Source organism: Chlorocebus sabaeus, chromosome 8, assembly GCF_047675955.1.
Source record: "Chlorocebus sabaeus isolate Y175 chromosome 8, mChlSab1.0.hap1, whole genome shotgun sequence".
Lineage (NCBI taxonomy): Eukaryota > Metazoa > Chordata > Mammalia > Primates > Cercopithecidae > Chlorocebus > Chlorocebus sabaeus.
In genome coordinates this window covers 60559258-60631346 of record NC_132911.1, presented here as the reverse complement: position 1 = coordinate 60631346, position 72089 = coordinate 60559258, and the positions used below count along the sequence as shown (strand labels likewise).

At 38.9% G+C, this 72089-nt stretch overlaps 1 protein-coding gene across 1 annotated transcript; it reads left to right on the top strand.

The window, feature by feature from the left end:
- Nucleotides 1-27970: 27970 nt before the first annotated feature.
- Nucleotides 27971-53225, top strand: LOC103236828 (short-chain dehydrogenase/reductase family 16C member 6). The gene is made up of 6 exons (XM_073018649.1): nucleotides 27971-28291; nucleotides 32803-32934; nucleotides 39683-39782; nucleotides 40582-40726; nucleotides 51451-51576; nucleotides 53099-53225. The coding sequence occupies exons 1-6, from the start codon at nucleotides 27971-27973 to the stop codon at nucleotides 53223-53225; spliced, it is 951 nt and encodes a 316-aa protein (XP_072874750.1).
- Nucleotides 53226-72089: the final 18864 nt, after the last annotated feature.

Below are 72089 nucleotides of genomic sequence, written 5' to 3'. Positions count from 1 at the left end.
AGGGAAGGAAGGAACAGAGGAGAGGAGTTGGGACACGAGGAAAGGGGGAAGGGGAAATCGGAGATGACTCCTCTCCAGGCCGCGGAGCGATGCCAACCAAGACTGTGCGCCCGCCCCGGGCATTACAGGACGCAGGACCCCCTCCTCCAGACGTCCTCAGCAGTAAGTACCGGCGGTCGTCCACAAATCTTGACTCGAGGTGGCTGCGGAGGCCTCACTCACTCTCCAAATTTCTCCTGACCTGTCTGGCCTTAAATTTGAAATTCCAGCATTAGAAGTTTGCTTTCCAACTTTTAAGGGCTTTGATGTTTGATGTTTTTAAGAATTTCCTATTTAAATTCTGAGGGGCCCAGGCCCCCTGGGTTGCTATACTAAGGGCCGCTAGCTGGACTCTTGACTGTGGCACTCAGTGCGTACTCAGCGCAAATGTCTGAGTTCTGAAAACACCAGACAGGCTAAGGTGGGGACTAACCTAGGACTAGGACTTAGGGTGAGATGAACCCAAAGCCGCCGTTGACTTGAGAGGGTCTCTGAGAAAACCACGTGGAACAAGAAGAAGGAAGACCCACAACCTGCAGAGGGCGCTGCTGCTCCATTCCGCGCTCTCCCGGAGCTGGGGCTCGTTCCCACCCACTGAGGCCTCCCACTGCTGCCACCAAGCCTGCGCCCCGCTCTGGACTCCCTCTGAGAGTTCATTTGTGAGCTCTGGGGCCAGGTGGCCTGCATCGAAATCCCAGCTAGCTGTGTGAACTGCAGCTCTTCCTGCCTTGGTTTCTCCTCTGTGCCTCATTCAGTTGTTGTGATAAGTAAAATGTGTTAGGGTGTAGAGTCCTTAAGCCAGGGCCAGCGCACAGCAGCACTTACAGGATTAGCAGCCATGATTGCTCTTCCACATGGATCTTGGACTCCCCCCCGCCCCCCGCACACACCCACTTCACCCCTGGGTCTTTCAGATATTAGATACCATCCATGAGCCTCCATCCTGGTCACCAGGCAGGGGGCTCCTTTCCTGACAGTTGTATCCCATGAGGCAGAAACTGTTTACAAAGCCACCTCACACTCATCTTCACTTTTTTGGTTTCCTACTACAAACCTGGAAAACTCATGTAATCGAAGAGTTATCCACGTGTCATTCTGCATTTATCCAAACCACAGAAGGTCCAACACCAAGAGCGAACCCTAATGTAGACTATGGCCACTCGGTAATAATGATGTGCCAGTGCAGGTTCATCAACCCTAACAACTGGACGTCTCTGGCGGGGGCCTATTGATCATGTGGGAGGCTGTGCATGTGCCGGGACAGGGAGCATACATGAAATCTCTGTACCTGCCACTCAATTCTGCTGTGAACCTAAAACTGGTCTGAGAGACAGAGAGAGTCCAAAAATAAAACGCATGTAGACCCTGAGCCTTGAGCTAAAACGATTTCTTAGGAGAAGATAGGGGAGGGGTGTAAAGCTTTGGCCATTTTTATTTATGCGTTTGTTTTCCTTCTTTTCCTGAAATGTACAGAAGCACCCCCGTGTAGATCAATTCATTCATTCAACCAATGAATATTTGATAGAAGAGGCTCCGAATGGAAGGAAGAGCCAGTGCAATGCCTCAAAATGGAGACATGGTAGATTAGTGGAGAAGCAGCAGGATTTGTGAAGCCTTGGACAAGGGCTTAGAGTTTTATTCTCATTATGATAGAAAATTATTCAAGGCTGAGAACGGGAGAGTGGCAGGATATACTGACATATTTAAACCTCACTGTCTCCCACAAAGAACAAATTTTATCTCTCCTCATTCTCCTGAGAGAAGAATGTACTACTTATCTGCCATCATTCTGCATCCATCAAAACATCTGGGTTTACCTGGAAAAAAAATTCTATAAAACTTTCAGTGTTTTCTAATAAAAATGCAATGAATACATTTTCTTTATGAATGCCTATGCCAAAAATCAGAACTCACAGGGCTCGCCAATAGCTTTGAGAATGAAAAATACAAACAAAACAAAACTTGCAATTATATTATTGGCCAGGCACATGTGTCTCTGCAGGGAGTGCAAAACTCACATCTGCAGGGGAGGGTAGCAATAGCCTAAACACACCCATCCATGTCTCATGCTTATCCTTCTTCTCTTACCTTTTTATCAGGTATAACATAAACACAAAGAGTTCCACACATCATGAGGGCACTTCTCACTGAATTGCTGCGAAGGAAACATTCCCATGAACCACCCTCCAGGGCGAGAAAGAGAGTATCACCAGCACCTCAAAAACCCCACTCGTGGCCCCTCCAGATAACCATTCTTCCCTTCTGCCCAAGGTGACCACCCTCAGGACTTTGAAAATCATGGATTAGTTCACCTGTTTTTAAATTTTATAGACATGGAAACACACTTCCCCCCGACCCCCATCTATTTGGCTCCATATTTGATTTGTGAGATTCATCCATGGTGTTGCATATCGACGTGGTTCATTATTTTTATTGCCACAGAGTATTCCAATTTTATGAAAATACGACAGTTCCATTTCATTACTTGTGGATGCCTGGATGGTTTCCAGGTTTTGGTTATTGCAAATAATGCTGTTGTAATTGTGTGCACTTTATTCTGCCACGTTTTTTTCACTTCATGTATCTTGGCAATATTTCCACATCAACATGTGAGTCTACCTGATGCACTTTAACTACTGCATGGAATTGTGCCATGTATATGCTTTGGGATTATTCTTAATAACTCCACTAGCAATTAGTGTTTTTCACATTACAAACAGTGCTTCAGTAAACATCCTCCACTGTGTCTCTTAGCATACATGACACATTTCTCCTGGGTACTTAACTGAGAGCAGACTTGCCAGATCATAGGGTATGCATATATCCAACTGTCGTTTATAGTGCCTGAAAGCTTTAAAGAGTTTGTACTAGGCTGGCTGCGGTGGCTCTCACCTGCAATCCCAGCACTTTGGGAGGCCAAGGTAGGTGGATCACCTGAGGTTGGGAGTTCGAGACCAGCCTGGCCAATATGGTGAAACCCAGTTTCTACTAAAAATACAAAGTATTAGCTGGGCGTAGTGGTGTGCACCTGTAATCCCAGCTACTCAGGAGGCTGAGGTAGGAGAATCACTTGAACCCAGGAGGTGGAGGTTGCAGTGAGCCAAGATTGTGCCGTTGCACTCCAGCCTGAGCAACAAGAGCGAAACTCGGTCTCGGAAAAAAAAAAAAAGATTTTGTACTATTTTGGACTTCTACTTGCCGTGTAGCCCACCAGTACTTCATATTGTCAGTCTTTTTAAAGTAGGCCATTCTGTTTTCATTTACATTTCCCTAATTACTAGTGAGATCAAGCATCATTTTATATGTTAATTGATCATTTGGATATCCTTACTGTTTTGCTTTTCAAATGTGTTTTTCAGGGTACATATCTGAATGATTTTCTGTTCTGCGGTGAATTGCCTTAGACCCATCAAATGCATGAGTTCTTTAAGCTATAAATTGCCTTCAAGAATCATTTTTCATCACCTTGTTACAATCCACACAAGCCTATACATCACCCTGACTATAGACTGACTCCATGACAATGCTAATTTGTCATTTACTGCCTAGTAAAATACTGGATATGCTTTCTGTTTTTCCTTCCAGCTTTTGTGTTTAGAAGTCCTGAATGGAGTGTTGGGGTTAGAACAGCCCTCTCCCATAGTCAGCCTTACCATTCTGCCAGTCTCCTTGCAGACTCCTTGGGATTAGGAGAACTGGGCAGGTCCTCCCAGGACCTTCCCCAGCAAGGTGAGGAGCACACCCCACTTCTAAGGGATTCACAGGTTTTGACAACTGAGTCATTTCAAGGAGCCACTCCATCCTAGGCCCGCAGTGAGGCACCCCCTTCCCTCAGCCACTAGGCTTTAGTCTCTCACCTCGCCCCTGGGGTTTCTTGTTGCTCTCTTCCCTAGAGAACTCTGGAGGACCTCAGGCAGACCCTTTCCTGGCCACCACCTTGCTTAGTCTCATTTTGATATTGATCTAGAAAGAAATCGGAAGGGAGAGGGAGTTGTAGACATGAAAGAGATAAATTTCTAAAATTCCTCTTTCAATTTATCAATCAAGTAGAATACTAGATCTTCAAAGTATCCAGAAAGGACTGAGTAGAGGATGGGCCATGAAGAAGGCACACAATTTGAAATTAGCAGTGAGGTGATAGGAGAGGCCACTCTTGTTAAAGAATTGTCTGGTGGGATGGAGACTTAGGTGAATTTGGACCTAGCAATAGAGAATTTGCTCAGAAAGTCATTATTTCCTTTTCATTACCCAAATTACTAACTGAATAAATAATTATGGAGCATATACTATAGGCTAGGGGTTCCCAGTCCCCGGGCCACAGACCAGTACTGGTCCATGGCCTGCTAGGAACCCAGCTGCACAACAGGAAGTGAATGACAGGCTAGTAAGCATTATAGCCTGAGCTCCGCCTCCTGTCAGGTCAGCAGCAGCATCTGATTCTCATAGGAGTGCAAACCAACCCTACTGTGAACTGTGTATGTGAGAGATCTAGGTTGCACACTCCTTATGAGAATGTAACTAATGCCTGATGATCTGAGGTGGAACAGTGTCATCCGGAAACCACCCCACCCCAGTCCATGGAAAAATTGTCTTCCACAAAACTGGCCCTTGATCCCAAAAAGGTTGGGGACCACTACTATAGGCCATGCACTAGTAGCTAGTAACTAGTAGCTCAGAAGCTACTGAAAATAAAAATCCACCCGATTATCTGCTTTCTCAAAATTTACATTCTATGGGTAGAGTGAGACAATGAACAACAAGTAAACAAGGTGATTTTGGGTAGTTCTAAGTGCCATAATTGTTCTTCATAACAATGCTTAAATGCAGATTTATACAGTGTTATTGGTGAAATTCCTCTTTCACCTTCTGTAACTCCCACAGAAGTAACCACTGTTAACAGTTTGGTGCTTAATCTAAATATATTGTTTTTATTAATGAATACACACACATGCATTCACGAACACACACACACACAGAGTTTTATTTTTGTTTTTAACACAAATGAAATAATTCTGTACACTTTATTCTGCCACCTTTTTTTTCCACTTCGTATATGTTGGCAACATTTCCACATCAACTTGTGAGTCTACCTGATGCTCTTTAACTACTGCATGGAATTGTGTCATATATATGCTTTGGGTTTGTTTTTAACAACTCCACTAGTAATTAATTTTTTCATGTTACAAACAGTGCTTCAGTAAACATCCTTATAAATACATATGCACTATATATCCCATTCTATGTAAAAGGCACCTGTGTGTGTTTGTAGTAATGGTAGTAGTAGTAATACATATTGCAAATATTCCATAGGATTAACTTTTAAAAGTAGAATTGCTGGATCACCTTTATGTTAAAAACCCTCCACAAACTAGGCATTGAAGAAACACACTTCAAAATAATAAGAGCCATTTATGACAAATCCACAGCCAGCATCATACTGAGTAAGCAAAAGCTGGAAATGTTCCCTGCCTGAAAACCAGAACAAGACAAGGACGTCTTCCCTTACCACTCCTGTTCAACATACTACTGGAAGTCCTAGCCAGAGCAATCAGGCAAGAGAAAGAAATAAAAGGCATTGAAATTTTTAAAAACGAAGTCAAACTATCCCTGTTTGCAGGCAATATGACTCTATACCTAGAAAAGCCCATAGTCTTTGCCCAAAAGCTCCTTGATCTGATAAACTACTTCAGCAAAGTTTCAGGATGCAAAATCAATGTACAAAAATCAGTGGCACCGGGCGTGGTGGTTCAGGGCTGTAATCCCAGCACTTTGGGAGGCTGAGGCAGGCAGATCACGAGGTCAGGAGTTTCAGATCAGCCTAACCAACATGGTGAAACCCTGTCTCTACTAAAAATAAAAAAATTAGCTGGGCGTGGTGGCACATGCCTGTAATCCCAGCTACTCAGGAGGCTGAAGCAGGAGAATCTCTTGAACCCAGGAGGCAGAGGTTGCAGTGAGCCAAGATCGTGCCACTGTACTCCAGCCTGGGTGACACAGTGAGACTCTGTCTCAAACAAACAAACAAACAAAAAATCAGTGGCATTCCTATACATCAACAACATCCAAACTGAGAGCCAAATCAAGAATGCCATCCCATTCACAATATCCACAAAAACAATAAAATACGAAATAATACAGCTAACTAGGCAGGTAAAAGGTGTCTACAATGAGAATTACAAAACACTGCTGAAAGAAATCAGAGAGGACATAAACAAATGAAAAAAAGCATTCCATGCTCATGGATAGGAAGAATCAATATTGTTAAAATGGCCATGGTACCCAAAGCAATTTACAGATTTAGTGCTATTTCTATCAAACTACCTACAACAGTCTTAATAAAATTAGAAAAAAATATTTTAAAATTCGTATGGAACCAAAAAGAGCCTTACTAGCCAAGGCAATACTAAGCAAAAAGAACAAAGCTGTAGGCATTGCATTAGTCAACTTCAAACTGTACTGAAAGGCACAGTAACCAAAACAGCATGATCCTGGTACAAAAACAGATGCATAGACCAATGGAACAGAATAGAAATCCCAGAAATAATTCTGCCCATCTACAGCCATCTGATCTTCCACAAAGTCAACAAAAACAAGCAGTGAGGAAAGGACTCCCTATTCAATAAGTGGTGCTGAGATGACTGACTAGTCACATGCAGAAAATTGAAACTGGACATCCTCATTAACCATATACAAAAATCAACTCCAGATGGATTAAAGTCTTAAAGATAAAACCTAAAATTATGAAAACTTTGGAAGATAATCTAAGAAACACCATTCTGGACATAGGATCTGGCAAAGATTTTATGAGGAAGACACTAAAAGCAATTGCAACAACAACAAATTGACAAATGGGACCTAATTAAAGAAGTTTTGCACAGCCATAAACAGACAGCCTACAGAATGGGAGAACATATTTGCAAACTATGCATATGACAAAAGTAACTATCAAGAGAGTAAACCAGCAGAATGGGAGAAAATATTTGCAAACTTTGCATCCAGCAAAGGCTTAGTGTCCAGAATCTGTAAGGAACTTAAACAAATCAGCAAGCAAAAAACAGCCTCATTAAAACGTGGACAAAGAGCATGAACAGACACTTCTCAAAAGAAGACATACGTGAGGCCAACAAGCATATGAAAACATGTTCAACATAACTAGTCATTAGAGAAATGCAAATCAAAACCACAATGAGTTACCATCTCACACCAGTCAGAATGACTATTACTAAAAAGTCAAAAAATAACAGATGCCAACAAGGTTGCAAAGAAAAGGGAATGCTGATACACTGCTGGTGGGAACATAAATTAGTTCAGCCATTGTGAAAAGTAGTTTTGCGATTTTTCAAAGAACTCAAAGCAGAATTACCTTTCAACCCTTAGATGCTATCTTTCCTCTCTTTTGCAATAGATAAAAGTAACTACAGGCTCTGGAACTGGACTGCCTAAGTTACAATGTTGGCATTCCAACAACTAACTGTGTAATCTTAGGCAAGTTACCTAATCTTTAGTGTGCTAAATGGCATGATAATATTACCTAAATTATGTTTGTTGTGAGAGAAATTTGGCTACATTGAAACTATGTTCCAAAAGTAGAAATCTGGAGGAGAATGTAAAAATTCTTAAAAGAATAGGAAAGACAGTGGAAAAGTCAATATTTCCAAACTTTGGTATTCTCAAGTGCACCTTGCCGAGACGGTCCCTCTTCTCCCATCCAAACAGGATAGGGATAGGATCTAGCCTTGGAAGGCAGTGAGGGCTGTCAGTCAAATAGAGCACTTGGGTTATGAGAAAACAAACATACTGACCAAACCAGAGACAAGTTCAACTAAGAGGATTAGTTGAGACGGGGTCAAGCAAGTTATGCCTATTCGTTTCTCTAACAAATAGTTATTAGACATTCTTCTAGGTTGTGTCCACCTGAAAAGGTATTCAAAGTGTAAGTTCTAGGTTACAAAACCAACATCAAGCTCGCTCAGCAGATATTGAGGGAGGGAGGGCTGTGGGACTACTGAAGTTGAAGACAGAAATAAAGCAAATTCTACTAAGAGCTCAAAACCCATTGACTTAAAACGAAGTCAAGCTTTGCCTGAACTGATGGCCACACTTTGGTTTTCTTAAAGTGACCATGTTGCATTACAGACTTGTGAGCAACTGTCTGACGAACAGCCTCTACTTGGCTCCACACCCCCCAGAAGCTACCTAAATAGATTACATGGATGGGCTGCATTGCTCTCTGGCTTCCTGTTGGGTTTGAGTGAGTGGAAACACTAGCAGATTAGAGAGTAAGTGATGAATTATTTATAACTCCAGCTTCTTCCCTGCAGAGTTGTCACTGGCTAGCTGGGCCCCCGGACTAAAGGTCTCAGATTCATCTCCATCTTGCCTCTCTGCCTTCAGTTCTGGTAATGCTCCCTCTCTCTGCTCCTTCAGACCCAGGGCAACCTTCTGTCACCAGCCACTGGACACTTCATTCTCCCATGCAGTTTCCTCATGCCCTGTCTACATCTCTCTAAATAGTCTCTTGATTAAACTCGACTTGAATTATCCTAATTTGGATATTTCCTACTGAGACCCTAACTGTGTGGCTGCTGAGACCTAGCATGTAGTAATGAGCAGATAAAAATCCCTGAGACTGCAGAAGAAAAAAAGTTCTCAGAAGCAGCTCCATGTGGAGGTTGGCACCTGAAGTCAGACCAGGCTGTTCAGTATGGTTGGCCATTTGCAGAACCACAAGTAGAAAAATGGGACTGGTGAAATCACTGCAGAGTCAGAGGGATTTCACATTCCTCAGATGACCAGAAGTGTGACCATTTCCACTCCGTGTCCTTTCCTCCCTTCTTAGAGTGTATCAAAATATATTATAACAACATTCAAATCTTATAGGAAAGAGGACTCAACTCCAGGAAAGAGATGATATTTTATGAATGAAAACACACACACAGTAATTTTCATGGATTATTTTAACAAAGTGTAACTCTCTAGTGCCCCTAAGTCCCTGGAGTTTGACAGAATCGATAAAGAAAGCTGTGTTCTGCAACTCCTACTTCTCTTAAATGGATTTTGTTCTGTTAGAGTCGGTTTTACTTATGTGTATGTTTTTAATTTTATATGTATTTAATTGTGTAAATTTTTCAGATGTGATGCTGTGGAAAGAGTACTAGGGTCTAGCTTTGGGTCACCTGTGAGACTTACACATGACCTCCCCAAGCTCCACATTCCTTACTGATCAGTTAAGAAGGGATGATAGCCATCGGTCTCATTTGGGACATTATTGAAATGGACGTCTTTATTTTAGTTTCACGAGCTCTGCAGGCCTAGACTGGCTGCATGTTGTACTCTGCATAAAATATGATGTTACATAAAAACAAAACCTAGTATCTAATAAGGGAGAAACACTTTTGTAAATTTTATGATAGTGGAACCGATTTGCATTTCTATATTCAACTAAAAATATTTCTTCAAAATCACTTTTATTAATTTTTTGCTATCACTTTTAATCTAGTCCAAATAGTCTGGGCAAACTATGTCTGTTACAATTAACCTTGTACTATTATGTTGTAAAAATTTCAATGATGGCTTGTACAATTAAGAAAACTTCACAACAGCCCCAAATGGTAAGTGTTCTATCAAGTCTTCTAGGCCATTTTATTAGCCAGTGTGGTTTCTTAGTGTTTGGCTGACTGTTGAACTTTACTTTGATGTCAAAATTCTGGCAATAGGCCAAATAACTTCAAAAGATCCATTACTGTCCTACAATTCTATTTCAGAACCATGGACATATTTCAGTAACTTCCAAAAGGTAAAAGGAAACCAGGTATCTATTCACAATAAACTTGAAGTATACAAAACTATCAAAGTGTTTATCTTTAAATCTACTGTGACTTTTTGCATCTATTTCTTGTCAAGAGTTAGATTTTATGTACTTTATGAATGGCAGAAATCCTGGTTTGCTCATTAAGCAATTAATTAATAGATACTGTATCCCTATAACGTGAAATTCTATAGGGTAACAAAGCACATCAATCTCTCTAGGTAGGATCTGTTTTGGATTCTCTGAGAACAATGCATTTTTCCTCCATCACGTATAACTAGAATTAAATATTTTTGCTCAATTAGTTGTTTTCTATCTGTCTCCCATGAGACTTACTAAGAAAAAAATAATCCTTGGTGCTTTGTCATAGCTATAATCCCTGGAGCCTAGTAGACAACTTTCAACAAAACAGGTATTTGAAAAATGTTTGTTAAACAATGAAAAAAAGCTTAACATCACTGATCGTTAGAGAAAAGTAAATCAAAACCACAATGAGTGAGATAACCACATATCACACCAGTCAGAATGGCTATCATTAAAAAGTCAAAAAACAACAGATACTGGTGAGGTTGTGGAGAAAAAGGAATGCTTTTACATTATTGGCAGGAGTGTAAATTAGTTCAACCATATGGACGACAGTGTAGCAATTGCTCAAAGATCTAGAACCAGAAATACCATTCGACCCAGCAATCCCATTACTGGCTATACACCATAAGGAATATAAATCATTCTATTATAAAGATAAATGCACGTATATGTTCACTGCAGCACTATCCACAATGGCAAAGACATGGAATCAACCTAAATGCCCATCTATAATCGACTGGATAAAGAAAGTGTGGTACATATATACCACGGAATACTACACAACCATAAAAAGGAAAGATATCATGTCCTTTGCAGGGACATGGATGGAGCTGAAAGCCGTTATCTACAGCAAACTAATGCAGGAACAGAAAACCAAGTACTGCATGTTCTCACTTATAAGTGAGAGCTGAATAATGAGAACACATGACGGACATAGGGAGAAGGAACAACACACACTAGGGCCTGCCAGAGGGTCGGGAGTGGGAGAAAGAATGGCTAATGCATGCTGGGCTTAATACCTAGGTGATGGGATGATTTGCTCAGCCAACCACCATGGCACAGGTTTGATTAAATAAATGAATGCCTTAGAAATCAGCTGAATGAATAGCACACAAATGGCATATGTACTTAAAATTGATTATCAGTGGAGGGCAAAAATAAAAAGATCAGACAATAACTCAAGAAAAGTGCTGTCACTGTGCACTGCAATGGAGAAAATGGACTCAGAGCTGCGATGGGATGGAGGACCCACTCATCTAAGAATGTGGTGTTTAGGCAGGATGGGGCCAGGAGGGTTCTGGGAGGTGGGAATCAGGCCTGGGCCTCACATTACTAAATCTTACATACATTGTCATAGAGACCACTCAAAGTTCTGGAAGAAGATTATGCTCATTATAGAATATATAGCAAGCATCATGAATTAATGCTTTTTTAAAAAATAAATCCTGTAGTTGTGTCATTATCAAAATTATACTACAGTGTATTTTCTGGGTTAAAAATGTAACTTAATCAATTTTTAAAGCCATAGTTGGGGTGACTCTTATTTGGCACTTCTTTTTTCAGTATTTAGAGAAGACAACACATGGAAGGGCCACTGCCTCTCTCTGTCTCTAAACTATCAGTTGGGACTGTCAATTGTCAATTGTGGAAGAAGAGAAGAGAGCTCATTCCAAGTTGGGAAAAGTGCTAGCAAGTGTCAGATCTGGGAATATAAACGGTTTGCTCCTTGGACTGTGGGTAAGCTAGGTGGCACAAAACTTATGTGACAGAAAAAAAAATCCAGAAAAACTAGTTAGAATCAAATTACAAAGACGTTAAATGACAGGCAAAGGCATTTAGACTATGTCCACCATTGGATCCCTCAGTTACAGTGGTCACACAGTCAATTCTTTCTACAGTGCCTGTGACACCTGCCCCTCCTTTCCATTTTCAAAGCTGCCTGTTTGGCCTGCTCAGGCAGGTCCCCAGTTCTGTTGAGGGTGCAACCTCCAGGTCACCAGTCCCTATCAGGAAGGCTTCACTGTGCTGATGGAGGCAAGGACGAGACTAGCAGGATGTGTGATAACCGCCAGGCAGTCCTCTTCTCCCTTTAATTTAGGATTCTTGATCTCCTATGTTTGATATTACACAGTAACACAATCTCAGCCACTTAAAACAACTTTATTTATTTCACACAGTCTACAGGGCAGAAGCCTGAGCACAGCACGGCTGGGTCTTCTGCTCCAGGTGCTGACAAGGACATCTGGAGCTTACGTTTCTCATTAGAGTTCATGTGGAGTGGCAGGGATCCGTTCCTGTGGTTGCAGGTCTGAAATCCTATTTCTTTGCTGGCTGTCAGAAGCCACTCACAGTCATTCCTTGTCACATGATTCCCTCCATCTTCAAATCAGCATGAAGAATCTCCTTCACGCTGAATCCCTTTACCCTTCTAGTCTCTTCTGTCAGAAAGAACCTGGTCATCCCAGTCTCCTCTAATGGGTTTACCTGGTTAGATGTGATCCAAGGAGGATAATCTCCCTTTTCTTAAGTCAACTAACTCGGGACCTTAATAACATCTGCAAAATCCCCTCACAGCAATGCCTCGATTCTTGTTGGATTGAATAACCTGGAAAAGATGTGTGCACACCACAGGCAGGAACCTTGGGGCCCTCTTAGACTTCCGCCTACCACACCTTCATGGGTAAACTAATGAACCCATGACAGGTGGCTCAGGTAAAATAAAAATAAGTCAAACTCTTAGCTAATGCATTATGATGTTACACTTCCAAAAGTTGGGTCATGACTTGTTTTTTTTTTTGTTTTCTGTGGTTATTTTTTTTTTTTTTTGTATTTGTAAACAAGACTCTGCAACGTAATCCAGGATCTTGTTTATCTCCTAACCTTCCACCTGAATCCCTGTTGCTACACAGTATGCCAAGCTCATGCAGAGGTTTAAGACATGCTTTGATCTCTCCCACCTTCTACAGGCTTGGAATGCCTCCACACCTCAGTCTGAGGATGTGAGCCCTCTCACCTGCATTCCTATGCTCTGATGCTGGCCAGACACCTTTCTCTTTCTGCACCTGGCACAGATCCTCAGTCCTCTGTAGATTATGGCCCAGTGGGTCTCAAACGTGGTGTGCATCAGTATCACCTGGAGGCCTTGTTCAAATTCAAATTGCTGGGCTGTACCCCAGAGTTTCTGATTCCATAGGTCTGGGGTGAGGCCCAATAGTTTGTATTTCCAGCAAGTTCCGAGGGGATGCTGCTGCTGCTGAGACCTCACTGCTGAGACTACAATTTGAGAGCCACTATCTTTTCCCTCCCTTCACCTGAGTAGAAACTACGCAGCCCACTGAACTTACTGCCAGAGAAGTCGGTTGACTTTTAACTTGGAGCACCTCAACACCACTGACCATCAAGGACCCGCAACTAGTCTTTGTAGAGAGCTTCTTGGTGTCCACATCTGATGGGATATGCTGAGCAGAACCCAAATACATTAGAAGCTAAGTTTTCAGGTCACTAGGCTTCTCTTCATGGTGACTGTTATTTCACATATTCAGAAAATATTTATTAAGTACATAATATGTGCCAGAAATGCAATTGCAAACAAGGCAGATACTTCATTTCCTGGCACCTAGAACTTGCAATAGACCACTGAGTAGTCTCTGCCCTGTCTTGTGCCGAATGCAGCTGGATAAACAAGGATTTGAATAGCTCATGTAACCGGGAAAGTCAACATCAAGCAGAGCTTTGTTTGGGTATGAGATGGCAATAGGTTTCACCCCAGTTTCCAAGTGTGATTAATCCCTAGGAGGGGTTGACAAGGATTCCAGGCCATGTCAGAGTTCAGTAGAGTTAAAAGATAAACTTAGGTACATGAAAATCTTGTGTGTGTGTGTATGTGTGTGTGTGTGTGTATAAATTCATATGGACGTGTGTGTGTGTATATATATGTATATACATCTGTGTGTGTGTGTGTGTGTGTGTGTGTGTATATATATATATATACGTAGAGAAAGAGAAAGCATGGAAAATGGGATGGGGTAGTTATGGCTGGAATAGAAGAAGATCCACCATGCGTACCTGGCTGTATAACTTTGTCCTTTGAATAATTAATATGAATTACCTATTCCAAACAATAACTAAAACTAAATCTTAAAAGAACGTTTCTAATTTTAAACAACGTGAAACAAATGTACCTGTGTGTATATCAAGTTAATAACACAGGAATCTGTATCTCAATTTCCTTTAGAACATAGTACTTTAACCGTATGCTTATAGTGGAAGACATTCTAGAAATAAAAAGAAACTCAGGGGAATTTTGAACTTCCTCAGCAGTTTTGTTGTTTGTAGTAATATTTATGTGTTTTGTAATTATTCTCCTTATATTGAAAGAAAATGAAGAAGAGCTATGGGAAGGAAGATTTTCAATGTAAGAGGAAAAAGATGTATATAGAATAGAAAACAAGTTAAAATGATTCAATGTTAAAGTTGATTTGAAAATGTCAGTGTCAAGATATTTTAAAATATATACGATCTGGCTCTGCCACTTAAAAAAAAAAAAAAAAAAAAAGAAAGCTTAGAATTTATTACTGCCCCAGTAGTAATGAGCAACCCAAGATCCTAGAGTTTGGTGTCTGATATTCCACTGGAAGGAATAATTATTTTTTATTTTTTATTATTTTGAGATGGAGTTTCACTCTTCTTGCCCAGGCTGGAGTGCAATGGCGCGATCTTGGCTCACCTCCACCAGGAGGTGGAGACCTCCTGGGTTCAAGCGATTCTCCTGCCTCAGCCTCCTGTGTAGCTGGTATTACAGGTGCCTGCCACTACTCCTGGTTAATTTCTTTTTTGTTGTTTTTGTATTTTTAGTAAAGATGGGATTTTGTCGTGTTGACCAGGCTGGTCTTGAACTCCTGGCCTCAGGTGATCTGCCCGCCTTGGCCTCCCAAAATGCTGGGATTACAGGCGTGAGCCACCGCACCCAACCCAGGAATGAAAATTCTTACAGAAATGGCTAATTCGAGTTCTGATGTAGAAGTTTAAGGTGGGCCTGAGGTACCTTATTGTGCCAGAAAGCAAGGTCATTTCCAAAGCTCACAAGGCTTTCCTCCTCCTCCTCCTCCTCCTCCTCCTCCTCCTCCTCCTCCTTCTCTCTCCTCCTTCTCCTTTTTCTTTTTCTTCTTGTTCTTCCTCTGCCTCCCCTCAGAGGCGCCAGGAGTGAGGTGAGATGAGAAGTTGATGGTAAGGTCAGGGTTAAGGAGGAGGAAAGATTATCAGTTCTGTGTATTCCTTTCAAAAATGCATGAATGACCTATATCTGGACATGAGGACACATTGGATGGACATGAGGACATATTGGATGCTGAGGGTGTTCCTACAGAGTAAAAGGATTGCACTTTGTAAAATTGCCAAGGTCTTGGAATTTTGGAAAACCAAAATTTTCCCGGTTTTCCGTGGAAACCCAGAAAAGACTGAGGAATAGTTTCAGATTAAGGGAGATTAAAAAGAATGTCAACTACAAGCAACGATAATCCAATTTGTTACTACTGGGGCAGTAATGAATTCTAGGCTTTTAGGTGGCAGAGCCAGGTAGTATATATTTTTCAAATATCTTGACATTGATATTTTCAAATAATATCAATATGAATATTATTGATATTTTCTTTCTTTCTTTCTTTCTTTCCTTCCTTCTTTCTTTCTTTCTTTCTTTTTTTTTTTTTTTTTTGAGACAGAGTTTCACTCTTGTTGTCCAGGCTGGAGTGCAATGGTGTGGTCTCAGCTCACCACAATCTCCACCTCCCAGGTTCAAGAGATTCTCCTGCCTTAGCCTCCCAAGTAGCTGGGATTACAGGCATCCACCACCATGCCTGGCTAATTTTTGTATTTTTAGTGGAGACAGTGTTTCACCACGTTGGCCAGGCTGGTCACAAACTCCCGACCTCAGGTGATCTGCCCATCTCAGCCTCGCAAAGTGCTGGGATTACAGACATAAGCCACTGTGCCCAGTCGATATTTTCAAACAATAGTAATCTCTTTTTCCCTTTTGGTCCAGAACCTAATCCAGGATTATTGGATTAGGTTCTGGACCAAAAGGGAAAAAGAGACAACATTGGAGTGTTTGGAGAAATTCGAATGGAGACTGTGAGTTACATATTCAACTTCTGATTTAAATGGTCGTATTGTAGTTTTGCAGGAGTGTCCTTGTTTTGTGGAAACACACAGTGGAGGATTAAGGGGCAATAATGCAATGAGACATCATGCAGAAAAAAAAAAATAATGGATGAAAAATATATATGTGTGTTATTATATATGTACATATATAGAGGAAGAATTTAGGGTAAAGAGATAGGGGAGTTCTCTGTAACATTTTCACAAATTTTCTGTAAGTTTTAAATTATTTCAAAATTTAAAAAACACACTGGGCACAGTGGTATGCAGTGTCCCAACTACTTGGGAGGCTGAGGTGGGAGGATTGTTTGAATCCAGGAGTTCATGTCCAGCCTGGACACTACAGTGAGACACCATCTCTTAAAAAATAATGGAAACATACAATGAGATATTATTACATAATGAAATTCACAATAGCAGAGACTTGGAATCAACCCAAATGTCCATCAGTGACAGACTGGATTAAGAAAATGTGGCACATATATAACATGGAATACTATGCAGCCATAAAAAAGGATGAGTTTGTGTCCTTTGTAGGGACATGGATGCAGCTGGAAACCATCATTCTGAGCAAACTATCACAAGAACATAAAACCAAACACCACATGTTCTCACTCATAGATGGGAATTGAACAATGAGATCACTTGGACACAGGAAGGGGAACATCACACACCAGGGCCTGTTGTGGGGTGGGGGGAGGGGGGAAGAATAGCCTTAGGAGATATACCTAATGTAAATGACGAGTTAATGGGTGCAACACACCAACATGGCACATGTATACATATGTAACAAACCTGCATGTTGTGCATATGTACCCTAGAACATAAAGTATAAAAAAAAAGAAATCACAGTAAAAAAAAAATTAAAAAATAAAAAAAAAGAAATTCCTCATTTTGCCCATTTGCCTTAGTTCATTTTGTGCTGCTGTAACAGAATACCACAGAGTGGGCAATTTACAAGAAACAGAAATGTATTGGCTCACAGTTCTGGAGGCTGGGAAATCCAGGGTTGAGCCATCATCGTCTGGCAAAGGCCCTCTTACTGCTTCCTGACATGGCAGAAGGGCAAAGAGAGAGTGAAAGAGAGAGGCAAGCAGGGGGCATATTCATCTTTTTATAAGGATTCCACTCCCGTGATAATGGCATCAATGCACTCATGAGGGCAGAGCCTCTCACAGCCTAATTGTCTCTTAAAGATCTCACCTCTCAATACTATTACAATGGCAATTACATTTTAACATGATTTTGGGAGGCAACAAACACTGAAAGCATAGCAAAAGTAGTGCAAGACCATAAAAATGACCCAAAAAATTTCAGTGCAAGTTGTAAGCATATAAAACAATCACAACAGTAAATGGGAAATATTACAATTATGCCATAACCATTAAAAATTTTTGCCAAAGCATTAAAAACTCTATTATCATTGGTTATACATGTATGAGGAAACTTAAAACTAGTAAAACTGCATTTACTTTGTACAGTGCAATTTAAAACTCTTGAAACACTGAGAATTAAAGTGTTTTATTTCTTTGTAAAGTACGTATTAAAGTTCAACCCATGTTTGTCTTCTTCTCATCATGTAATTTACCATATAGGAAAAGCATCTTTCCTGTGCTTTCTTGAATTTTCCCACACCTTTCTAAGTTCGGATCAGCTTTTAATATTTTATGCATTGTGCTTTCAACGTCATAAAATTACCTCTGAGAATTCTGTATGTGAGGTTTTCTGATGGCATCATTTCCTCTGGGATATATTATCCTTTTTGTCACAACCCCTTTCCTCACTTATGTTGGTAAGTAACCAACTGAGTTCCCCTGAACACATAGCTGGAGTCTCTCCAATAATAGCAGTGTTCCCATTCCCAGCAAGCTATTTCTTCTATTGCTCTATTTACATTCACTTCAAATCCTGTGGCTATTTGCACAGCACAGTAAGAGTTTTCATCATCTTGAACTCATATCATGCACTGTTGCTTCCTGCCTTGATGCTTGAATGTTTCCAATTGTGTGTCACATTTTTTCTAAAACTCAGCTAAAGAAATTCCATGATCTTTGTGTCTTAGTCTATTAGTGCTGCTATAACAAATTATCTGAGACTAGGTAATTTACAAGCAACAGAGATTTATTTCAAGGTGGAGGTAGCCATGCCTCCACAGCTCATATACTCTGTCCACCTAAAGATTTGGCACTGCACAGATGCTGCCAAGGCTTACTGCTTGAGCCATCTATAGTGGCAACCCCAGCCACATTTGAGCCTGCTTGAGGCTCAGCTGGGGCAGCCGGGGAGTGCTGCACCAGAACATATCAAGCAGAGACTAGAGGCAGGCCTGGACAGAGAGCAGTAAGGTCCCACTGGTGCCCTGGGCCCCTCCCTTGAAACCACTATGCCCTCAAAATCTTGGTATTCTGGGCCTGTGATGGGAGCAGCAGCCTCAAATATCTCTGAAATGCCTTTGGGATCATTCTCCCACTGTCTTGATGAATAGTATTGTAGTTTGCCAGCCACCATTAGTATTCTCCCCAAAAGAAGCCTTTTTTTTTTTTTTTTTTTTTTTTTTTTACTACATGGCTAGGCTGAGATATTTCCAACTCTTTAATGTCTGTGCATTTTAGGATTATAAATTCCATATTTAATTTGTCTTCTCTTCTTGTATTTTATCATAAGCCATCAAGAGAAACCATGTAGCACCCTGAACACTTAACTTGGAGATTTCCTCTGCCAAATAGCCCAGTTTGTTGCTAGCAAGTTCTGCTTTCCACAAACCACAGACACAATTCAGTCAAATTCCTTGCCATTTTGTAACAAAAATGACCTTTTGTCTAGTTTCCAATAATATACTACTAATTTTCATCTAAGACCTTATCAGAATGGCCTTTCCTGTCCATATTTCTACCAACATTCTGATCACAACCACTTAGACAATCTCTAAGAAGACCTCTTCCTCTTCTTCTGAGCTCTCACCAAAATCACAACACTCTACTCACAGCAATCTAGACTTGTTCTAGCATGCATTTTTCCTTTTTTTTTTTTTTTTTTTTTTTTTGAGACAGAGTCTCACCCTGTCACCCAGGCTGGAGTGCAGTGACACTATCTCAGCTCACTGCAACCTTTGCCTCCTGGGTTCAAGCAATTCTCTGCCTCAGCCCCCCAAGTAGCTGGGATAACAGGCACCCACCACTATGCCGGGCTAATTTTTGTATTTTGTAGAGATGGGGCTTCACCATCTTGACCAGGCTTGTCTTCAACTCCTGACCTCATGATCCACCTGCCTCAGCCTCCCAAAGTGCTGGGATTACAGGCGTGAGCCACCGTGCCTGGCCTAGCACGCACTTTCAAACAGTTCCAGCCTCTATCCATTACCAAGTTCCAAAACCACTTTCACATTTTCAAGTATTTGTTATTAACAATATCCCAGTTTGTGGTACCAATTTCTCTTAGTCTACTTGTGCTTCTATAACAAATCCTAGACAGAGTAATTGATAAATAATAGAAATGTTTTTCTTGCAGGTATGGATGCTGGGAAGCCCAAGAACAAGGCACCAGCAGATTCAGTGTCTAGTGAGAGCTGCCACCCTCAGCTTTCAAGATAGTGCCTTGTTCTGTATCTTCTGGAGGAAATAAATGCTGTCTCCTTGCATGGCAGAAAAGACAGAAAGGGCAAAAAAAACCCACAAAAGCAAGCTAACTAGTTTTCTAGAGCCCTTTTATAAGGGCTCTAATCCATTCACGAGGGTGGAGCCCTCATGATCCGATTACCTCTTAAAGCCTCCACCTCAATACTATCACATTGGCAATTAAGTTCCAGTATAAAAATATTGGGGAATATTCAGACCATAGCAGATGGCTACTGGCTGTTTTATTAAGCAGCACAGCTCTAGCTGCTTACAGCAAACCCCAAACCCTCACCAAGGTTGCTAGACCCCTAACTCAGCCACTGAAATGCGTCAGTGTCTAGGTCAAAAGCTCTACATTCTCTGGAACTAAAAGATTTGCTGAGGATGCTGGCTCCTCTTTGGACAGGAGGCAATCTCATCTGGGTTTAGATTCTTCCTTTCATTGAACGTTTCTCCCTCTGATGTTTAATCTTTCACATTCCTACTCCAGGGCTAGGGCAGAGATCAACATAATGAGGCTTTCATAGTGTTGCTCCTGAGTTTTTCTTCATGTAAAATGTTACCTCACAGTTAACAATTGAAAGATTATAGTAAAATCTGAGAGGCATAGTCAAGCCAGCCGTCAGTCTCTGCATGCCCGCTCAGGTGACCAGCAATGACCCACTGACTCTCAAGGGATTACACAGAAAGGTCCTGTGAAACATTACCCAATGTAGTGCTCCTAGTGGGATGTCCTGTGTCTGAGATGTACTGACTAAGCACAAATACGATTTAAAAAAAATTACTCAACCAGAGCAAAGGGTCAAAAACAGGGATTTAAGTTGCAAAACAAACCTTTGGAAGACACAGACTTGAAAGATAAATATTTTATGAGCTTCTTAATGTACAGCCTAGAAGACTCAGCCAAGGAAAGGAAGGAAGGCATTATCTGCATGTGCAATGGGTCACTACACGGACAGGGCATCGTTAGCCAACCACCACATTTTTAGGGAAAGGGCTGTCAGGAACTCAGAAAGGATAGCAAAGAAATTGCTGATGGGCAGAGCAGGCAGAGTGATATGCGTGATCTGGCCCCTGGAAAGCAGAACAGGGTGGAAATCCCAGCAGGAGACACTGTGAGGTAGAAGTCCACAAAGAGTGAAAAGGAGTGTGACATCAACATCAAAAGCCACAGAGAAACTCAACCAAGAAGACCTATGCCTTCCTACAATGCCTTAATGCCACCCAATGGAATGAGGCAGAGAGTAGGATTTTGACTTATCTATCCAAAAAAAGACTAGGCTTTAACCTAGAAGACATAGGGAATAACTTGGAAATGGTAAGATTAATCATCTGCCGTAAGTAAAAATGGAGCCTTGAGAGCTAAGACAGTTCAGCTCTAGAGAAATAAAGTGCTGTTTCTTCATCTGGGTCTTGTGATCCTCATGGCTGTGTGGGATGTGGGTGTGCTATGATGAATTGATGATTACACTGTCAGTAGCAAATACAAAGGGTTTTGGCAGGAACAAGGTTTTGAGGACAAACCTCCCATGGCCAAAGGTATGAAGATAGACAAAGGCGTATAGATAGCCCATCCACCTGTGCTCTCACTCTTCTGATCAGCAGTGTCCAGGTGCCTAGCTAAGCTCAGGTCTCCTCTGCAGCTGGACAGTTGGCTCCCCAAATGTCAGCCAACTATTGCAGGGCAGACACTTGGCACCTGACATCAATGATTACAAGAGAAAACAAAATTATTATTTGGAATACATGCTTATAGTGTAAATTCAGTGATTACTGAATAAACAAGAAAACACCTGAGTAAGAATGCCTAGTACTGTACTAATCAAAACTGCCCCTGGACATTGTAGAAGAGAGTCCTGTCTAATTCTATACTCCTGCACTTGTTGGTTCTGATCTTTCACACCTTCTCCTCAACATCAATCCCAGTCAACCCCAGAGAACTCCCAGAGAGCTATGACAAAAAGGGGTGTGTGTGTGCATGTGTGTGTATATGTGTGTATGTATATGTGACTGTATACAGGGATGGTGGATATAAATACAAACATATATGCTTTATGTTCATATGTATAGAAACATATATTTCTATGTGCATATATAATATAAATGTATACATATATGCATTCATGTACATGTCTATGTATGTGTATATATGTACATATATGTATATATAGATGTGTGTATCAAAGTATTATTTCCTCAGAAGACAAATTGGAAGGATGAATTCAACTAGAGGGAAGACAAATCTACTAAGGATTTCAAAATAGAAAAATAGGAAATTTTGCCCCAAGCTGATTGTGCCAGAATACTACCCCTGCTAATCTAGTAACAGAATGCTAATGTTATTGGAGGAGCAATATGCCCAGCTAAGAGATGACATTTCTCAATTTCCTCTGAAGATGGCAGTGGTCATGAAGCTAAAAGCAGAAGTAGCAGAAGCAGGCTTTGGGGAAAATGGTCTTTTTGCTTTTTGCCTTCCCCTTCTTCCTGGTTGGAACTTAAATGTGATTGTTGAACACTAGCAGCCACATGATGAACCTGAGAAAGGAAGCCACAGGCTTAAAAAGACATGCTAGAATGACAGAAGAAAAAAATAGTCCAACAATGAACCAATCTTACAACTTTATTTCATGGATTCAGCAAACATTTATGAAGAACCGATTGTGAGTTATACCCCTCACTGGGTACTAGGAATACAAAGTTAATTTGTCCAGTCCTTCCCCTTGAGAAATTCATAGTCTAGTGGAAGAGAGCGACATGGAAAGCAGTAATCAAAACATTTCTCTTCTGCCATAATATATTTGATTCATATCATTTTTGTTTTCCAGAAACTTGTAAGTACACTGAGAGTTCATTGACCACATCCATAATAGCATTTGAGACTCATTCTTAAATTAAATTAAATTAAATTCAACAAATAATTACTGAGTGCTTGTCATATGCAAGACATTGGCTAGGTTTTATGAGGCATACAAAATGATGGAGTAACTGTCAGTTACACGTAGCTTTCTGTGAGTCCCTGAGAGTCACAAAGCATGACAAATCCACATGGTGAGAGTCATTGTTTTCTTTAGAATCCTCCATTGCAAGAAAGAATTTTTAAAAAATACAGCAAAATGATACCTGTTTTAGAGGAAGGCCAGTTAGTAAATGTAGAAAGAATGCTAAACCAGAAAATCAGCATTTTCATGCCCAAGTGTAATCACTGATTTAGGCAAGGGTCATTAATAGATGTTAAAATCTTGAGGTGCATTGCACATTTATTAGAATGGCTAAAATTCAAAGCACTGACAATACCAAATGCTGATGGAGATGCAGAGCAACAGGAACTCCTATTCATCGCTGGAGGAAAGCAGAATGGTTATAGCCACTTTGGAAGACAGTTTGGAAGCTTCTTACTAAACTAAACATACTCTTACCACATGATCCAGCAGTTGTGCTCCTTGGTATTTATCCAAAGGAAATGAAAAGTTATGCTGACACAAAAACCTGCACATAGATGTTTATAGAAGCTTTATTTGTAATTGTTAATATTCGGAAACAACAAAGATGTTTTTAAGTAGGTGAATGGATAAATAAACGGTGGTACATCCAGATCATGTAATATTATTTTGTGCTATAAAGAAATAAGCTATCAAGCCATGGAAAGACACAGAGGAATCTTAAATGCATATTACTAAGTGAAAGAAACTAATCTGAAAAGGCTATGTACTACATGATTCCAACTATATGACATTCTAGGAAATGCAAAACTATGGAGACAGTAAAAAGGTCTGTGGTTCCCCAGGGTTAGGAGGAAGGGGATAAACAGGCAGAGCACAGAGTATTTTTAGGGCAATAAAACTACTCTATATGATACTGTAATCATGGATACTTGTCATTACATGCTTGTTGAAATCCCAAAATCCGTAGAACATAAAACACCAAGAGTGAGCCCTAATGTAAACTATGGACTTTGAGTGATAATAATGTGTCAATGTAGGTTCATCAATTGTAACAAATGGACCACTCTGGTGGGGCATGTTGATGTTGGGAGGACTGGGGCAGGTGGGGATTATGTGGGAACTCTGTGCTTTCAATTTCCTGTGAACCTAAAACTGCTCTGAAAAATAAAGACTAGTTTAAAGAACCATTAGGCAAAAGATTATGGGGAGCAAGAGTCAACATGGTGACCAAGTACCATTCCGCAGACTTCTAGCAATTATAAAGTGGGAAACATGCCCGAACAATGGATAAAGTTTGGGGTTGCTGCCTTCCCCTAGTGACTGAATTTACCATCATAATAACAGAACAGCCTGACACTAGACATTTTCATGTGTTGCAATAAAGTGTTCCACATCATGGATGACATTTTCTCGATAAAAATATTTAATCTGAGTATAATCAACTCTCCAATTCTAACTTAAAGTTTGAAGAAGATACAGGGAACAGAAGTCCAGTTAAATGACACCATGAGAAAAGAAAGACAAACAGAGAATATGGGGCACTCTACATGACATTTGGCCTGGAGTCCTCAAAAAGTCAGTGAATAGATAAATCAATAAATTGTTTAGAAAGATGAAGCAGAGCTGTTCCAGACAAAAGATATCACAACCAAATGCAATGCATGACTCTTAATTGGATCTTTGAGACAAATGGGGAAATTTGAATATGGATTAGATGATAGTATGAAATTATTGTTAATTATATCAGGTCTCATCATTTTATTGGAGTTTTATAGAATAAGTCCTTCTTAGGAGATGAGGGCTGAGTATTTGCAGTATAATATGATATTTGCAACTTATTTTCAATAAGTTGCCAGAGATAGAGAGGAGGAGATAGAAAGCAAATATGGTGTCCAGGCATAGTGGCTTACGCCTGTAATCCCAGAACTTTGGGAGGCCAAGGCAGGCAGATCTCCTGAGGTCAGGAGTTCAAGACCAGCCTGACCAACATGGTGAAACCTTATGTCTACTAAAAATACAAAAATTAGCTAGGCGTGGTGGTATGCACCTGTAGTCCCAGCTACTTGGGAAGCTGAGGCAGGAGAATCACTTGAACCCAGGAGGCGGAGGTTGCAGTGAGCAGAGATTAGGCCATTGCACTCCAGCCTTGGTGACAGAGTGAAGCTCTGTCTGAAAAAAAAAAAAAAACAAAAAACAAGAAAGCAGTCAGGCACAGTGGCTAACGCCTGTAATCCCAGCACTTTAGGAGGCCAAGGTGGACAGATCATGAAGTCAGGAGATTGAGACCTTCCTGGCCAACATGGTGAAACTCTGTCTCTACTAAAAATACAAAAAATTAGCTGGGTGTGGTGGCGTGTGCCTACAGTCCCAGCTACTCAGGAGGCTGAGGCAGGAGAATCGCTTGAACCCGGGTGGTGGAGGTTGCAGTGAGCCAAGATCGTGCCACTGCACTCCAGCCTGGTGACAGAGCGAGACTCCATCTGAAAAAAAAAGAAGGTAAAATGTTTGGCTTGACTGTTTGGTTCAAGTCTGGGTTCTTAGAACATTTATGTGCCATTTCCCAAAGTTTTCTGTATTGGTAAGTTTTCATAATACAAATTGGGAGAAAATATTGTATCCTGACAATTAAATTGTTTAGATGATGCTGCAACTGTGTTTCACATTTTCCTAACAGAACTAAGGAAGTGTTTGTGTCCTCAATGTAGAAATAAAGATTTCGGGATACCCACGGGAAGCCTGTCATAATGGCAGTGTTATGCCTATAAATTACATCACAGGACATACCTCTACTACAGGCCACTGTGGGAGTTGAAAGTGCAGGCCGTATACCATATATTGCACTAATAAAAACACAGGTGAAGCCCAGGGAAATTCTCATGGTTGACACGCCTTTATCTTGCACATAGAGAGATCTCAGAAGTTGTGAAATAGTAATTTCAGTTGAAAAGTAGTAAACCCAAAGTTATTTAAGAGCGAGCTTGTAGCTACTGACATGAGTGCTGTTTGCTTCAGCCCCTGTGAGGACGCCCGTGCTACCTGAATGCAGTATTTCTGCAGGTAAGATTAGTTTATTTAGCCACTCGGGAGAACATTCTAAGTGTCTATAGCTGACAATGAGTTTCTCTGAGCATGATTTAGTGCAATTTCTAAATAGGGGCGTGAAGTCATTCTATGATCATCTCCAATGTCTCTTTATTCCTCTTTGCTAATTGTTGTTTGTTTGCATGGCTTTTGGCAAGTTGAGGAGAAGAGGTGGTTAAGGACACGAGAGAAAGCCGAGAGAAAGCCAAGAGAAAGTGGAGGGAATGTGCTTGTGTGTGCCACACACATGTGCCTGAATTCCTGTCCTGGCCCCTCACTGGGGTCCTACACCTATCAACAAACTTGTCTCCCATGCCCTCCTCAGCAATTTCATAGTTGAGGCACAATGCTAAACAGTAGAGAAAAGCTTCCCATGCCTGCATGTTTGGCATCTTTATGGCCAGCTGGCTGCAAACTCAGTGCCATACTCAAAGAGGCTCCTGTGCAAGTGACAGAAGCTAATATTTGCATGGCATTTTACAATTTATAAAATGCTTTGTTATATTTGATATTTGAAAATGTATAGCATTCCTGGGAGTTAAATATCATGCCCACTTCACAGACAAATACACAGAGGCTCACAAAGGCAAACCTTGCCCAAAGCTCTCAACTAGTCGATGGCAGGGCCAGCAGTTGAATCCACGTCTCCAGAGTGAATCCTACTCATTCCACCCTGCACAATGTGGGTGAACATGGTACTAATACTTCCTCCATTCTCGTGGCCTATTCTTCAACCTGAAGCACTCAGTACATGCCTGAAAAATGAAAGAAGATCCTTGTGAGTCAAGATCCAGTTAACTGAAGTCATTTGGGGAGTTACATGTATAGTAGTCAAAAGAATAAGAGTTCTGGAATCATAGAATCTGGGCTCAAATCCCACTTCTATCAACAAATGGTGCAACCCTCAGCGAGTTATGTCACCATCTAAGCCTCACATTTACCCCACAAGGCTATTCTGAGAATGAAATAAGCACATGGTTCCATTTTAGCACTTAAGTGTTTGCTAATGGGAACGCGTCACAAATTTTATTTTCTAACTGCCTGGTTGCCACAACTGCCCCAGGACCTACATAGGAACAATTGTCTTTTCTGGTTGGCACTCTCTCTATCAAGGCTCATTTGTAGTTTTTTCTTTTATTCCAAAATTGAAAGCTTTCAGTGGTCTAAGGGTGTGGTCTATTAGTTCAGGATTGAAAAAAATGTCAAAACTCTTGTCCTCAAAGTGGTCCCAAAGCATAACAATATGTTGCTGAAATTTAGTGATTTTCATAGCAAGCTACTTGAATTTCTTTCAAGATAAATCACCTACCTGGAAAACAAACTTTCTCATACAGAAAAGTTACGAGGGAAGTCTCAATTCTCTCTTCTTCTCCACACAAAAATCCTGTGGCCCAGAGTGCCTTCTCCATAATACCTGTATTTTTTAATAGGTGATAAAACACAGCTTCGTTTCATCATTGTAATATACTATATGTTTCTAGGGTTGTGCTTGAAATAGAAAAGTCTATATAAGCTTAGAGAAGACAGTGAATTTTTCATAGCTTAATCTTTTTGATGACTGTAAGCTTGAAATCTCTGAATGAACACTTTAAGTCCCCCAAATTTTTCAAGGATAATACCTTTCAGAATATAATTAATATTCTCAATAAGTTAACAAGGGGCAGCTGTAATACCCTTTCTCCTTGTTCTGTCTTGGAGGCAGCCTTCTAGCTAAAACTCAAATGCAATCCTCCCTGCCCATTTTTCGCAATGTCTTCACTATCCCACTGAAAACCAGACTCCCTGTCACACAACCCTGGGTCCAAGTCCTTTGTGGGATTGTAGTGGCACCACTTAACTGTTCTGCAACCCTGAGAGCACTTAATGTACTTCCAACATTTTAGTTTACTAGTCAAATAATACCGGGCAAGTCAAGGCTCAAAGATTTTATGTGTTTAGCTGTAAAACTGCCCTAGTAATCTGTGACCTACCTATGGGTTAAATGAGATTAGTGTAAGAAAGTGCCCTGTAGGGAAAGGTACTTGTTAACAAAAAATATTTCCATAATCATTATTTATATAAATTTTAAATTTGACAATTGTGTCAATTGTTGTTAATTTGTATGTTTTGGAGAATGAAAGGTAAATCTCAAAGGTAAATTTCCTTGTGCAAAATGCTCTCTGTGTACTGTAATTGTTGCCGTAGTGTCATGGATTTATCAGTTACCTTTTTCCTTATTCGGACATTCCTTTCTGCAGTCAATCAACATGGATGTGATTGCAGATATCTCCATAGTTTTGGGAAAATTTCTATATTACTTTTTGGAATCTTTGGTTTACAAGATAATTCCCAAGACGAAAAAGAATGTTGCTGGAGAGATTGTACTTATAACGGGAGCTGGAAGTGGACTTGGGAGGCAATTGGCCATACATTTTGCCAGACTTGGAGCCATTTTAGTTCTATGGGATATTAATCAAGAAGGCAATACGGAAACGTGTAGACTGGCCAAAGAAAACGGTGGTGAGAAAGTGTTTCCCTATACGTGTGACTGTAGCAACAGACAAGAGGTCTACAGAGTTGCTGATCAGGTAAGATGACTGGTGTTCTCTGCTTCTATTCCCAAGGAAAATACTGCATCTCGTATGCACTTTTACAGATAGAAGTTTGCCATAAATTTCCCTCGAGCTCTCTATGTGTTTCCTGCTTGACTCTGCATGTCAGAAATCAGACTGTGTAACCTCCAAAAGGGAGAACAGTGTAAACAAGGCAAGTGGGAGTCTGAGAAGACTGAGCCCAGAGCTGCCCAGCTGCGTTTTCGGGGGTCTCATTCACCAGCAGGAGGTGGTGGAAAAGAGGCCTCCTCCTGGCTTTGCAGTTCATTGGTTGTACAATGTTTAACAAGTTACTGGCCCGTTCTAGGTCCCTGTTTCTTCATCTGTAAAATGAAAGGATTGAACCAAATGATCTTTAAGATGATATCCAGCTTTAACTTTCTATGTTTTGTGATTTGTGATTCCTCTTTTTTTGTTGTTTGTTTTTGAGACATAGTCTTGCTCTGTTGCTCAGGTTGGAGTGCAGTGGTGCCCATCTCAGCTCACTGAAGCCTCCATCTCCCCGGTTCACACAATTCTCCTGCCTCAGTAGCTGGGATTACAGGCCCACACCACCATGCCCAGCTAATTTTTATATATTGTTTTTAGTAGAGACTGGTTTTCACCATGTTGGCCAGGCTGGTCTTGAACTCCTGAGCTCAAGTGATCCGCCCACCTTGACTTCCCAAAGTGCTGGGATTACAGGCGTGCAACAGTGCACTAGGCCAATGGTTTGTGATTCTACTGCATCATATCCATTATCATCATGTACTGAGGCTATATATGAAATATACAGCAAAAACAAAAAATATATATAAATATGCATTTAGTATATTTTAGACCAAATTTCCTCTTAGACTTAGCCTGTTGATATTTGTTCTAACTCCACATTAAATATTGACAAATACTCTAAATTGCAGCTACCATCTGCTATGTAGCTAGCAGGTACCCTAACAACAATGGGTCAGCTTTTGAGTAGCATTTCAGCCATGTTACCTCAAGTACGGTGTGGTGAGGCCAGATGCAGATGGAGAGAAAGAAACAGAATCGAGCGTTTCCATTTTGTTTTGCTCACTATCCCTGGGGGCAAACACAGTACAGCCTGCAGGACCGTGAAGGGGAGCACTGGGGTCACTCATGAAGCAGGGAGGTTGGGCCACTGGTAGGGGCCTTTATGTGTTTTCCTCAGAAAGGAATGGGCAAGGCAGGGTAAGCATGTTCAGCCCTGGTTAATTGTAATAACTTCAGGGGGCTCTAGGGCATAGAGGCTGCCCCTGGTTGTCTGGTACCTGGCCCTGGTGTGACTGGGGTGGGCATAGAGCAGCCTAGAGTGTGAGGACTCAATAAGGGAAGTGTTTGGATATGTGGACTTAACTGGCTGCTCAGGAAGGGGAACTGATCAGCCTCTAGCCATTGCCTCAAATAGGTCAAGACATACTAGAAAAAAACCAAAAGCCCACTATATTACAAATAGTTACTATTCTAAGCACATTACACACATCACCACTCATTTAATCAACACAATACCACCTTCTTAGGTATACATCATTATCATCATCCCCACTAACAAATGAGAAAACTGAGGAACAAAATGAATATGTAATTTGCCCAAAATCATAAAACTAATGATTAGCCAAAACCCAGGCAGGTTGAAGCCAAAGTGTGTTCTCTTATCCACTATGCTATGACCCAAAGGGGTGCAAACACTTTGATAACAGAATCTCCAAGGGATTTTCCATCCCTTCGGCAATCAATCTAAGCTCTACATATGGAATTCACTTATTGATCCATTCAAAAAACATTGATTGAATCCTACTCTGTGACACTTAACCTTCTGAAGCACCCTCTTCACCCTTATCCAGCATTTTCTATTGCCTTCTTCTTTATTTGGTGGTCCCACAGGATTTTTTCTTTATAATTCATCATGAGCTAATGCAAGTATTGTATTGTAGATCCTTAGGCATATTTTAGTACAAAGCAAGTGGAATCAAAGTTAGTCCTCATTTGTAAAGGGAAAGACACGTGGCTGGAAAAGTTCGTAGACGAATATATCCGGCATGAGCTCGGGAAGTAGTCTAACAGAGCTCCAGTCCCAGTACCACTAACTAGCCAGATCAGGACCCTGGAGAAAGTTTTTTCTTCCAAAGTATTATCCCATATAATCTTTACAAGGAAGTAGGTACTATCATTTTCTCCATTTTACTAGTGATGGAGCAGAGGCAGAGAGAGTTTAAGGAACTTACCCAGGCCATAGAGCAGACAAGTGAGGGACCCCATCACCTAGGACAGACCCAATGCTGTATCCCCAAAGGGACATCAACAATATGTGCATAATGGAAAGACCCCTTCATAATCCTCTTTCTTTGATCAAAAGTATTGTAATCTCCTGCCCTTTTGCCCCACTGCCAACCCCTAACAAGTCTTTCCTTCTTGGTCAACATTTTCTTGCTACTTAGTAGAAACCAGACTAAAAACTTTAACCTAAAATTATCTTTTCACATTAAAATGTTCTTTTCTGCACTCCTATAAATAGAATTTTTCTCAGCCAACTACTTTATATGCTTTTTTTGTATAATTTCAATTATGTAGCAACTTCCAAGAAACCTAAATACTAGGGTTGTACTTCAAGACTTTCAACAAACCACAGGCTTTACCAGATTCCTTGAAATTTGTGGAAAGGTGAATAGCAATAACAGCATTCTGAAAGTGCATAGTCATTAACTTCCCAAAATTAGATTGAGGTAACATTCTCATCTCCAACATAGAAAACCAATATATTAATAAATTGCTTTTGTTAAAATAAGCAGGTTCACAATTTATTTTCAAATGTCCAGATCCAATCAATCATTAATATTTATTTGTACGTGTGTGTGTGCATGTGCACACACATGAGACTTGCCTGTTACAGCAATAATCATTTTGACTAGAAAGAGCAGTAAATTTGGGGGAAAACAGCTTTTTGTGTGGATTTAAATTTGGTATGAATCACTGTTGCTCTTCTCAAAAGCTATGGGTCTTTTGGCAAGATCTTAATTTCTCAGAGCCTGTTTCCCCATCTGTATACTAGGATAATGATGGCTCCCTAGACTGCCTCTTGGAATTACAGTGAAAATTAAATCCCATAATCTAGATAAAATTTCTCTTGGCCCTGTTGTCCCTAAGGCTCAGGGCTTCTTAAACTGCAGACAGCAGCCACTGGACTTTTCTTAAGTGTTCAGGAACATATTAAGCTGAAGATTCCACCTCTTTCTTGGGTCCCTGTTTCCACCTCATTGGTCTTGATGAGCACTTGCTCACACTGATTGCTTCACCAAACCAATGGGATGCCCTTCTTTAAAAGTTAATCTCCTGTGGATGTTTGCCTCTGCCCTGCCTCTCTCCCTAATAGAGGAGTCTAATTCCTCAGCCCAGCATCAGCTCAGCAGTATTAACTATTCCTTTCCTAGCTCATTCCAATCTACTACATCAGCAGCAATATTTACCTTATTCTCCAAATTGTGTTATCTAGCAGGCTCAACTAGCAGTGCATGAACCAGGAATTAGAAAACAAAGCCAGGGCAGGCGGTGCTCCTTGTTTAGAAACAAAGAAACAGATGGTTATATAAGCTGAGAGATCCAGTTCAGGGGAGGAAAATCTTAATTGCTGTTTAAACATACTTCATGGTTTGCCATTGGGTCAGCTTTCTCAATGTCACCTACAAAGTCATAATAATGTGAGTCAAAAAGGTGAAGAGAGGAAACCAGTCCCTCAGGTGCTTCCTGAAGCATACTCTTCTCTGAGCAGCGCTTATGGTATACTGGGGTTTATGCAGGCAGATGAGGTGGGCAACTTAGGAGGGAAGGGTGAAGGAAAATGAATGAGGACTTAAGAGGCGTAAGAGCGGCACAGCTGAGGGACTCAAGGCAACATCAGTCACAGAGAGTAATTCGATTCGACAGGGTCCGTTGGATGGAAGAGCACAGAAACATGGAAGTCCATTGGCAGCCGATGAAAGGCATCCATGTTTAGGATGTGTTCATGCCGAAAACTGATCTGGCTTGAGGGAATGAGATATGTCTTGCCTTCCTCCTCAAAGAGGAGTAGGGGAGATGATGCCCACAGAAGCAGGCATCAGACACTCGCTGATGTGCTGTGGAAAAACCTGTAGGCCATCTGAAGGGAACCATCCTGAGACATGCAGGGAGTCAGTGTCATTCAGACTCCACTGCCATTAGTGACCCGGGAACGGGCAGTCGTGTAACAGAAATGGGAGGTGAGGAAAATATGCTGTAGGCCATCTCCACACAAAAAATCCAGAATCTGGCTAAATCTGTTTTTGTTTTGTTTTTTTTAAGATAATTTGTCATAAAGTTACTTTAAAGCTGAGGAATTTCTACATGCAAGATAAAAATATCTAGCTTCAGAGAAACTACATGAAAAAAATGAGAAAAAAGAAATTGCAACTTGGGAAAATAAATGTCAAAATGCAACGCCTCAGTTGAACTAATGATTGCCTCCCTCTGGCCAGGTCAGGAAAGAAGTTGGTGACGTGACCATCCTCATTAACAACGCTGGTATAGTCACAGGAAAGTTCTTCCTCGATATTCCAGATCACATGGTGGAAAAATCCTTTCTTGTAAACGCCATCTCTCATTTCTGGGTAAATCTCTTTCTTTACCATTTTCTTTCGTTGGTGAGTACGAAAATTCCATGCAGTCCTATAAACACTTGTTCGTGCATTTCTCTATAAACATACCATTTGGGGATTTTCCATTGAAAGATGTAGGGTCTCAATCCTTGCAGGGTTTATCTGCTGTGCTTTTCCTGATCTTGTTTTATTCCAAATTATCAGAGTAATTTCCTTCCCTCTACCCTCTGCAGTTCGTTCTCAAGACTTATTAGGCTGTTCAGAAATCTTTCCACCTAAATACAAACTGAGAGTGACAGTAATTATACAAGAGAGATTTAATTTAGCCATGAGTGCAAAAGGAGCTTGTGCAGAGACAGGGGCTATTTTTAGTGTGGTGGTTTATGGGCATGTAGGACTGGGCATTCTAATACAGGAATTAAGATTGGGATGGATCACAATCACCACCATTGATTGAGTACTTGCAGCCATGATGCCTTTTTCATTCTCATTTTACAAATAGGGAAACTGAGGCCCAAAGTATTTAAATGAATTCCCCAAGGTCAGGCAACTGGTAAATGGTGGCCCATGCTTACAGAAGGAAGCGTGGAGGAGGGAAAAATTACAGAAAGAGAATGAGTGAATTCATTACTCAGGAGTGTCTTTCCTGAGGCCTGCAGTGGTTTACACAATGTTGCCCAGTAGGGCTGTCTTTGATGGGGGAAATGCCCTTCATCTGTGCTTCCTAATATGACAGCCTCTAGTCATCTGTGGCTACTGAGCACTGGAAATGTGGTTAATGGGATTGAGGCACTAAACTTTTAACTTTGTATCATATAATCTATTTAAATACATGTTTATTTATTTATTGAGACAGAGTCTTGCTCTTTTGCCCAGGCTGGAGTGTAGTGGCACAATTTCAGCTCACTGCAACTTCTATCTCCTGGGTTCAAGTGATTCTCCTGCCTCAGCCTCCTGAGTAGCTGGGACTACAGGTGGCCACCATCACGTCCAGCTAATTTTTGTATTTTTAGAAGAGATGGGGTTTCACCATGTTGACCAGGCTGGTCTCGAACTCCTGACCTCAGGTGATCCGCCTGCCTTGGCCTCCCTAAGTGCTGGGATTACAGCTATGAGCCACCACACCCCGCCTTAAATGCATATTTAAATAGCCACACATGCCTAGAGGCTACTTCCTTGGTCAGTGCAACTCTAGAAAGGGGTAGAGGCTAAAGGAGAGAGGAGTTACCAGAGATGTTTCCACTAAGAGGTACTTGATGCTGCCAGGGGATGAACAGGGATCAGTGGCAAATGGGGTCTGTGAGAGGAACAGGTGCTGAAACCAGGGTCTTGGGAGACATGGGGAAGTGGGGACAGGTATGGCCCCAGTCCAGTCCTCTGTGTCTCCGAAAATAGAACCTTGGAATGGGCTTCCTTTACGTGTCACCTGATTCCTCCCTCTTTCCATGCTACTCTTTTATACCACTCTCCATGGAACTATATCCTTGGTCTTCTTCCTTGGTCACCGAAAAGCTAATGGGAACCCCCACTAACCTATTTTAACCAATATTCCTTGAGCACTTACCACAGTGCTTGCCATATAATATACTTCCCAGAAACATTTGTGAAAACCATTGATTTCCTTCCCTGTACTACCCTACCCCAAACATTTCCTTCAGAAAGGGGAAATGTCATCTTACTAAATGGAGCTAGGGTGCATTCATTCCAATCACATCACAAATCTAGAAATCATCCTGATTCCTCCCCTTCCCTCACCCCACATCCTTGGCTGTCCCTGCACGACATGCCCAAGTGCATGTCTCTCCCTTCTGCCGCCAGCCCCTAGATCAAACCATCCTCATCTATCACCAACAGCTCTCCTCAGGGCCTTCCACCCTCAACACTTTTGCCTTCTAACCCATTTTTATCTGGGAGCAAGGTGATCTTTTCAACAGGTTAATCAAATAATCATCTCACTCCACAGCTGAAAAATATTGAGACTTCCAAATGCACTTAGAATAACATACAGTTGCCTGTCATGGCCTCCCTTATCTGTCCCTCACCTCTCATTCTCTCTACTTTCTGCTAACTTTCTACATGCCAAGGTTCCTGATTAAACTCCAGAGAACATCAAGCTCTTTCTCATCTGAGGGTTTTTGCACAAGCAGTTCTCTCTCCAGCAGGAATATTCTTTCTCCTGACTCACGTAGTAGCCCTTTCTCATTCTTCAGGCTTCATGTAGCCTCTGAACTTGTATCTTTATGTTGTGTGTGTGCTCTGTTGTTTGCCTTGAATCAGCTCTACAGGTGCTAAGAGCTATTAATAAACACACATAAGCCTTCTGGTTGTGTGTCAGCAAGCCTAGAGACAGATGATACTGAGCAACCACTGAAACCAGGAAATCAACTTCCATCTGAAGATGATGGAAAGACTCTTGATTCATCTCAAGAATTAGAGAACTTTTTAAAATTTTGTTCTACTGCTCTTACTAGCTCATCTATTCCAAGGCTGTGAAACCAAACCCAAGAAATATGTCTCCACCGGGTGCTGCCTGCAGTACTTCTGGGGAGAAATTGTACTGCAGTTCTTCTAGTAAGAGATTTGCTTTTTTGTCTTGAGGTCTCTCAAACCTGCCAAGGCTACTGGTTTGCCAGGAAGTGACCTCCCTTACTACCTGTAAGGCTGGCAGGGGACCTATGACCCATAAAGCAGGTATCAGTTCAATTTCCTGAGGAGACAGCTGGTTCAATATATGAACAGCAACCATCATCCCTGAAGAATAGGCTTGTCATACATGATTAAATTAAACTTATTCTTAAATGGGGCACACCTGTGCTCTGGTTGCATTATCAAGCTATTCATTATATCCTGGAAAAAGAAGGCCTGGCTCTTACTGAACAGGTACAAATAGGCACATCACCATGAAAGCTGAAGGATCTCAGTAAGTCATTGCAATAGAATCTACCCAACTGCCTTCAGTAGGTTTGTGCACAAGGGCAATTAATAGCTTTCATATTATCTGTAAAATTAGCTTGATTGTATATGAATGTACAATGATTAGAATAAGTTAAATTTCATTCCACACATTTTTCTAAGTTTAACCTATTGTGAAAACATTTGTCTGAATTTCAAGTACTAAAATTATTATCATCCTTACATTCCTTTGAATCTTCACTTAGTTTATAATCTAAACCAAGATCCCCATAAGATATTTTTCCCTGAATTAAGACAGCATTCAAAAAGTTGAGTTCCACTTTGCATTAGCTTCCTGAAGAGAGAACTGGAAACACATCAAGAAAGAAAAGGGGCTTGCTCACATGCCCATCAGAAAATAGAACTTTGACCACATGAAATTTCCCTCACTGATGCTGTGACCCAGACATATACCATTAATTCTGTTCTGCCTGATGCTGGTCAGGGCCTGCTTTCACATAGTCGTCTGCTCCTGGACTAAACAGGTTCTATGGACCTGGCTCAGCCCCAGACGTGACTTTGCAGGGGCCTCCTCACTGTGGCAATGTCAGCCTACACTGGGAAGCCCATTCCAATGAGTCAATCCTTGGCACAGTCCAGGCCACACTGCAACTCTGAGTGTGTCCTTCTGGGCTGTCTTAACAGGCACAGTTTCCAGTTTGTGGTACTAGAAGCCTCCAGGAAAGAAGAGGAAGACTAGAAATTACCTACTGATGACAAAACTGAATGGCTCTAGTTAATTCATTTCAATAACCAAAAATACCAAATTAAGAAAATAGAATCTGCTATTGGGATGTAAGACATAATTATTTTATAAGAATTTGGTTACTTATTATAGCAAGAGCACTGACAAATCCTCAGGGTCTTTCTAACTGTCCTGGCAAGTGTGCAGTCTCTGGGTAAATATATTTGTATTAATAAATTCATCCAAGAAAAGGTTGAGTTTCCTTTTGGAAACTTTTTCCCCACATTTTCTCAGGGCAGGTCCTAAATAGGGTTCAGCTAATTAGGAAATGTGGAGCATACCCAATATACCTCATTTTCTCTAGCAACCCTGCTGCTAATTGCTGTGTTATGAAATCAGGCCAAGGGAACAGACAATGGGTGATTTGGTCACCTAAGAAGTACCAAAGATGACTCTGAATGCAAAAACACCTCTATAGATTTATTTTTCTAAACAAAAACTATGGAATAGCTATAATTGGCTGCCTTAAGAGCCAGAGTGACAATAGTTTTGTTTTGATTTTTAAATATACCCAACAGCACATCACAGTACAATTATTAAGGGACTTTAGATCTTTCAGATGCAGCAAATTTTTGGCTATTTGATTTAACAAAAAGTTAATTAGGGCTCAAGTGCTCAGAGTAAGAATATTTTGACAAGATAAGAATCCGTGCTCTCTGGGCAGACTACACAAAGGTCAAAAATAAGCTTCCAATACCTCTTGTTTATAACAGACTGGAATATTCCAAGAGATTTTAAGCTACCAGGTCCATCATCTTTATCATATTTGTTTCTTTTGTTCATTAACTTTAATATGCTCTTATATGTGTGTATGAGCTTAAACACACACAAAAACTGTATCACTATGTACCTATATCATTTTTAGCTTTCAATGATCACTTTAAAACATAAACAACTTTATCATATTAAGAGTTAAGGTGTATACTACATTGAATTTACTATCTCAATTGCAGCTTTACAAAAAACACAAGTCAAAGTGGTGCTGAGTGACTCAATACCTTTTCTCTGTGAATTTTAATTTTTTTAATTGCATTGGTAACCAAAAATTTCTCATAAATTTACACAATTTAATATTATCCTAAAATATTCAAGCCATTTAAGTTACACTACAGAGCAATACAATCACTGGTGATATTAAAAGCTTGTCAAACGGACAACATTGAAAAATTATAAAAGGCAATGCAAGTGCAGTAACTAAGAAAAAGCAACTTGCAACACTAACGTTCAAAAACATCAATCTTTATTTGACAGTAAAGTCATTGTTCATTGTAGCTCAATTTAACTGTATGCATATCTGTATTCTTTATAACCAGAAAAGTTTTGTGGAAACAAAGATAATCTGTCTGACCCATAAACCAGCATTGAAAAATTTAGAAAGGGTATTAATTTGGCTTTTCCATAAAAAAAAAAAAGTCTTACATAAATGCATTAAAATGAAATCCAGCAAATCTGATGTTTGTTTTCATTACATCCCACATGTGATAAAATCAGGAAATCCTAATTAACAGGATATAGCTGTTTATCAAACAAAATCCTGATAAACAGCATATAGCTGTTTGTCAAACAAATCTGATTTGTTCACAGATTTACTTTGATTAGGAGTAATGTACAAATCTAGATCCATATGTAATTTTCTACTAATTTCTCAGGCACTAAAAACATTTTACAAAAGGTAAAATACATTTTTGGCAACTAATTGCTGACTCAACACTTACTTTACTCCTTTTTCTTTCCTTTAATAATAGATATACATCTAGTGAGCACTAGTTATGGGTCCCTATGAGCAATTCATCTTCTAGAATGTTCTAAAAAAGTGCTCCACTGGTACATAGGGCTGCAAATTCAAACAGACCTTTGTCATTACCTATTACTTTCCCCTCTAGGAGGGAGAACTTTTCTCAACTGAACACACAAGAAGCTAGCCGCAAATTCAGCCCCAGCCAAAAGTAAATACACATACAGAAACATTTGCAGAAAAAAAAAAAGCTGATAGAGCAAGGCAAACAAAACTAATTCCTAGGCCAGGTACCGTGGCTCACGCCTGTAATCCCCGCACTTTGGGACGCTGAGGCGAGTGGATCACTTGAGCCCAAGAGTTCAAGATCAGCCTGACCATCATGGCGAAACCCCATCTCTGCAAAAAATACAAAAACAAGCCAGGCATGGTGGTGTATGCCTGTAATCCCAGCTACTGGGGAGGCTGGGTCATGAGAATGGTTTGAACCTGGGAGGCAGAGGTTGCAGTGAGCTGAGATCACACCACTGCACTTCAGCCTGGGTGACAGAGAGAGCCTCTGTCTCAAAAACCAAAACTCCTAAAAGTGGCTACATCCCTGTGAACTGTTCTACTGGTCCCTTGTAGGTGAGCACATCTTGGCACTCTTCAAAACTATAAATACCAAATTCTGACAATGTTAACATTGCAATCTCATAGAAACAGATCATGAGCATTGTAAAGGTTAGGTTGAAATCACTGATGAGAGAACCAGTAGAATAACACAACCAACAAGATAATGATATTAGAAACTTGGATTTACATAGTGAATGAGAAAAGGAGTGCTGAAATAAGAATAGATCTAAGATATGGTAGTGCTTTACTTACCTGGGTGTGTTTAGCTTGCACTGAAATTCACTTTTCCTTAAACAATTCCTCCCGTTCTGCCAAACCATCAGGGCAAGGGCAAATCTTGTTTAGGGTAAAGCCAGGAAGGTAAATGCAATTAAATTTTAATATGAATTGCTAAAAACTACATGGAAAAGTTCAGCTTACCAGAAAACTAGGTTTTAAGACTTTTACCCAACTACAAATATAAAATGTTCATTTGATTCAATTAGTATAGTTTACCTCAAAAGAAAAAGAAATCAAATAATATAGATTAGTACATAATAACCTCTAATCTCATTGAAAACAATGACTATATGGTACCTACTTTTCTACTGCCACAGAATTTAACACATTATGGTGTTAAATAAATATGTGTTAAATTAGTCAATTCATCAAATACTTATGAAGCAAATACAGTAATGAATGAAATATTGACAAAATGCTTTTATACCTTCCAGACTTGTAAGGCCTTCCTTCCTGCCATGATTAAAGCTAACCATGGTCACCTGGTTTGTATTTCAAGTATAGCAGGAGTATTTGGTATTAATGGACTATCAGGTGAGTACTTTGTTTCACCATGTGTCACAGAACTCAGAAATTAGGACTCTTCCAAGATAGATAGAAGCTCTTCCAAGATAGATAGAAGCTCTTCCTGCACCAAGGGGAAATCTCTGAAATAGGTGACTCTATTTATAATGCCAGCATTCTCTTTTATTTCCAGAAGGAGATATATTCTCTTAAAAAGAAAAAAAAAACAACACCGGAATATGCCTATTGGCTTTGGTCTTCTTGGGTTAGGAAACACTGATATGATTTCCATTTTTTGTTGGATATAGAGTGTGGAGACGTAAGAGTAGAGTGTGGAGATGCAGGAGTGGAGTGTTTGACCACATAAATTGACTCTGACAGGAATGCTTTGTCCCCAAGGACAAGTCAGAGAAAGGGGAAGGAGATTCCTTTTTTTTTTTTTTTTTTTTTTTTGAGACGGAGTTTGGCTCTGTCACCCAGGTTGCAGTACAGTGCATGATCTCGGCTCACTGCAAGCTCCACCTCCCGGGTTCACGCCATTCTCCTGCCTCAGCCTCCCGAGTAGCTGGGACTACAGGCACCCGCCACAACACCCAGCTAATTTTTTGTATTTTTAGTAGAGACGGGTTTTCACTGTGTTAGCCAGGATGGTCTCGATCTCCTGACCTTGTGATCCGCCCGCCTCGGCCTCCCATAGTGCTGGGATTACAGGAGTGAGTGAGCCTCTGTGCCCAGCGAGATTCAATTTTTAAATGTAAGAGTTAATTCAAATTTTAAAATAATTCCAATTGTCAAGCTCTATTACTAATAGTTCCTCGCTTTGTTTCAGATTATTCTGCAAGTAAATTTGCAGCCTTTGGCTTTGCTGAATCTCTCTTTTTTGAATTAACTATGGTAAAGAAAACTGAAGTTAAAACCACCATCGTGTGCCCACATTTCATCAACACTGGAATGTTTGAGGGCTGTACAAGCAAGTAAGTTAACTCTTAAAGTAATCTTTGCTCTTATAATAATCTTCCACTGTATGTCATCATCTGATGATTTTGAAGTTTTGAAATATAGAGAGTAAAACAAAAGAAACAATGAAAATGACTAATTTAGTAAAAGAAAATTTCAATATGTATGATTTTATAAATTTATTCAATTTAAAGACAAAAATATAGTTGTGAGGTTTATGATTTAGTGAAACTTTAAACCTAAAATACTAATCAGTATATTAAAATGTAACAGAGAAATTAATACTGAGAACTTTGAAAATATTTAGCATCGTAGTATTGAGAAGATAATTTTTTCCTAAAGAGAATATAAAGGTATAAATAATCTCAGAAATAAAATATTTTGTAAAATTGATTAATATATGGGGGGAAGTATTGCAGAGTGACATTTTGGTATGAAGGTTAAATTTATCTAGAACAGTCCAAACTAGGATGCAAATATAATATGAGAACTTTTACATAGGGAGCCAATCAGTGAGTATATTGGAAAGTATAAACTGGATATGAGGACAAACGTAGTTATTACAATCATTAAAAAAGAGACTGACACAATCCAAATGACATGAATCAGCTGTATTTGTGGGACACGGAGACAGCCAACAGAAAGCCTGGCTTAGAGGCAATCAAACTATTTAGAGTCTAGTGAAGCTTTAAAATTAAATAGAAAGTTCCAAAACAAGTGGTCAAGAGTTAACAGAATGTATATGGGAAAGCTCTCCCCAAAGAGACATCTATTAAGCTGGTCAAAATTAGCAAAGACAATCATTTAAAATTTCTGGAGATTGGCCAGGTGCAGTGGTTCATGCCTGTAATCCCAGCACTTTGGGAGGCCAAGGTGGGCAGATAACCTGAGGTCAGGAGTTAGAGACCAGCCTAGCCAACATGATGAAACCCTGTCTCTACTAAAAATGCAAAAATTAGCCGGGTGTGGGAGTGGCGCACATCTGTAATCCCAGCTATTCGGGGGACTGAGGCATGAGTATCGCTTTAACCCAGGAGGTGGAGGTTGCAGTGATCCAAGATCACACTACTGCACTCCAGCCTGAGTGACAGAGCAAGACTCTCAAAAAAAAACAAATAAATAAATAAATAAATAAAATCTCTGGAGATTGATCAAAGGGGATGCAAAAAATCGAAAAGCATTTGTTGAATGAAATCTATGGAAATTCAGTAAGAACACTAAAAGACCACAGCTCTGGGGCTTGGGACAATCCCTCTTGCCTTTTGGGATAATGGTTTCAGCAGACTTGACAACAAAGTGACAGTTCTTTCACTCTTCCTGGGGGTGAAACTGCTATTCTGGGTGGTTTGACAGCCATTGGAACATTGGCAAATCCCATTTTTAACAGCTCCATGCAGGAGAAGGCTTATATTGTGTGAATAACCTCAGCCAGACAGTGCTTGATCATCTTATGAAGGGAAGATCCAGAAAGTGACTCTTGGTGAAGAAGGCAGTTCTTCTTCCCAGAACAGCTCCTTGTTGTGACAGAACTGCTCCACTAAGCTCAGCAGTCAAGTAGCAGGTTCCATCTTCCCCAGATTCCTAAGGCAGGATACTTGTTTTAGGTAGATTTCCCAGGCAATGAGTATTAGCAGATTCCATTATCCCAGGCTCTAGGCTGTGGAAGATCCATACAGGGTAGTGGCAATAGCTGGTTGCCAGAATGGTTCCTGTCATCTCCACCTCCAACCCTTACATCCTGCTTGATAAGGACAATTTGGGTAAAGTAGCCATGGAAGAGTAAGTTTTATATTACCCTTATCTCCTGCTCCATAGCACAGAGTAACCAGGTGCCAGGTGAATGTCAAGGCCCTCCTCAAAGACTGGTATCTCTCTGCTTCTGCCATAGGGCCTGACTTCAATTGGGTAAGACCATGAACCAAAATACAAAAAGAACAGGACAATCAGCTAGCAAATTGTGGAGGTTAAGAGGCGGGTGTGATAGTAGAAGCAGACCAGCCAAAGCTTGACTAAGAGACAAGCAAAAGAGGCAGTAAAAGATTGTCTGGCTAAAACCACAGTCATCTCTGACAGTCAGGAAGATAGTGTGCATGCCCAAGATTGTATCCTCTGAGGAATGACACCAAAACTACACATTGACTGTAGAAGAGGGAGATAGACTTCGCTGAACTAGTACAGCCAAGTCACTAAATAAATAAACAAGCCAACAACCATAACAAAAAGCCCTATGGGAGAGTATTATCCAGAGTTCCTAAAATATATTATCTGTAATGTCTACTTTTTAACAAAAAATTATGAGCTATTCAAAGAAACAGGAAGGTATGACCAACATAGAAGCAAAAACATAGGTAACAGAAATTGCTTTTAAGGGGGCTCAGATATTGGACTCAGGAAAGAAACTTTAGAAAGCTATTATAAATACATTCAAAGATCTAAAAGAATCCTTGTTTGAAAAGTGAAAAAAGGTATTATGACAATGTCTCATCAAATTTCAACAGATTGAAAGTATAAAGAAAAACAAACGTAAACTTAGAAGTGAAAAAGATACGATGACAATGTCTCAACAAATTTCAATAAATAGATAGTAAACAGAAAAAAAACAAATGTAAATTTAGAAGCAGAAAAGAAAAATAACTGAGAAGAAAGATTCACAAGAGCAGTTCAAGAGTAGATTTGAGTTGGCTGAGGAAAGAATGAGTAAACTTGAAGATATATGGATACAGCTTATGTAATCAGAAGAAAAGAGAGAAAATAAAATGAAGAAAAAAATAGCTTCAGAGAAATTTGGGACACTGTTAAACAAATAAATACATACGTGAAGAGAGTAACATTAAAAGAATATACAGAGATGCTGGGTGTGGTGGCTCACTCCTGTAATCCCAGCACTTTGGGAAGCTAAGGCTCACTTGAGCTCAGGGGTTTGAGACCAGCCTTGCAAACATGGTGAAATCCCATCTCTACTAAAAATACAAAAAAAAAAAAAAAAAATTAACTTGGCATGGTGGCATGCACCTGTAGTCCCAGCTACTTAGGAGGCTGAAGTAGGAGAATCACTTGAACCTGGGAGGTGGAGGTTGCAGTGAGCCAAGATCAGGCCACTACACTCCAGCCCAGGCAACAGAGCAAGACTCTATCAAAGAAAAAAAAAGAATATACAGAGAAAGGAGCAGAAAAAATATTCAAAGAAGCAAGGGCTAAAAACTTCCTAAAGTTGATGAAAAACATTAATTTACATATTTAAGAAACTCAGTGAACTCCAAGTAGGGTAGACACAAAGGGTTCCACACCCAGACATATCATAGTGAAAATGTTAAAAGATGCAAGCAAACCTATATCTTGAAACTAGCAAAAGGAAAAAAAAAAAAAAAAGGTCTCATCATATACAAAGGAACCCAAATGTGATTAATGGCTGACACCTCAACAGAAATAATGAAAGCCAAGAGGCAGTGCGATAACATATTCAAAGTACTGGGGGGAAAATTATGACCAAGAATCCTATATCCAGCAAAAGTCTCTTTCAAAAATGAAAGCAAAAGGAAGGCAAACTGAAACAGAGAATTTGTTGCTTAGCATACCACCTCACAAGAAATATTAATGGAAATTCTTCAGAACAAAAACAAGTGACTCCTGAGAGTAATCTGAATCCACATGAAATAAAGTGACAGTAAAGATGACAAAGTAGGTAATTTTTAAAAGACAGTTCAAATGCCTATTTCTTTTCCTTTCTTCTCTTCATCGATTATAAATACAATTGTATAAATAAAATGCATATAATAGTTTTATTTGGCCTACCACATATAGAAATGTAATATTTTTGACAATAACAGTAAAAAGGACATGAGTGGGGACAAAATTATATTGAAGTACGTAAATGACACCAGATGGTAACTCAAATCCACAGGAAGAGATCAAGAGAACCAGAGATGAAGGAGGTTGATATGACAAAATCCATAAATATATACTTGTTCTCCTTCATTCTCTCAGCTTCTTTAAAATATAAAACTTACAAAGTAATAACTACAATAATGTGTTTATAACACATATAGACATAATATGTGTAACAACAATAGCACAAAAGTGGGAGAGGCATTACAGCTATATAGGAGTAAAGTTCCTATATCTCACTGGAATTAAGAGAGTATAAATCTGAAATTAGTTCTGACAGGTAAAGATGTATATTATATGCCCCAGGAAAAAAAAACGTAATTTTAAAAATTATCGGCTGGGCACAATGGCTCATGCCTGCAATCCCAACACATTGGGAGACTGAGGCAAGCGGATTGCTTGAGCCCAGGAGTTTGAGACCAGCCTTGGCAACATGGTAAGACTTTGTCTCTAATACGTATTTATTAGGCGTGGTGCTGCATGCCTGTAGTCCCAGCTACTCAGGAGGTTGAAGTGAGAGAATGACTTCAGCCCTGGAGGTCCAGGGTGCAATGAACAGTGATTGTGCCACTATACACCAGCCTGAGCAACAGAACGAAACTCCATCTCAGAAAAGAATTATTAAAGGATGCTCCTGTGATCAAAGGGCATAGAGAATTATAAACTAAGTATGCTTAAAAGACATCTATAGAATGCTCCACCAAACAACAGCAGAATGCACATTCTTCTCAAGCACACATAGCACATTCTCTGGGATAGACTATATGCTGAGCCATAGAACAACCATCAATAAATTTCAAAGGAATGAAATCATACAAAGTATGTTCTCCAGACGAAATGAAATTAGAAATGAAAAACAGAAGAAAATTTGAGAAATTTACAAATACATGGAAATGTGACATAGAACTTACATAATATGACTAAAGCAGTGCTTAGGGAAAATTTTATTTTAAAATATAAAACATCTTAAATAAACAAACTAATCTTCCACCTTAAGAAGCTATAAAAAAGAGCACACTAAATTCAAATCAAGCATAAGTAATAATTGTAGCAGAAATAAATGAAATAGAGAGTGGAAAACTAGAGAAAAATCAATGAAACCAACAACCTTAATGATCAACAAAATTAACAAAACTTTAGTTAGACTGACCAAGAAAGAAAAAACAGAGAAGTCTCAAACCACTAAAATCAGGAATAAAAACGAGGACTTCACTACTGGTAACATTGCAGAAAGGAAAAGGACCATAAGGAAATACTACAAAAAATTATTTGCCAAGAAACTAGATAACTTAGATGAAATGGAATAATTTCTAGAGAGACACAAGCTAACAAAACTGACTCACGAAGGAAAAAACATCTGAATAGACTTAAAGATATTAAATTAGTAATCTAAAAAAAAATTCCCACAAGAAAAATCCCAGATCCAGAGGGCTTCATGGGAAATTCTATAAAACTTTTTAAGAAAAATAGCTACCAATATTTCAAAAACCTCCAAAAAAATTACAAAAGAACTGACCACTTCCCAACTCACTCTATGAGGGCAGGATGACCTTGATACTAAAACTACACAGAGACATCACAAGAAAATAAAACCAAAGATCAATACCTGTTATGAACATAAACACAAAAATCCTCAATAAAATACCAGTAAATTGAATCCAGCAACCTATCACATTAATACATCATGATTAAATAGGATTTATCCTGGGAATGTAAGATTGGGTTAATATTTAAAGAGAATTTAATACAGTATATCATATCAGTAGAACAAAGAACAAAAGCTGCATGATCATGTCAAAACACACAGAAAAAGCATTAGATAAAATCTAGCACGCTTTCAAGATAAAAACACTAAGAAAGTAGAAATAAAAGGGAACTTCCATGACTTGATAAGTGGCATCTATGAAAAAGCCACAGCTAACATCATGTTTAATGCTGAAAGATTGGATGCTTTCCCCCCAAGATCAAGAACAAGACAAGGCTATCCAAATTCACCACTCTGATTTAACTACTGTTCAATAGAACATTTAGACAAAATATAAAATAAAAGATATTCGGATTGGAAAAAAGGAGCAAAACTATCTTTATTCTCAGATGACATGATCTTGTATATAGAAAATCCTGAAGAATACATATGCAAACACACACACACACACACACACACACACACATAATTACATCTACAAAATGAATTCAGCAAAGGATCAATATTCAAAATCAATGTACTAAACTCATTTGTATTTCCATACATCTGAAATGAATAATCCAAAAATGAAATTAGTAAAACAAGTCAATTTAACAATAGCATCAAAAATAATAAAATACTTAGGAATAATTTAACGAAAAAAGCACAAAATTTATCCTATGAAAATTACAAAACATCTTCAACGGAGATTAAAGAAGACTTAAATAAAAATAAATCTTATGTTCACGGATTGGAAGACTTAATATTATTAAAACACAATATTCCCCAAACTGATCTACAGATTGAATGCAATTCCTATCAAAATTCTAGCTGCCTTTCTTGCATGCATTGACAAGTGGATTCTAAAATTTATGTGGAAATGCAAGGTACTCAGAAAGCCAAAGCCATCTTGAAAAAGAATAAGAAAATTGGATGGAATCACACTTCCCTATTTCAAAACTTACTATAAAACTATACTAATCAAGACAGTGTCAAACTTTCTTAAGAATAGACATGTATAGATCAATAGAATAGAACCAAGAGTCCAGAAATAAGCTCTTACATTTTTGCTCAACTGCTTTTCAACAAGGGTGTCAAGACAATTCAATGCAGAAATAATACCCTTTTTAACAAATACTGCTGGGACAACTTGATAGCCTTATGCAAAATAATGAAGTTGAACCTCAACCCCTACATCATATACAAAAATTAACTCAAAATAAATCAAAAAGCTAGGAGTAATAGATAAAATCATAAAACTCTTAAAGAAAAATGATGTAAATTTCCATGACCTTGAATTAAGCAATAGTTTGTTAGCTATGACATCAAAATACAAGCAACAACAGAAGATAAATAAACTGGATTCATCAAAATTAAGTACTCTTATGCTTCAAGGAACATCGATAAAGTAAAAATACAACTCAAAGAATGAGAAAAGATTTTTGCAAATCTTAGAGCTAACAAGGGACTTGTGTCCAGAATATATAAATAATTCTTAATGACTCAACAATTTTTAAAAGCCCAACTTTTAAGAATGGCAAAAGATCTGAACAGATATTTCTTCAAAAAAAGATGGCCAGGCACAGTGGCTAATGCCTCTAATCCCACTTTGGGAAGCTTACGTGGGTGGATCACCTGAGGTCAGGAGTTCGAGACTAGCCTGGCCAACATAGTGAAACCCCATCTGTACTAAAAATTAAAAAATCAGCCAGGTGTGGTGGTGCATGCCTGTAATCCCAGCTACTCAGGAGGCTGGGGCATGAGAATCACTTGAACCTGGGAGGAGGAGGCTGCAACGAGCTGAGATTGTGCCACTGCACTCCAGTCTGGGCTACAGAGTAAGAATCCATTAAAAAAAAAAAAAAAAAAAAAAGATATAAGTGGTCGGTGGTCAATGTGTACATAAAATGATATTCACCATCATCAATCATCAGGGAAATGCAAATCAAAAGCACAATGAGAAAGTACTTCAAACACCCTAAGATGGCTAAACTCAAATAGACAGATAATAACAAGTGTTGATGAGAATGTGGAGAAACTGGAATCCTCATACATTGCTGACGGAATTATAAAATGGTTCAGCCACATTGGAAAACAGTTTGACAGTTCTTCAAAAAGGCAAACAATAAGTTACCATATTTAAACTCCTAGCCATATACCTAAGAGAAATGAAAATGAAATATTTTATACAAATGTTCATAGCAGCAATATCCAAATTGTGAAAACAACCCAAATGTTCATCAAGTGATGAATGAATGAACAAAATGTGGTATATTGATACAACTAAATATTATTCAACCATAAAAAGCAATGAAATTTGATACATGCTACCACGTAAATGTACCTTGATAATGTTATTTTAAGTAGAAGAAGCCAGACACAAAAAACCACATACTGTATGATTCCATTTATATGAAATAGCCAGAATAGGCAAATCTACAAAGACAGAAAATAGACTATTGATTGCCAGGGACTGAAGGAAAGGACAAGGAGAAAATGACTGCAAATGTGTATGAAGTTTTTTGGAGGAGTGATGAAAATATTCTAGAATTAGATAGTGATGAACAATTTTCTGAATATACTAAAAATCACCACATTTTATGCTTTAAGACAGTGAATTTTATGGTATATGAATTATTTCTCAATAAAGCTGTTATTTAAAAACAATGAATAACTTCACATTAACTTGGAAGGCACAATAAAAAAGACAGACAATAACAGTGTTGTGAGGATATGGACAAATTGGAACCCTTGCACATTGCTGGTGGTACTGTAAATTGGTGCAACTGTTTTGGAAAATACTTTGACAGTTCCTCAAAATGTTAAACACAGAATTAACACATGGCCTAGCAATTCCACTCCTAGGTATATGTCCAAGAGAAATGAAAACACATGTCCCCACAAAAAGCTTGTACACAAATGTTTATGCAGCATTATACATAACAGCTAAAAGGTAAAAACAATCCAAATATCCATCAACTGATGAATGGTTAACCAAAGTGTGTCATATTTGTGTGATAGAATATATGTGATGTAAGAATTCAACAAAAATTAACAAAAACATTCTGTGAAAAGTGATTGATTATATGGAGTTTATAACAAAAAGTAATGTATATTTTATTAGTAGTAGTAAATCACATACTATACGTTTTATATCAGCAGCATTGATAATAAACCTATGTATATACACATATGTAGTCATAGCTAATGTAAGTATACTCTACATGTGTTTTTAAGCTATTTAGTTTGTTTCTAACATTATTATTAAAACAATATTAGTAAGAATTGTTAATATGTGACTAAGTCTTATTAAAAGCTAGAGTGTTAAGATCACAAAAAGATGACCAGCCAGGATAAGGGGGCATGGTAGCCAGAGAAGTCAGTGACGTTAAGTGATAACTTTTATAAAATTGTTGTCCTTAGATAAACAAACTAAAAAAGAACTCTCCAGAAAAAGAAAGATTCACAATCCTAAAATGGTAGAGAATTAAACAATGATTTGTAGATTCTATTTTTAAATAAGCATTAGAACCCTTTAGGCTATAGTTCTGGAAAACTTTTAGGAGAATAAAATATAAAGACTAACTGTCAACATTCAATTGTGGAAAATTGATCAGATTCCCAAAATCAGCTGAAATAAACAGAATTTTTGAGGGGAGTGTGGTTCAACTAATTAAGCAGAATAATTTAAAAGTATAAAATGTCAAAGTAATAACTTACGTGATATTTATTTACATTCTGATCCATTTCAACTATTGATTTTACAAACATCTATTTCTGCTTAATGTTGTAACTGACCTATCTAAACTGATACATCACACACGTTCAAGAGATATTTTTTTTTTGTAAGATAATATTTGCTATTTTGCTTTTTTTTTTTTTTTTTTTTTTGAGATGGAGTCTTGCTCTGTCACCCAGCCTGGAGTGCAGTGAGGCAATCTCTGCTCACTGCAACCTCCACCTCCTGGGTTCAAGTGATTCTCCTGCCTCAGCCTTCCAAGTAGCTGGGATTACAGGTATGGGACACCACACCCAGTTAATTTTTGTATTTTTCGTAGAGATGAGGTTTCACCATGTTGGCCAGGCTGGTCTTGAACTCCTGACCTCAGGTGATCCATCCGCCTCAGCTTCACACTCCCAAGTGCTGGGATTAGCAATTGGGCCACGCCTTGCTGTAATTTTGCTTCTTAATAGTATACACCTATGGGATGTTTGGGAGGAACAGAGAGGGAAGAAAGAAGCGAAAAATCTAAAAGCTAATCCCAGTGCTTTGGGAGACTAAGGCAGGCGGATCATGAGGTCAGGAGATCGAGACCACCCTGTATAATACGGTGAAACCCTGTCTCTACTAAAAATACAAAAAAAAAAAAAAAAAAAAAATTAGCCGGGTGTGGTGGCAGGTGCCTGTAGTCTCAGTTACTCAAGAGGCTGAGGCAGGAGAATGGCGTGAACCCGGGAGGCGGAGATTGCAGTGAGCTGAGATTGTGCCACTGCACTCCAGCCTGGGTGACAGAGTGAGACTCCTTTCAAAAAAAAAAAAAAAAATCTAAAAACAATCACTTCCATGTTTAGACCATCACACAGCAGAAAATCAACAAAAGCAGAAAGTTTACTGCAGGAAATTAAATATATTGGCATTAGTCCTATTACTGATCATAAGAGAAAACACAAGGCAATTCCTAAGATTTGCATTTTGTTTGACTAGTTTTTCTGTTTGTTTTTGTTTTATTATTATTATTATTGTTATTATTATTACTATTATTATTTTTAGATGGAGTCTCACCCTGTTGCCCAGGCTGGAGTGCAGGAGCACAATTTCGGCTCACTGCAAACTCTGCCTCCCAGGTTCAAGAGATTCTCCTGCCTCAGCCTCCAGAGTAGCTAGGATTACAGGCACCCACCACCACACCCGGCTAATCTTTGTACTTTTAGTGGAGATGCCGTTTCTCCATGTTGGCCAGGCTGGTCTAGAACTCCTGACCTCAGGTGATCCAGCCACCTCAGCCTCCCAAAGTGCTGGGATTACAGGTGTGAGCCACTGCACCTGGCCTTTGTTTGACTGTTTACAGCTGTATGTTATAGTTCCATATCTGAAATTTCATAATCAATGCCCTATGATAACAGCAAAAAATACCAGTCTGATAATATCACTATTTGTTATTGTTATTCCAGGTATCCGTTTCTGTTACCAATACTGGAGCAGGAGTATGTGGCCAAAAAAATTGTAAATGCCATTTTAGAGGAACAAGTTTATTTAATAATGCCCAAATTTGTATATATCACATTGATTCTTAAACAGTAAGTTAATAATGATCTCACTATCATTCTGGTTATTGTGAACAAATTGTCCAATCACTGCTACCTCTTTTGCATATGAAGCTACTTTATATATTTATTTAATGGTAAGAGGAAGAACCTTAATAGTGCAAAAGCAACTTATCGGATTATTGCTGTGTCTTGGTTGCTTCAGACACTGACTAAATTTAACAATTATTTAGGTCTTGCAAAACACACATTTTTTGTTTCAACACAAACAAGTAACAAATTATTTAGGGTTTTTTGTTTGTTTTTTATGTTTTTGGTTTTGGTCAACTATTTAGTTTGATTAGTGTAGAGTTCTACTTTGAAAACAAGGGACAACAAACCACAAGTATGTTGCCAGAAAAATATTAAGGGCATTTTACAATTTCTTCATTTTATTTTGCAAAATAGCTCCGGCAACTTCATGCAAGGCCCATGCTATGAGTTCCAGGTATTTGTTAATGGATTCCACCCAGGTCCACATTTAGCATTTATGTGGTGACTACTACATGCTAGCTACTGTGCTGATAGCTTTGCGTGAGTTTTATCAATTTAGGAAATCTGAGGTTTAAAGACAGTAATTTTTGCAGGGTTAAACAACTAATAATATGTGCGCAACTAAGTTTCAAACTGAAGTTTCCAATTTGATTACAGAGCTTAAGGTCTTACCCTCAAGAAATACTACTCCTTTGCTGTAGGTAGTAGCAGAGTAGAAAGCACAAGCAGAGATTCACTATTACAAAATTATGTTACTGATAAATACAGTACTTTCTTTACTATTTATATCTATTCAACATATTTCCTATTTATCCTTAGCTGACCTGATTGCTTAGCTAAGTCAAAGTCCCACATTGTACATTGCATCACATCTGTCCCTAGTTTTTGGCACACTCATCACACCCGTAGTTACTTGCTACCTTGCATGATCCCTAAGAACAGAAAATATTGTCTGAATTGTTTCCTGCTCCTTGCTGCAGCCTAGGACAATACCTAATGTGTAATTAGCATGCCATAAATATTTGCCACATCGAGCTGAATTGAGCATAACTGAACTGAAGATACAGCCTCTATCCTCAAGGAACTAAAATAATGGTTCTTCATCTTGGGTGCACATTGTAATCACCCAGGGAACATTTAAAACTACAGATTCCTGGGCCCTACCCTCCAGAGATTCTGCTTAAATGGTCCAGTTTTTTTCTAGTTTTTGCTACCTTTTGTTAGTCTAGTAAATAAGGATATATGTACTCTTTCCACAGAACTCAGGTGTGTGATACAGGGATAAATTGCAGCCTGAGCAATGGGGCTTTTCAAGGCTCTAGTGATTCCAAGGTGTAGCCAGGGTCAAGAGCCATTGGCCTTGAGGATGGTGATGGTACTTGGGGGTGACACAGCACTTTTCTCTTCCATCCTCCCATTAAGTGACACTTTGAACTTTGTATAATTTGCAGTTACTCTTTGCAAAGTAGTTTATTTGACTCCTCTCAAAGGATCATAATTTTTTTCTCTGCTTTTCTTCTAGAATAATATCTCCAAAAATGTTGATAGCCCTTGGTGAGTACCTTGGAGTGGACACTTGCATGGTTTCTTTCAAAGGGAGAAAGAAAGCAAATGAACTTCAGACTGAAACTGAAGGGAAACGCCAATAGTTCAAGCCTCAAATATGGGAATCAAAGTGTTACAAGGATGAATTATTCGTAATTCCTCCTAATGCTTAAAGGATTGCAGTCTACCAAGGATTACTAAAGCTTTCAAAAGTGTCAGTTGTGTTTCCTGGACGTAGTTTACACACCAATTATTTTTCTAAGCATTCAAGTTATCTGTCCAGTTTTTCTTATCATTTTTTAGCTTTATAAATGAGGACATTACAGTCTTTTCAATGGACTTTGAACATAATATGTTTATAAAACCATATTAATGTAAGTTGACCCTAGCTTAATTTTAAAATAGATAATATTTAATACCTTTGGAAGAGAGATAATTATAAATAATGATCTTATAAGTCAGTTTTTTAATTTTGACAATTTTTCAACATCAGCTTTAAAGATACATATTAGTTTCATAATTAAGGAAAATAATGTTTGCCTCACAAAGTAGAGGCATATTTGTGTTGCCTTTTCATTCCTAGTAGAATTAGATGTTCATCTCAAGGCTCTTAGTGGGATTGAACCTGAATATTTGATAAAATACATTTGTAACTTGTCATTTTTGTTTGCATCTGAATATATCAAACTCTTAGCTCTTTTATTCCACTAAAAAAGTACACATTAGAATTATATACACTATTGGTTTGAAAATGAAACATTTTCATACTTAATTCAACAAAATGCTATATTAGCTGATGTAGTTGAATACATGACATAATATCCTCGTGAGAAATGGGCACAGCATGTGCCAGCTATGTGGCAAACATTCCTAACAATCTCACCTCTGGGCTGGGAATAGTTCTTGAGCTGTAATCACTATACAATAGTGTAGCTTTATCTCCATTGGGCTCCAGACCTCCTGAGCAATGGTAACACCAAAAACTGAAAATTTCAAGTAAATTAAAGTATATATTCAGTTGACCAAAAAGTGAGCACTCATTTTATCAGATCTATCCTAGTATTTGGGACATAACATGTCTATGTTCATGCAAATAAAAAGCATAATTTAACTTGAGATGAAAAAAAGTGAGAAAAAAATTTAATTTAATACAGAAATAAAATAAAACATTCCAAACAAGCAATTTGTAAGAAAATGAAACTTATCTTTTAACAGGTTTGTGAGTAAAACCCTTCTAAAATTTTGATATCTCTCTGCCTTCTTAAATGGAGTATTCAAAGCACAGTTTAACTTTTCTTTAATGTTGCAGGAGCATTAACATATTTTTACCTAGCTCAATTGACAACCAGCAGTGGTTTTTGAAGGGCCATTTACTTCTAAATAAACTGATCCACAACCCCTCATTCAGGTGTCAGAAGACTTGACGTATCAGCTTTTGCTTCACTCAGCCAAGAATGTATCCTGCTACTTGCAAAGCTGAATCTATAAGATGTACTTCTATTGGCATGCCTAATATGTCTATGTATTTATGTGTTGTGTACACAATGTTTCAGTACCACTTTAAAAAGCTCTAATTAATTGGCTTAAGAAAATAAAAGCACCTTAATCAAATACTTTATGTTGGAAAAAGAAAGGACTGGTCAAATGCTTTTTCAAGTTTATGCAACTTAACTGAAATCTTTAATAAATAAACTAGCTTTAAGATTACTGGTAATGTATAATAATATTAAAAAATGTCTTAAGAATTGCCAGCATACATTTTTGTTTGCATTTATTAATTAAGCTATTTCATACTTATCCCTGCTAAATACTGTAAGATGTCAAAATTTGGCATAGGGATACAAAACTATAAACACAGCTCAAGACAGAATGATCTTTGCTGTGTAATATTTAATAAATAAGATATTGATATTAATTTAATAAAAATAGCTACATTATGAATTTAGTAGGATTACCATAACTGCTAATCTTGTGGCTTTAGACAGTCTAGTCTGCAGGCAGTAAGGTTTATTTTGGGAAGGAACTGTTATCACCTTTGTTTCAAAGCTAAACTATAAACTAAGTTCCTCCCAAATTTGCCCAGAAATCAACAAGGACAGCTTGGAGGTTAGAAGCAAGATGGAGTCAGTTATGTCAAATCTTTTTCACTGTCTCAGTTATAATTTTGCAATGGCAGCTTCATAACTTTAAATAATGACTATGGCAGTTTTCATAAATAATCTAGGTAAATGATTAAAATAAAATAAGTAGGTAAATGTAATGGGATAAATACTTATAGAAAAACTCATCATAATTTAGAAACTAAAGTTATATTAAATTAAACAATACTATTTCATTATTTGGGTATTTTCCAATAAAATATATTTGTAGAAAAACTTTCTAAAAACAAGTTGTGTCCTTTTTTAAAAAAGGTGAGCAATTTTTGTCTAATTCAAAGCTCTTTTTTTATTCTGAAAAGATTCTCACTCTCTCCCCTAGGCTGAGTGCAGTGGCACAATATCAGCTCACTGCAACCTCTGCCTGCCAGGTTCAAGTGATTCTCCTGCCTCAGCCTCCTGTGTAGCTGGAATTATAGGTGTGTGCCACCACACTTGGCTAATTTTTGTATTTTAATAAAGACAGGGTTTCACTGTGTTGGCCAGGCTGGTCTCAAACTCCTGACCTCATGTGATCTGCCTGCCTCAACCTCCCAAAGTGCTGGGATTACAGGCGTGTACCACCACACCCAGCCTCAAAGCTTATTTAAGGGTTATGTATTAAACAAGGAACCAGAAAATAAGAGAGATGTTTAAAAAGTTATAAAAATAAAGAGTTTTTACTAAGAAAGCTGAAAGAGAAATAATTTTATATGAGAAAGAATCTTGTACAGATTTAGTCCTGGAATAAAATGACTGGCTTTTTAAGAAAGAGGTATATTCAGGAGGAACCAGAAGGTCCAAGCATGTCATGAATGGTCTGTGTAAGTCACAATAAGTGGATATATTTTTTTAAAAACCAAGAAACAAGTTGTCTATAACTAAAAGGAAATTATAGATCTTTCTAGAGATTGGGTTTGATGTAAAAAAAAATTGTATGCTAAATAATTGGATAGAACAATGAAATTTTCTTAAGGGATTGATTTGCTCTTAATAAATTATAAGAGTTGTTTTTGTTTTCTGTGTGTGTGTGTGTGTGTGTGTGTTTTTTTTTTTTTTTTTTTTTTTTTTTTTTTTTTTTTTTGAGAGATGCAGTTTTTTTCTTGTTGCCTGTGCTGGAGTGCAATGGTGTGATCTTGGCTCACTGCAACCTCTGCCTCCTGGGTTCAAGCAATTCTCCTGCCTCAGCCTCCTGAGTAGCTGGGATTACAGGCATGCACCACCATTCCCGGCTAATTTTGTGTTTTTAGTAGAGATGAGATTTCTCCATGTTGGTCAGCCTGGTCTTAAACTCCCGACTTCAAGTGATCTGCCCACCTCAGCCTCCCAAAGTGCTGAGATTACAGGTGTGAGTCACCAAGAGATTTGTTTTTTAAACACAAAGTTCAACTGTTATTGTGTCTTAGTGTTTTCAGTTTTCTCTCTCCCTTTCAAAGGTGCAAAATAGTAACACTCTCCTTAACTCATTTTCAGCTCATATAAGTTTTTTTCCTCAAGTTCTGTTTGTTGTGGCCTGATGCTAACAATGTTTTCTTAAAGGTCTACAGGAAATGTTTTCTTCCAACATAATATTCTACGTAGTGCAGAAGGTTTTTTCTTTTGCATTTGGTAAGTGGCCCAACAGATTTTACAGGGTATCGAAACAATTCCTGTCATTATTATTGAGTTTTGGTTTGCTTAGGAAAAAACTGAGATTAATTTTATTTTTGAGAGGGAGTCTCACTTTGTCACCCAGGCTGCAGTGCAGTGGTGCAATATTGGCTCACTGCAACCTCTGCCTCCCAGGTTCAAGCAATTCTCCTGCCTCAGTCTCCTGAGTAGCTGGGATTTAATCAAGATTATTATGACCATGTATCTTTCTGTGTATGCCTTTAAAGTACTTGTGACATTAAGTTACAGGGCTTTGACTGCTTGAGTCTAAAAAGAACACCAAGTCTTGCTAAATCTTAAACACTGACAGCAATTAAAGCCTCATCTTCAAGCAGGCCCAGTAGAAGGTGCAAATCAAAATAAACTGGATTCCTGAGACACGGGGCCAGAAATTAAAGCTATTAACTCTTCAAGGCCCAGGGACTATTGCCAAAGAAGTGGGCATGTGAGATTGTAAGGGCTAATTTTTGATAAATAAAATAAATTCAGTTTCTCTATAAATTAATAATTAATGTCAAAGGCACACTGATACAAGACCAGCATACAGGCCCCTATGTCAGATTAACAAGATTTTTATGAAGTATTAACTGACCCCTTAATAAAGATCATAAAGGTTATAAAAGTTTATGGAAGTGATATCTTATGGTCAGGATTAAAATTTTATAGATTGTTTATAAAATTTTGCAGAACAAATTTAATTAGTTTCATGCTGTTCTTACTAGGGCTTCTCATTTGGAACTTTAAGTCTCCTCTCTCAAAAAATGAAAGTTTTCACCTTTTTGAAATCCTTGAGTTATCACTTTGGTTAAATGAATGACTTATTTTACAGTGATCTGTGATCCTATTTTGTAATATCAAGTGTTTTAAACCTTTGATATTTGACAGACTTTTCAAAATCAAATTATAAATTATGTCTTTTACTGACCTAATTAATCCTTTAAGATGTTAGGTTCCCTAAAGTCCAAAAATAACATAATTTGGCTTATTTGGTACAAAAATTATATAGGAAGCATTGTCAAATATGAAATGGTATTTGGTTTTGGGGGCTGTATTTGTGCAAATATGTTATTGGTGTGTGTTCCAAAACTATGAGAAACTTCTGTAATTCTGATATGACTTTGTTTACATTATTAGTAATAATTATAATTATTGGCCAAGCATGGTGGCTCATGCCTGTAATCCCAGCACTTTGGGAGGCCTAGGCAGGTGGATCATGAGGTCAGGAGATTGAGACCATCCTGGATAACACAGTGAAGCCCCATCTCTACTAAAAATACAAAAAATAGCTGGGCTTGGTGGCAGGCACCTGTAGTCCCAGCTACTCAGGAGGCTGAGGCAGGAGAATGGCATGAACCCAGGAGGCGGAACTTACAGTGAGCCAAGATAGCACCACTGTACTCCAGCCTGGGTGACAGAGTGAGACTCTGTCTCAAAAAAAAAAAGTATTATTATTATTATTGCTATGTTAAATTATTGTGTGCCACAGGAGTAATAAATTTCCTTGTCAATTGTGTCTTTAATTATGGCTGCCCTAAAACTTTTGTCATCCACTGACAATTGTCTTGTTTTTGTCCTCTTTAGAAGGTGGTTTTATAATAAGCTATAAAAACTCTAACAGATGCTCTTGAATTGAGGTTTCTGATAACTTTGGAGATTATGACATCAGAACAAAGAAAAAAATTTTCAGGACTCATGGAGAGCTGAAATGTTCATGAATATCAGGCAGAACGGGAATTAACTGAACGAACTGAACTAATAAATGATTGAACTAATCTTTTTAACTTTTTGCTTAAAATGTTGCTAATCCTTTGTTTTTCAAAGTCAAGAAAACCTTTCTTTTGAGCTATTGACAGCTTTTAACAATTTAGTATACTCCTATGAACAAAATTTGGAGCATATTTTTTTCTTTCTACCTGATTTTTACAGATTTTGGAAACTATTTGTGAGTATTCTTAACTTACAGCTATACAGTTATTTGCATAAGTGCAATAAGAATCTGTTTTAATTTGTAACAGGACACAACTAGAGAAGCTGGTTATTTTACCATGGCTTTGACTGGAATGGTTTGTTTTCCTTTAAGGAATCAAACTTGACTTATGGAGCCAATAAAAGCCCCTTGGAAAAACTGGCCTCATAGCTTTTCTACACAGTCCATGTACAGGGTTCCTGACCTGTTGTAAGTAAAGAATGTCACTTTCTGACAGGCCCAGGACCCCCAAGTTTATCTTGGAACCTAAAGAGAAGAGGGATTAACCCTTCATAAGTATCTGATGGTACAAATCCGTGGCTGAGTTCAGCTTTTACAAAGTCTTATGTGAGATTCCTTCTACGGAAAAAAGTTGGATCATAGTCAATTTTAAAGCCTATGTTAAAAAAATTAATCTTGCTTCACTATATACAAATAATCAGGCCAAGTATAATAAGGCAAATCAGTCCTACCATGATTTGTCTTTAGTAAAAATGGGAAGCTGGAGAGAGAAAAATTATGTTTCAAAAACTATAGTACACCTGATGTTAGATCTAGACTTGCCTAATGTTTTTCAATTTTTATTATTTTCTACACTTTGGACCAAATTCTAATTTTTCTTGGCTACAAGTCTGCAAAATAATGTTTTCCATTTTTTCCCTTCTCGTTTCCTTCATTTTTCCTAATTTGGAGTCACCAAAAACTAAGCTGTGCTTTTGTAAAATCCTGTGAACTAAAGCTACCCAACTTAAACTTCAGAAAAAAATAACAGCAACCTATTTACATACATAAGCCACTTTCATACCTACCTACTGATAAATGGACTTCAGAGTAATGTGACCTACATTGATTTTCCAGAATTGTTCTTTTCTTCATTATTGTTTTTCTCCCTTCATCCTCCTATTTTCTCTGTATAGAACGTAAGACTTCACAACCTGCTAAAAATGAGCTTTCCTAATAACTCAGGACCTGCTCATCTAGAAGTAAACCATCCTAGCTATGAGAGATCAGATGAAACCAGAGACTCATTTTCTTCTAAAATGCTTTCTCCAAAAGGCAGTTTAAAAGAAAAGGGGGAAAATGTGAAAGGAAAATAAATATCAGCACCCCAAATCACTAAGCTAAAAGGAAAAGTCAAGCTGGGAACTGCTTAGGGCCAACCTGCCTCCTATTCTATTCAAATTCACCCCTCTGCACACTGAGATAAATGCATATCTGATTGCCTCCTTTGGAGAGGCTAATCAGAAATACAAAAGAATGTAACCATTTGTCTCTTATCTACCTATAACCTGGAAGCTTCCTCCCTGCTTGGAGTCTTCTGGCCTTGGCTTTGAGTTGTCCCACCGTTCCAAACCAAACCAATGTTTATCTTGCATATGTTGATTGATACCTCATCTCCCTAAAATATATAAAACCAAACTGCCCTAACCACCTTGGGCACATTTTGTCAGAATCTCCTGAGGCTGTGTCACAGGTGCACAGCCTCAACTTTGGCAAAATAAACTTTCTAAATTAACTGAGACCTGTCTCAGATTTTCAGGGTTCACAGTTCTAATGACCACGATCCTATTCTCCACTTCAATGAGCTCAATGTTTTCAGGTTCCACATATGAATGGGAACATGCAGTATTTAATTTATGTGCCTGATTTATTTCACTTAACATAATGTCCTCCCAGCTCATTCACACTGTTGGGGATGATGGGATTCATTGCTCTTTATTGCTGAATAGTATTCCATTGTGTATATATACATTCTTTTTATCCATTCATCCACTGATGGACATTTAGGCTGATTCCATATTTCTGCTACTGTGAATAGAGGAGAAATAAACACAAGTGTGCAGATATCTCTTTGACATACCTATATCTTTTCCTTTGGCTAAATATCTAGTAGTGGGATTGCTGGATCATATGGTGGTTCTGTTTTTAGTTTTTTGAGGAGTGATATGGTTTGGCTGTGTCCCACCCAAATCTCATCTTGAATTATGACTCCCAAAGTCCCCATGGGTTATGGAGGGGACCAGTGGGAGGTAACTGAATCATGGGGACAGGCATGAGCTGCTGCACCTGGCCCACTTCAATTTCTTTCATCAGTACTTTTGTAGTTTTCATTGAAGTGATCTTTTGCCTCCTTAGATACATTTTTTCCTTGATATTTTTATTTTTTGTAGCTATTATAAGTAGGATTGTTTTCTTAATTTCTTTTTTAGCTATTTCATTATTGATGTATAGAAACATCACTAATTTTTTATGTCAATTCTATGTCCTGCAACTTACTGATTTTGTTTACCAGTTTTAAGAGTTTTTTGATGGAGTCTTTAGGTTTTTCTATACATAAGATCATGTAGTCTGCAAAGAGGGGATAATTTGACTTTCTTTTCTCCAATTTAGATGCCCTTTTCTTTCTTTTGCTTAATTGCTCTGGCTAGACCTTTCAGTACTATGTTAAATAATGGTGATAAAAGTGAATGTCCTTGTCTTGTTCTAGTTCTTAGAGGAAAAGTTTACAGCTTTTCTCAATTCAGTAGCATGTTAGCTGTGAGTTTGTCATGTATGGCCCTTTTTGTGTTGAGGTATGTTCCTTCTATAACTAATTTATTAAGAGTTTTTATTATGAAGGGATGCTGAATTTTATCAAATGCTTTGCTACATCTACTGAGATAATCATATGGTTTTTGTTCTTTTTTTCTGTTGATGTTATGTATCATGCTTATTGATTTGCATATGTTGAAACATCTTTCCATCCCCAGGATAAATCCCACTTGATTGTGGTGTATATTTCTGAGACAGAGGAGGATCGATATGGCTGACTAGACACAGGTACATGTGCCTCCTCCATAAAGAGGAACCAGAATAGTAAATACTCACATTTTGGACAGATTATCTAGGAGAGAACACTAAGATTTACCAGAAAAGAGACAGGGAGCACTAGAAGTAAGGAAGGAAAGAGTTCAAGGCAGGCTGCCCAACCATGGACCTACTGAGAGCCAAGAGAGTCTCCTGGATGCAAAGGAACAGTAAGAGAGAAACCCCCAAGGGTTGGCTTATATGATCTCAGCTATGGGGGAAACCTTTGGCCCACTGGGCCTTGGGCCTGAAATACAGAGCTTTTAAAAGATTATACAGAGCTTTCTAAAGATAGAACAGAGCATTGATTCAGAAAGGGGATCAACACACAATCTTCCAGGCATCTGTGACTAGACCAGCCTCCAAAAGATGCCATTTTTAGAGCCTAGATAATGAAGATCTACAGACATGGCTGCAGCTGATGCACTGCTCCAAGAAAGTAGAGAGGAGACTGGGGGCTCCCATGTATCCCTGAGAGGGTCCCTACTGCCCTGCTGTAGGCTCCTGTTGAAAGAAAGACATTAGTGGACTGTACTCCCCAAAGTTTCTTGTTCACATGCTTGCCTGGCAAAGACCCCACTCTCCCTGATTTGAGGCCCAAGCGGCCATTTTGAGAGTTTAATACTGGGTTGCACCCCACACTTTGGCTGCATTTGGGCTGATTTGGCTGGAGCTGTTGCCTGGCCAAAGGGGAACATGGAACTAGGCTATCATATGCATATCTAGGACAATATCCACTGCCCTGCCACAGGCTGCTGTGAGAATGAAAAATGAGCAGACCATACTACTCACGGCTTTTTGCCTATGCTGCCTGGCTAAGAAGGACACTGCTCTCCCTGGTCACAGGCCCAAGGTGCCAATTTGAGAATTTAAGGTTGGGCTTCACCCCATCTTCAGGTCGTTTGAATTGATATGGCTATAGCCACACCCAGCCAAGGAAGGAAAAGAAAAATCAAGCTCTTCTTTACATATCTAGGACAATACCCACTGCCCTACCACAAGTTGCTGTGAGTCTTGAGCAACCACAATCCCCACAGCCTCTTGCCCATGCTGCTCATATAAGGGGGGCTCTGCCCCTTCTGGTCACAAGCCCACAGTTGGCACCATTTTGAGAGTTTAATGCTGGGCTCTGTCACACCCATGGACCAAGTTCAAGCTGATGCAGCTGCAGCCATCACTTAGCCAGTTCAAGGACAGAGGGCATGAAATACTCCTAAGCACACTTAGGACAATACTCACCACCCTACTATGAGCAGCTTTGGAACAGGGGACTAGCCTGCCCAACCCATTGCAGCTATGAAGAACACCAACATGTACCACTTGGATACCCATGGGTTTCCCCCACCACTACTGCTGCCACAACAGTTGTCCAGCAGCCTCAGAACCTACCTACACACTTGGCCCACCAATCCCTGTACTACCTTCTAAGCAAGCCATCTAGAAACTCAAGAATAAGCCCTCTAGGATCCACTAAATGGAGCCAGTGTAAGCTGCTCTGTGGCTTAAAAACAGGCATATTCATCCCATTGCTTCCACTATTGGGCCCAAAGGTTGGCACCATTGGCATCCAAGTTCCCAGAAAAACTTCACCACAATCTCAGCTAACCCTAAGCCACCAAGGAAATTACAGATACCAAGATACTACTGACCTGTGTATTAGCAAAGAAGTCATACAAAGATCACACTATTGCAAGCAACCAAATCAAAGTCAAAATATTCTACTCAACCAACTCACATATATTTTCAAGAAAAATTCTCCCCTACAAAAGCAATTTCAAAAAATTGGAACAAGTGACTGCTACAACTGATGCACAGATATCAACAGAAAAACATAGAAAATACAAAAAAGCAGGGAAATATGACACCACCAAAAGACCACAATTATCCAGAAATAGATCTCAATCAAAAAAAATTCCTTGAAATGCCAGATAAATAATTCAAAATACTGATTTTCAATAAGCCCAATGAGATGAAAGAGAAATCTGAAAACAAATACAAGAAAGTCAGAAAATCAATTCAGAAAATAAATGAGAAATTTACCAAGAAAACAGATATTTTTAAAAAACAAGCAGAAATTCTGGAATTAAAAAAAGTTCATTGAAGGAAAACCAAAATACATTCAAAAGCTTCAATAATAGACTAGACCAAGCAGACAAAAGAATGTCAGAAGTTGAAAACAGATCTTTTGATATAATCTAGCCAGACAAAAATAAGATAAGGGAATTAAAAAGCCTTTCAGATGTCTGGAATCACATAAAGCAACAGAATATATGAATAATCAGTATTGCTGGGGATGAAGAGAGATCACGATGTTAAGAAAACCTATTTAAGAAAATAATTCATGAAAACTTCCCCAAGACTAGCAGGAGAGTCAGACATCCAGATACAGAGACCCAGCAATTCCCAGTGAAATTAATACACTGCAAAAAAGACTCCACCACAGCATATTATATTCAGAATGTCTAAAGTCAAAGTAAAACAAGAATTTAAAATTAGCAAGAGAAAAGGATCTAATCACCTATAAAGGAAATCCCATCAGACTAACAGTGGACTTTTTAGCAGAAACCTTACAGGCCAGAAGAGGATGAGATGCGATTTTCAAAATGTTAAAAGAAAAAACAATGCTGTCAGCCAAGAATTTTATATTCTGCCAGAATAAGCTTCATCAATGAAGGAGAAATAAAGTCTTTCCTAGACAAGCAAACACTCAGGGACTTTGTCACCTCCAGACTGACTCTACAAGAATGCTCAAAGGAGTCTTCAACATGAAAAGAAAGGCTGATATTTGCCACCATGAAAACACAGAGAAATATAAACTCACAGTTCTTATAAAGAACGATCACACAAAGGACATAGAGAAAGGAATCAAATGGCAACACAACAAAGTCTCATCAAACCACAAAGACAAAAACAGAAAAAGAAAGGAACAAAGAATTATGAAATAACTCGAAAACAATTAACAATATGTCAGGAACAAGACCTCAATATCAATATTAGTCTTGAATGTAGATGGATTAAATGCTCCACTTAAAAGATACAGACTGGTAGAATGGATTAAAAAATATAATCCCACTATATACTGCCTACAACAAATTCACCTTACCTGAAAAGACACATATAGACTGAAAGTAAAGGGGTGGAAAAAGATATCTGTAGCTGCCTTATGGAAAAGTGGCCAGACTGTTTTCCATATGGGACCCTGGACGTTGCTACTCACTGGACAGGGCCTGTTGACCTGAGCCTCCAGCACAACTACCCTGCCACCATCAGATTAGTTTAGTCACTGGCAGCTATGCATTTCTTTGGGAAGGAAATCCCTAGACAACCCACAGCTCCTCTGCCATTGGAGCTGCAGCAATAGAGTCCTTACAGTCTTCAGACTGGGGAAGGAAGGGCCTCGTTGCTTCACTGGGACCTCTGGCATGCTGCAGCTGCCAAACAGAAAGGACTCCAGTCACTCTTCTCTGTGAGTCCCTAGGGCCCTGCTCTTCACCAGAAAGAATCCCTGGTTCAGGCCTGCAGTACTCCCCACTCAGATTAACATTCACATTGGCAGCAGCTCTGCACTTCTCTGGTGTGGTGCTCCCACAGGCAACTGAAAGCCCTTCTGTCATTGTCACTGCAGTGGTTTTGCACTTATTGACCTCAGACCTGGAAAGCAACAAAGACCCTAAGTGCTATACTCACATCTCCAGTATTCCACAGCCACCCTAGAAAGAAAAGGCTGGTCTTTCTTCCCTGTGAATCCCCCATCCTCTTGGCTTATCACCAGGTGGAGCCCCCAGGCTTGGGCCCACAACAATTGCCCCATCCCAGGCTTATCTTTCCAATTAACAGCAGCTCAGTGTTTCTCTGAAGTGGAGTTCCAAGACAAAAGTGAAAGGTCCTCTGCTATTATAGCTGTCAAGGTTCTTGTCCCTGCTGGCCCCAAGCTGGGGAGGGATCAAAGAGCCTTAGCTCATGCCAGAAAGTCCTAAGCCAAGATCTTCCAGCACTCAAGTGGGAAAGGAGCCCAAACTCTCAGAATACTGAGGGGGGGCATGGCTACAAATGCAAAGAAATACGGAGGAACCACACAGCTAAACAAGAACCTACCTACCAGCCATTATGCTCAAGTGCCATGTACTAGATCACAGCCCAAGCTTCAACACCAAAAATGGTTTGCTAATATACCTTCTGTGAAACCAAGAACAAGAAGTTAACCACAGATAAAGGTCTTGGACAAAGCCTTGGCCCTGTGAAAATATCTACAATCAAAGTCAATGATTATACTCCAATTACACCACAGTTAATGGAACATCACCCCACACAGATAAGAAAGAACCAGTGCAAGAATTCTGACAATTCTAAAAACCAGAGTGTCTCATTATCTCCAAATGACCACACTAGTTCCCCAGCAAGGGGTTCTTAACCAGAAGGAAATGGCTGAAATGACAGAGATAAAATTCAGAATCTGGATAGCAACAAAGATCACTGAGATTCAGGGGAAAATTGAAACCCATTCCAAAATATCCAGTAAAACTATTCAAGAGATAGAAGATGAAATAGCCATTTTAAGAAAGAACTAAACCAAGCTGATAGAACTGAAAACCTCACTACAATAATTTCATAACACAATCAGAAGTACTAACAGCAAAATGAGCAAGCTGAGGAAAGGCTCTCAGTGCTCGAAGACTGGTTATTTGAACTAATTTGGTGAGAATAAAATAAAGAAAACTTTTTTTAGTGAACAAAACTTTTGAGAACTATGGGATTATGTAAATAGACCAATTCTGACTCATTGGTGTCCCTGAAAGAGAGGGAGAGCAAGCAACTTGGAAAACATTTTTGAGGATATTATACATGAAAATTCCTCAATTTCATTAGAGAGGTTAACGTACAAATTCAACATATTCAGACAACATCTGTGAGATACATTAAGAGATGACCATCTCCAAGACACACCATCAAGATACTCTCCAATGTCAAAGTGAAAGAAAAAAAAAAAAACATTTTAGGCATCTAGAGAGAAGGGGCACGTAACTTACAAAGGGTACTCCATCAGGGTAACAGGGGACCTTTCAGTAGAAATCCTACAAGCCAGAAGAGATTAAGGGCCTACATTCAGCATCCTTAAAGAAAAAATTTCCAACCAAAAATTTCATATCCAGCCAAACTAAGCTTCATAATCAAAGAAGAAAAAAAAAATCTTTTCAGACAGGCAAATGCTAAGGGAATTCATTACCACCAGGCCTACCTTACAAGAGGTAACTAAGGATGTGCTAAACATGGAACCAGAAGACCATTACCAACCATCACAAAAACACATTATATAACATACCAAAATCTGTGCTAATCAGGGTTCTCCAGAGAGACAGAACCAATACAATATATGTATATATAAAAGGGAGTTTATTAGGGAGAACTGGCTCACATGATTACAAGGCAAAGTCCCATGATAGACCATCTGCAAGCTGAGGAAGAGAGAAGCCAGTAGTGGGCTCAGTCCCAGTTCAAAAGCCTCACAACCAGGGAAGCCAACAGTGCAGCCTTCAGTTTGTGCCAGAAGGCGTGAGAGCGTCTGGGAAGCCAGAGTCTAAAGGGTGAAGAACCTGAAGTCTGATGTCCAAGGGCAGGAGGAGTGGAAGTAAATGTCCAGCAAGTGAAGATGAAAAAGAGCCAGTGTCCAGTTGTTCTCCAAGGTCTGATAATTCCCTTTCCCCAATGCACAGTTACTCTGGTAAAAGGCCAGAGGTCTCCTTGGAGAAGGATTGCAGAAAGATTAACAGTATATATTTTTGGTGGTATACTGGGGTCCTTCCTCAAGGGAATCTGGCTTTCCCTTCATTAAAGGAATTCTGGGTCTGTAAACTGGCTCATCTGGAAATTGATTGAGGGGCCATGATTCTCTGTTTTCATAATTCAGATTAAACTTTTATCCACTTGATCTGGAAGTTTTCTCCTTATGCAAATCAAGTAAATATGTAGTAGACTTCTTGACAATTTCACTTCTAGGAACAACATGATTAGCCAATGCCAGAACTCTACAAGAGTCAGATTATTTTAATTGCTCCTTTGCCTCTGCTGTCCATTATGGTAACTATGCCCAAATTGCCTTTTGTGATTGAGTGCCACCACTTGGTCCCTGCCACCTTGGCGTCCAATTATTCCCATTCCATTTGAGTTTTCCAATTGCATGACTGTGGTTCCCACTGTAAGATCTGGTGTACAGGGAAGAGCAGTCACAGATCTCTTCAAGGATGCTGGTGCTCCCCTCGCAAATCTATTTCACAAGGTTTTGGTGAAGGATATGTCTTCTGGATCCTCCCAGTTAGAATGAGTAGGTCTAAGGTGACAGATTCACTCCAGCATTCCAATCTCCCTAAGCCTTTGAGTCCCTTCCTCTACATTAAACCAAGGGAGATCAGGCATTTTCAGCTTGCTCATAGTGAACTATCTTTTGATCCACGTATCAGCTAACCAAGCAAATAAACTATTAGAACCTTTCTTTATAACTCCCCAAACTGCAACATTAATGCAGAATCTCTGCTTAGTGGGCACATATCAATACATTCAGCCTGATTCAACTTTATATTTCTACCACCATTATCCCCACCATTAATATTCATTGCCATAACTTTCTACAGATTTCTGCTTACATAAATTAGAAAACTCAAGTAGTTATTTTGGAGTGTAGTGCACCTCTTCATGGGTCACATTCTTTATCTCTCTTCTAGAGACCTGCTAGGACTCAAGTCTAGTTACAAGTCTAGAAGCAAAGAGAGTGGTGGGGGTGGGTCCTGAGGAGAATCAGCATTGTCTCGCCTGGCAACTTTCTCAGGGGTGGCCACTGCTGTTTCCTCAGGTAATGCAGGATTAATTTCCCCAGACAGTTGTGGAAAGGCTGAAGCAGCCTGGGTGGGGGAGTAGATGTTGCCACTACTACTAGTGGGGGTGGGGAGGCCATTTCCTCTGGTAAAAAAAAGTCTCATCAGAATTTAGGAGCTCAGTGTCCCCAGCTTACCATCACTTCTCCATCCCAAGTTACAGGCTCCCATTATTTCCCAATCAATGCCCTCACTTTAACAGCAGACACCTGGCAAGGCTGAGTGTGCACTTTTTGTTGCAGGTTAGCCACTCATATGATAAGAGCTTGTGTCTGATTTTCAGCAATTTCAGCCCTTTATCTACAGAAAAGAAGACTCTGACCCAGGGTACCCTTAGAAACTGAGGCAAGTTATGTGCTTCTGGAACCAGGAGACATAATTCCTGAGCTCATCCTTTTGTTTCATCGCTGAGTCCAGTAAACTTTGGAGCAACTAACCAACTTCATTATAAAATGAATCAAAACAAGCATACAACATACCAGAAGCTCTGGGACACAGCTAAAGCAGTGTTAAGAGGAATATTTATAGTGCTCAACATCCACATCAAAAAGTCAAAAGATCTCATATTAACAACATAACATCACACATAGAGGAATTTGAAAAATAAGAGCAAACCAACTCCAAAGGCAGCAAAAGAAAAGAAATAACAAAAATCAGAGCTGAATTGAACAAAATGGAGATGAGAAAAGCCATACAAAAGATAAACAAAACCAAAACTTGGATCATTGAAAGAATAAATAAGATTGATAGAGCTCTAGCTAGACTAATAAAGAAGGAGAAGATCCAAATAAACACAATCAGAAATGACAAAGGGGACATTACCATTGATCCCACAGAAATAAATTTTTAAAAACCCTCAGAGACTATTATAAACACCTCTATGCAAACAAACTAGAAAACCTAGAAGAAATGGATAGATTCCTGGAAACATACAACCTCTCAAGATTGAACTAGGAAAAAATTGAAACCCAAAAAGACCAGTAACGGGTTCTGAAATTGAATAAGCAATAAAAAATCTAACACCCAGAAAAATCCTGGACCAGTAGGATTTACAGTCAAATTTTTACCAGACATACAAAGAAGAGCAGGTACCAATCCTACTGAAACTATTCCAAAAAATTGAGAAGGAGAGACTCCTCTCTAACTCATTCTATGAGGCCAGCATTACTCAGATATCAAAGCCAGGCAGAGACACAATAAAAAAAAGAAAACTTCAGACCAATATCCCTGATGAACATAGCTGCAAAAATAATCAACAAAATACTAGGAAATTAATCCAGCAGCACATTAAAAAGTTAATCCACTACAATCAAGTAGGCTTTATCCCTGGGATGCAAGGTTGGTTCAACACACACAAATCAGTAAGTGTGATTCATCACATACACAGAACAAAAACCACATAATCATCTCAATAAATGCAGAAAAAGCTTTTGATAAAATTCAACATCTTTTCATGTCAAAAACCCTCAACAGACTAGGCATCAAAGGTATATACCTCAAAAATAATAAGAGTGTTCTTATTATTTTGATGCCCAACATCATACTGAATGGGCAAAAGATGGAAGCATTCCCCTTGAGAATCAGAATAAGACAAGAATGCCCAATCTCAGCACTCCAATTCAGCATAGTACTGGAAGTCATAGCCAGAGCAATCAGGGAAGAGAAAGAAATAAAAGGCATCCAAATAGAAAGAGAGAAAGTCAAACTATCTTTATTCACAGACGATATAATACTATACATAGAAAACCCCATAGTATCTTCTCAAAGTCTCCTAGATCTGATAAACAACTTCAGCAAAGTTTCAGGATAAAAAAATCAATGTAGAAAATCAGTAGCATTTCTATACACAAATAATGTCCAAGCTGAGAGCCAAATCAAAACACAATCCCATTCAAAATGGACACAAAAAGAATAAAATACCTTGGAATACAGCTGATGAGGGAGGTGAAAAATCGCTACAATGAGCATTATAAAACACTGCTGAAAGAAATCAGGGATGACACAAACAAATCATTAAGTAAATGCAAATAAAAACCACAATGGGACACCATCTCACACCAGTCAGACTATTATTAAAAAGTCAAAAAATAAGAAATGTTGGAGAGATTGCAGAGAAAGGGGAATACTTATGCACTTTTGGTGGGAAGGTAAATTAGTTCAGCCACTGTGGAAAGCAGTCTGGAGACTTCTGAAAGAACTTATAGTAGAACTACCATTTGATCCAGAAATCCTATTACTGGGTATATACCAGAAGGAATATAAATTGTTCTACCATAAAGACACATGCACATGTATGTTCATCACAGCACTATTCACAATAGCAAAGACATGGAATTAACTGGACTGGATAAAGAAAATGTGATGCATGTACACCATGAAAACACACAGATATAAAAAAAATGAGATTATGTCTTTTGCAGCAACTTGGATGGAGTTGGAGGTCATTATCCTAAGCACATTAATGCAGGAACAGAAAACATTCTCATTTGTAAGTGGGAACCATACATTGAGTACACATGGACACAAAGAAGGAAAGAATAGGCACTGGAGCCTATTTAAGGATGGAGGGTGGGAGGAGGGTAAGACATAAAAAACTACCTCTCAGGTACTATGCTGATTACCTGGGTGACCAAACCCAAGGGACATGTAATTTACTCATGTAACAAAGCTGCATAGGTACCCCTTGAACCTAAAATAAATGTTGGAAAGAAAATAAAATTGACAACACATAAAGAAGATAATAAAAACCAGCAGCAACCCAGCAAAACAAGTATTACTAGACCTAAAGAAAGAGATAGACAGCAATACAACAGTAGTGGGGGACTTCACTCACAACACTAGACAGATCATCAAGAGAAAAAATTAACAAAGAAACATTAGACTTAAATTGTACATTAGGCCAAATGGACTTAATAGACATTTACAGAACATTCTACCCAACAACTACAGAATATACATTCTATCCACCATCACATGGAAAATTCTCCAAGACAGACCACCTGTTGGGTCACAAAGTAAGTCTTAACAAATTTTTAAAAATCAAACTCAGACCACAGTGGAATAAAGCTAAAAATCAACACAAAGAGGAACTTTGGAAATTAAACACATACATTAAAATTAAACAGAATGCTCTTAAATGATTATTGGGTCAAGAATTAAAATGAAAATTTAACAATTTTTTGAAATTAATGAAAATGAAAACATGACATACCAAAACCTGTGGATACAGCAAAAGCCATGCTAAAAACAAAGTTTAGTGCACTAAATGGCTACATCAAACAAGTAGAAATATCACAAATTAAAAACCTAACATCACATCTCAAGGAACTAGAAAAACAAGAACAAACAATGCCCAAAGTTAGCAGAAGGAAAGAAATAATAAACATCAGAGCAGAACTGAATATAATAGAGACCAAAAAGTTACAAAACATCAACAAAATGAAAAGTTGGTGTTCAAAAAGTTAAAGATAGTTGATAAACCACTAGCTAGACTATCTAAGAAAC

Excerpts from the sequence above, each read along its gene's own strand:
- LOC103236828 (XM_073018649.1), top strand. The coding sequence starts at position 27,971 with ATGGATGTGATTGCAGATATCTCCATAGTTTTGGGAAAATTTCTATAT. Across the intron at positions 39,783-40,581 it reads TGGTATTAATGGACTATCAG|ATTATTCTGCAAGTAAATTT; the intron begins GTGAGTACTTTG and ends GCTTTGTTTCAG. Across the intron at positions 40,727-51,450 it reads TTTGAGGGCTGTACAAGCAA|GTATCCGTTTCTGTTACCAA; the intron begins GTAAGTTAACTC and ends TTGTTATTCCAG.